The 66520-nt window shown below is 39.6% G+C and overlaps 1 protein-coding gene across 3 annotated transcripts; it reads right to left on the reverse strand.

Annotated features, from left to right (window-relative positions):
- Window positions 1–31743: 31743 nt before the first annotated feature.
- LOC120314561 (very long-chain acyl-CoA synthetase-like) lies at window positions 31744–59991 on the reverse strand. Of its 3 annotated transcripts, XM_039357805.1 has the most exons (11): window positions 59911–59991; window positions 59199–59740; window positions 56282–56491; window positions 55498–55653; window positions 53664–53788; window positions 50617–50811; window positions 43739–43829; window positions 37930–38128; window positions 36580–36677; window positions 32980–33110; window positions 31951–32127 (listed from the first exon to the last, which is right to left on the reverse strand). In XM_039357805.1, the coding sequence occupies exons 2-11, from the start codon at window positions 59674–59676 to the stop codon at window positions 31951–31953; spliced, it is 1860 nt and encodes a 619-aa protein (XP_039213739.1). In that variant the 5' UTR covers window positions 59677–59740; window positions 59911–59991. The 3 variants fall into 3 exon arrangements, with proteins under 3 accessions (XP_039213740.1, XP_039213739.1, XP_039213741.1); XM_039357806.1 differs by lacking the exon at window positions 59911–59991 and having other exon boundaries at window positions 31744–32127; window positions 59199–59676; XM_039357807.1 differs by lacking the exon at window positions 50617–50811.
- Window positions 59992–66520: the final 6529 nt, after the last annotated feature.

A 66520-nucleotide genomic window follows, 5' to 3' on the forward strand; every position in this document is an offset into this window, starting at 1 on the left:
AATTTGTTGTGATCCACACAATCAAAGGCTTTAGCATAGTCAATGAAGCAGAAGTAGATGTTTTTCTGGAACTCCCTAGCTTTCTCCATGATCCAGCGTATGTTGGCAATTTGATCTCTAGTTCCTCTGCCTCTTCGAAATCCTGCCTGTACTTCTGGTAGTTCTCGATCCACATACTGCTGGAGTCTAGCTTGTAGGATTTTAAGCATAACTTTACTAGCATGTGAAATGAGAGCAATGGTGCGATAGTTTGAACATTCTTTGGCATTGCCTTTCTTTGGAATTGGAATATAAACTGACCTTTTCCAATCCTGTGGCCAATGTTGAGTTTTTCAAATTTGCTGGCAAATTGAGTGTAGCACTTTTACTGCATTGTCTTTTAAGATTTTGAATAGCTCAGCTGGAATACTGTCACCTCCACTAGCTTTGTTGTTGCTCAGATTTTCTAAGGCCCATTTCACTTCACATTCTAGGATGTCTGGTTCGAGGTCAGTGACCATCTCATTGTGGTTATCTGGGACGTTAAGCTCATTCTTGTATAGTTCTTCTGTGTAGTTTTGCCATCTCTTCTTAATCTCTTCTGCCTCTGTTAGGTCCCTGCCATTTTGGTCCTTTATCATGCCCATCTTTGCATGAAACGTTCCCTTCATATCTCCAATTTTCTTGAAGAGATCTCTGGTCCTCCCTATTCTGTTGTTTTCTTCTATTTCTTTGCACTGTTCATTTAAGAAGGCATTCTTATCTCTTCTAGCTACTCTCTGGAATTCTGCATTCAATTGGGTGTATCTTTCTCTTTCTCCTTTGCCTTTCGCTTCCCTTCTTTCCTCAGCTATTTGCAAAGCTTCCTCAGACAGCCATTTTGCTTTCTTGCATTTCTTTTTCTTTGGGATGGTTTTAGTTGCTACCTCTTGTACAATGTTGCGAACTTCCATCCATAGTTCTTCAGGCACTCTGTCTATCAGATCTAATTCCTTAAATCTATTTGTCACCTCTACTGTATATTCATCAGGAATATGATTTAGTTCATACCTGAGTGGCCTAGTGCTTTTCCCTACTTTTTTCAATTTAAGCCTAAATTTTGCAACAAGAAGCTCATGATCTGAGCCACAGTCAGCTCCTGGTCTTGTTTTTACTGACTGTATAGAGCTTCTCCATCTTTGGCTGCAGAGCACATAGTCAATCTGATTTCTATGTTGACCGTCTGGTGATGTCCATGTGTAGAGCCGTCTCTTGGGTTGTTGGAAAAGAGTGTTTGTTATGACCATCGTATTCTCTTGACAAAATTCTATTAGCCTGTGCCCTGCTTCATTTTGTACTCCAAGGCCAAACTTGCCTGTTATTCTGGTTATCTTTTGGCTTCCTATCTTAGCATTCCAATCCCCCATGATGATAAGGACATCATTTTTTGGTGTTAATTCTATAAGGTGCTGTAGGGCTTCATAGAACCGGTCAATTTCATCCTCTTCAGCACCAGTGGTTGGGGCATAGATTTGGACTATTGTGATATTGAATGGTTTGCCTTGGATTCGAATTGAGATCATTCTGTCATTTTGGGGATTGTATCCCAGTATTGCTTTTCCTATTCTTTTATTGACTATGAAGGCTACTCCATTTCTTCTGAGGGATTCTTGCCCACAGTAGTATACCTGATGGTCATCTGAGTTAAATTCACCCATTCCTGTCCATTTTAGTTCGCTGATTCCTAAGATGTCGATGTTCAGTCTTGTCATCTCTTTTTTGACTATGTCTAGCTTGCCTTGATTCATGGATCTTACATTCCAGGTTCCTATGGAGAAAAAATCTTTGCAGCATCGGACTTTCCTTTCACCACCAGATATATCCACAGCTGAGCATCCTTTCGGCTTTGGCCCAGTCGCTTCATTCTTTCTGGCACTACTAGTATTAGCCCTCCGCTCTTCCCCAGTAGCATATTGGACACCTTCCGACCTGAGGGGCTCATCTTCCAGCGTCATATCTTTTTGCCTTTTATTACTGTCCATGGGGTTTTCATGGCAAAGATACTGGAGTGGTTTGCCATTTCTTTCTCCAGTGGATCACATTTTGTCAGAACTCTCTGCTATGACCTGTCCATCTTGGGTGGCCCTGCACGGCATAGCTTATAGCTTCATTGAGTTGCACAAGCCCCTTCGCCACGAGAAGGCAGTAATCCATAAAGGGGACATAATCTGTAGAAAAGCATAATTTCACTAATGGCACTCCATGTTGCAGGCTGTATACCAGAATTACCAGATCCTTAGATCTGGCAAAATTGATATCTTTGATTAAAGAAAAGACTTTGACCAATTTTATTTCTACTTGGAAGTCATTTTTGGATTTTTTTACAAAAAGCCCTTAGAAATGAAATTTTGATTCAGGGATTTGCTGATTAGAATTATATAGTATTACACAAGTAATGTAGACTATTGTTAATTTTAAAATAAAAGTTGAATGTATTTTTAATCTACATATGTACGAAGGCAAGTTGGAAGTCATTCATTTTCCATTTGCTTTCATTTTTCCTTTTTCTTCACACTTATATCTTGCTTTTTATCCAATTCTTTTCTTCTTCTTTTCTTTTTCTTTTCTTATTTACATTTTATTGTGCTTTTGAAATTTAATGAAATCATATCAAAAGAATTGTGTGTATGTGCAGATGTGTATAGACTAGTTTATATTAATATGTGATGTCTGAGCACCTTCTAGTGGCATGGCAAGGGACCGTAGCACCTATAGTGCTATGTAGCCAATTCTTTGAATGTATTACAATCACCGTCATTAACATAGTTTCCCGGCTGCATATTGGAGAATATTTTGATGTCTTCTATGTGAGAAAATCTCAGAAGGACAGAGGATGTTTTTGGACATTCATAGAGGAAGAAAAAAAGGAGCTATAACAGCATCTCAGAAGAACTAGCTACTTATTCCAAGATAAGATTTAGAGTTCAGAATGGAAGATAAATTCAGTGTTTCAGTCTAAAACAGCAGTCCAGTCCTACACACAGACTAGCAGAGGGGGATGTATTTTCATAAAATTTTCTAACAGTATTACAAAATTTCTGCTCAGTATTTAATTAATGTCATGAAATAGAACAGCTGGATTCACATAACATGCTAAACTAAAATGAGATTGAGGTTCAATATTTCTAGCAGATTGCATGAACTCATCCATCACATCAAATTATGATATGGTTTACTAGTAATAGCATGTTTTGGGTGCCTGACTTATGTTTACATTTCCAACATCTCTCTGACATGTTTTTAAACATTTTTGCTAATCTTGCTGGTGGCAATTGCCATCTATAGAACATTTTATATAAATTTTCTTGTAGGAAGATGACATTGTCAGTTTGTAATTTCTTTCCCATAAATTTTGCCATTTTTCTAATTCTATATTATATCCAAAAAATGTTGCCCATCTTATCTTTGTTTCTTTAACTTGTTTGCTTTCCATTTTCAAAGTTAATAAAAAATATACATTTTCTTAATTAATTTCTCATCAGAAGTTAACAATGTCTTATCAAACACAGTTTGTTCCTGGTAAAATCCATACAGTTTAACATCTTTATCATATCTAGCTTGCATTTGTAAATGTGCCCACCATGATAGATTGATACCCTGATTTTCCATTTCTTGTTTAGATTTTAAATTCCCTTCAGAGTTTAGAATATCTCTATATGTCCAGATTTTTTCAAAGTTCACTAAATTTAGGTGTACAAATGCTTCCATTGTTGACAACCACCCTGGAATTTTCAAATATATTTTACATTTTATTTTTTCCCATGTTGTTAATAATCCATTTCTTATATAATGATTTTGGAAATATTTATTAATTTTATTTTTCCCGTATCATAAAAAAGCATGCCATCCCAACTGTAAATCATGCCCCTCCAGATATAACAGCCTTTTATTTCTAAGAGTTGTCCATTCTTTTACCCATGTTAATACAGATGCTTGATAATATAAAACCCACTCCGGTAGACCAAGTCCTCCATTTTCCTTGGCATCTTGTAATATTTTCATCTTAATTCTAGCTTTCTTTCCTTGCCAAATAAATTTCAAAATTAGTGAATTTAAGTCTTCAAAGAATTTTTTCTCAAGTTTTATAGGTATTGTTTGAAATAAGAATAAGATTTTTGATACTATGTTCATTTTCACTGTAGCAATTCTTCCTAGTATTGACAATTGCAAGTTTTTCCATTTACCAGATCCAATTTTATTTGATTCAATAGTTTTGTGTAATTATTTTCTTTTATCATTGAACATATTGCTGTTAAATGTATTTCCAGATAATAGTAGTAGTAGTAGTAGTAGTAGTAGTAGTAGTAGTAGTAGTAGTAGTAGTAGTAGTAAAGTTGGAAGGGACCTTGGAGGTCATCTAGTCCAACCCCCTGCTCAGGCAGGAAACCCGACCCCATTTTGGACATTTTGGATATTTGACCTTTTTAACTAGCTGCAATTCTATTTTTTCGAACATTTGCTTTTTTGTTTATCTGTAAGGTTTTTAACTATTACTTTGTTTTTTTCTCTGTTTATTTTCAGTCCTGCCATATCTCCGTATTGTTCTATCTTTCCCAATAGATTAGGAATCATCTCCAAAGATTCTTCTAAAATAAATACCAAATCATGAGTAAATTCTTGTAATTTATATGTTTCACCTTTTATTTCCAGCCCTTTAATTTCTATATCTTGTCAAAATAATAGAGGAGAATAAATATGGAAAGGTTAAAAGTGAAAATATGTGTATAATAATGTATAATAATAATAATATGAATTATTCTTAGTAAGAAGTAGAACATGAAGGAAGAAAAATGTAAATAAGAAATAACGGGGCTATAAAGACAAATATTCTAAAGAAGAATAAGGGGGAAATGTAAATATTAGATTATCGTTACGTAATTGCTGTAAAAAAAAGTAGGAATATATATATTGTATGTGTATGTGTGTTATGTTTTGCTTTGTTCTGTTTTGGTTAAAAATAAAAATTTAAATAAATAAATAAATAAATAAATTTCTATATCTTGTCTAATATTTCTATTTAAAACTTCCAGAGTAAAAATAAATAACAATGGAGATAATGGACATCCTTGCTTTGTGCCTTTTCTTATCTCAAAGTTCTCAGTATAGTCTCCATTCACAACTTTCACTGTTTGTTTATTGTATATTGTTTTTCTCATGTTTGCAAAGTTCTGTCCAAAGTCCATTATTTGTAATTGCTGAATCATAAATTGCCAGGAAATATTATCAAATGGTTTTTGGGCATCTAGAAATATTAGTGCCAGTTGTTTCCCTGGATGTAATTCATAATATTCTAATATGTCCATTATCACTCTTAAAATATTTTTAATTTGTCTCTGGCAAAAAAACTATTTTGGTCTGAATGTATAAATTCAGTTAAGTATCTTTTCAGTCTCTCTGCCATTATTGAAGTAAAAATTTTATAATCCACATTCAGTAACAATATCGGTCTATAATTTTTTTATCTGTGTCAAATCTGAGTCTTCTTTTGGTATTAAGGTAATATTTGCTTCTATCCATGTATTTGGGAGTTTAGCCTCCAACAAAAGTTCATTGCAAACGTCTTTCAGTGGTTCACTTAGTACAGTGGTTCTCAACCTGTGGGTCGGGACCCCATTTGGGGTCCAACGACCATTTCACGGGGGTCGCCAAACAACGCAGTCCGCCATTTTTTCCCCCTTTTCCTTAGCTGTGCTACTCCCTTTTATTCTATTGGCTTTTGAAAGCCAATAGAATAGACTCTCTTGACTAGAGTCTAATTCTATTGGCTTTCAAAAGCCAATAGGAATTGTCCAGGCTGTCTCTGCCCTGCTGAGCCCGCCAAAAGTCCCATTCTGCAAACGGTGCTGCACCAGTTGAGTAGTCCTCGACTTACGACCGGTTGAGTAGTCCTCGACTTACGACCGGTTGGGGGTTGCGGCATTAAAAAGGTTGAGAACCACTGACTTAGTATATCTTGAAAAGCTTTATATAACTCAGCCAGTAGTCCATCTGGCCCCGGGTGTTTTCTCATTTTTTTGTCTTCTTATGACCTCTGTTATTTCCATCATTGTTATTTTTTCCTCTTACATAATCTTACAGGTTTCTGGAATTTTTGGAAGGTTATTTTCTTCCAGATATTGGATCATTTTCTCTCTTGAAATTTGTTCTATGTTATACAGTGTCTTGTAATATTCTTTAATTATCTTTTTATTTCTTCGTTTTTAAATTGTAGGCAACCTTTTTCATCTACTAAATTATTTATCATTTTCTTCTCCTTCTGTTTTTTAACTTTATAAGCTAATCATCTTCCTGGCTTATTTGTATTTTCAAAAAAATTGTTTTTTTTATTTGCTGTGCCAATTTTTCTGAATCCAACAGATTTAGTTTGTGTTTTATTGTTTCCATTTCTCTTTTCAGAATCTTCTTTTGTCGATTCATTTGCAGTTTTGATTTTAGTCTTCATTTAGAAACTTCATTTCTTTTTTTGCTAGTTCTATAAATTCTCTTTCTTTTAATATGGATTGGTTCAAAGTCCATCTTGATTTTTTTTTTTTTTTTTGTATTCCTGTCCACATCATTTTTAAAGGGTTATGGTCTACCCATGTACCTGGCTCTATCTCAATTTCCTGCATATTTATCCTCAGTTCAGATGTCATCCAGATCATATTGATTCTGGACCAGGATTTTGTTTGAATAAAATGTATACTGTAATTTTCCTGGATTAATTTCCCTCCAAACATCTTGTACTCCAATTTCTTCTATCATATTAAAAAAAGGTCTTAGGTAATCTTCTTCTTCCAGTTTTTCCTGTTTTACTACTTTTATAATCTAATGTCCCATCCACTATCATATTAAAGTCTCCTACTAAACAAATATTTTGGTACTCTATTTTTATTATTTTTTTATGGAGATTTTGATAGAATTCTTCCTGGTTATTATTTGGTGTGTAGGTTATTACTAAGAATGTTTGTTTTTGATGCAAGTATATTTCTACCATCATAATTCTTCTTTCTTCATGTGAATAAATCATTTTAGAATCTATTGTCTCTTTAATATATACAGCAACACGTCTTTTTTTCTGTTGCGCTGATGAATGATAAAGTTTCCCAATTTTGGGGTATTCCAACAGCTTATAATATTGTTTTTTATATGTGTCTCTTGCAAACAAATTATATCTATATTTAATTTCTGTAGTTTTCTAAAAAAATTGTTTCTTTTGATGGGAAGTTTAGTCCATTTATATTCACTGAAAAAAATCCCTTTTCTTTCTCCATTTCAGTTATTTATATTTAGGTCTAGTTGATTTCGTGATCCTCTGTTCTCTGGCAATTCCTTCCCTTTCTTGATCAAATTTCTCTTTCTGTTCTCCTGTTTGTATAATTGCTTCTTCAGCTGCTTCTTCTATTTGTTTCTGATTTTTTCTCTCCTCTTGTCGATGTTCTCAGTATTTCATCTCTTGTTGTTTTCTTTATAAATCTCACATGCACTTCTCTGAGTAGTTTGTATTTCCTTGCGTAGCTTAAATTCATTTGAAATATTTCATCTATCTCCATTTGCATCTCTGCTCTGTCTGCTTTCAAAGCCTCTGCCAGGAGAGCAATAATCACAACTGCTATATTTTCTTTTCTGTCTTCAGAAATATTTTGAAAGTGTTCTGCTTTCTCCATTTCTAAGATTGCTACCGCTCCTTCTAGGTGATGGTTTGCTTGTTCTAATTTTTCATTTTCTTTCATTAGTGTTTCCATTTTTATCAATGTAATCTGATTTATTTTCCATTTTCTGAATTCTTTGTTCATTTTTGACAATCATTTGATAGTGGACTTCAAATTGTGTCTTTATGTCCAAGATTTGTTCATTTAATTTATCAAAGTTACTTTTTGTCTCTTCATGATTTTTTTGCATTGATTCTTGAATCAATTTTAATGTAGTTTGCATCTCATTTTGAGTGGTGCTTATTTTCTCATGCTGCAACATTGTTTCAATAGATCCCTGGGTTGTTGGGCTAGGGTTCCAACAGAGGATGCAGAGGAAGTCTTTTTCATAAGTCTGGTGAGGTTTGATGTACTTATTTTTCCAACCAACTATCTTAGGCTAAAATCCAAACCGTAAAAGGAGCCAACTACTTTAGGCTAAATCCAATATCTCATGAGAAAATACAAAATAGAACAAGAAAAAAGAAAAAAGCCAACTATCTTAGGCTAAAATCCAGCCAAAACGAATGAGCCAACTACTTTATGCCAAATCCAAATCCTACAGTCGATTCTCAGATATAAAATGTCCACTTTCTTCAATTCCTGTTTTGGTTATATCCAGAGTCAACAAATAATTGTAGAAAGCCTTTTCACTTGTAAACTCACATAAAGGCACTTTGTTTATACCAGGTGTTGTTTCAAGGTCAAACTTTCAGATTCTTTTATTATTTAGTGTTACTGTAGTATCTTCTTTCACCACTAGATGTCCTCTTACACTGTTTTGTCAACATCTGGTTTTAAAAGATTATTACAAAGTTTTTCTTTTAAAGTTCTTTATATGTTATTTACCCTTGGAATTATACCTAAAAAAATTTTTCCCAGATCCTGTAGGTTAAGAAGTCTTTCTTTGAGTCAAAGTTCAGTTTTTAAGAGTTCTTTTATATTCCTTAAAATCCTTCTCCCTTCTGTAGTTGCTCACCCCCTTTAACTCTCTTCTCCCCTAGTCCTTTACTTTATAGCTCTTCCCAATCAGGGGATCAACATTTTTAGGTCCAAAAGGAAAAGGAAAAAGAGCAGGCTCACTCAGTTTCAGCACGCTGTTGACAATCAGCTGTTTAGTGGAGTGCCACGGGTCATAGCTTCTTTTGGCTGGTGACAACTTGGGCTGCCTGAGTATTACAAAATCTCTGCTCAATATTTAATTTATGTCATGAAATAGAACAGCTGGATTCACATAAAATGCTAAATTAAAATGAGATTGAAGTTCAATATTTCTAGCAGATTGCATGAACTCAGCCATTACATCAAATTATGATATGGTTTACTAGTAATAGCATGTTATGTAAATACAATAATTATGTTTATTAATCTGGTTTTAGGGTTCAGGGCAGAGTTTTTTAAACTTCTGTAGAACATAGAACACCAGCCACACATGCCTTTTATCTGCAGCATCTATAGATATTTCTTTTTGGAAAAGAGGAGATAAAAGGAATAATGACACAAAACCAGCTTTAATTATATTTGTTCCTCTTTATATTATATGCATTGATTATATAGTGTACGTATTAATAGAATAAATGACTTTTCCTGAACATTTCCATGTCTGATTTGAGAGGTTTTTAAATAACATCTTAGAATCAGCATAATATTCTTTTCTTTTCTTTTCTTTTTTTTATTGAAAATTTTTAAATTTTACTAAACAAATCCCTTCCCCAAACCCCCACCCTCCCATACCCTCCCCCATCTTCCCCAAACCTCCCATACTCTCCCTCAACCTTCCCAGAGCTGAGTACAGGCTTAATTAAAATTTTCAAAGAAAATAAAAAATAGAAAAAAACTTAAAACACATATAAATCCTAAACAAACCTAAATACCTTAAATTAAACAAATTATCTTCTCTAAAACATAATAGTTGCAAACATTAAACACACATTATAATATACTTTAAACATTTTCTAGTATTGTACTTATATTATTATCCATCATTCTATATAGAATCCCCAAAACACAAATTTAAACATTACTTTCTTTAAATATCCATACCTACAATATAAGATCTAATCTCCCTCTTTCTTTACTCTAGAGCACAAAAATAAGCATATAAACATTCATTATACCATTAAGACTGGATACTCTTTTGAATAGTTAAACTAAATACTTATATTTAAACTTCTTATCTAAAATTTTCATTCAATCTCCATAATCTTCTCTCCTATCAAGAAAAGAAAAAACTTAAAAAACATATAAATCCTAAACAAATCTAAATACGTTTAATTAAACAAATTAGCTTCTCTTAAAAATAATAATAATAGTAGATCCCATAAACATAACTTAAAACATTAAAATTCCCTTATACCTGTTTAAATCTTTACCAATAACAAATTCCTCCACAATAAACACATTCCTTCTCTTATCCATAAACCTCTTAAAGGTAATTCCAAAAAGTTTGTAAATCTTAATTCTCCCAGTCTCAATAGTCTTCTAAATACTTAAACTAAGTACTTAAACTTAAACTTCTTATCTAAAATTTTCATTCGATCTCCATAATCTTCTCTCCAGTAGCCAATTCCATCCACTGTAAACACAATCCTTATCAGTCTCTCTTATCCAAAATCTCGAAAGAAGTACTTTAAAATCTGGCCTTAAAGGTAGCTCCAAAAAATTTGTAAGTCCTGGTTCTCCCACAAACTCATGAACCAATACTTGTGAGGCTTCCTTAACCTCCTTCTTCTGTTGGTCTTTCTCTTTACATTTATATGTTGCACAAGTTGTCCTCTGCTCTTTCATCTCGACTTGTTGAGGCCCCTCAAACTGAAATTTCCCATTTTTAATTAATATAGGCTCTTCACACTGCAATTCTGCCCTTAAAGGTTGCTCCAAAGAGTTTATAAATCCTACTTCTCCCGCAGATTCAGGAACCAATACTTGTGAAACTTCCTTGACCTTCTTCTGTTGATCCTTTTCTTTACAATTGTATGTTACACCGGTTGTCTTTTGCTCCTCCATCTCTACTTGTTGAGGCCCCTCAAACTGAAGTTTCCCAATTTTCATAAGTGTGAGCACTTCAGATTGCAATTCTGCCTTTTTATCTTCCAAAGCTTTAAACGTAATAGGTGGCGATGAGCATACCCCCAGGACCGAAGTATAAAAGTCTTTTGCTTTAGAAACAATATTAAGACTATAACGTATCCCCAGATAATTCACCACCATTCCAGTTGGAACATCCCATCTAAACAAAATTTGTCTCTTTTTAAGTTTGTCTGCTAAAAAAGCAAACTCCTTTCTTCTTCTTAAAATTTTAGATGGGATCTCCTTTAAAATTATAACATTTTGTGAAGCAATTCAAAACCTCTTCTTATAAAAAGCTTGTATAATTTCATTGTGCAGGGATCTTTTCCCAAAGTAAATTACCACATCTCTTGGCAAATTCTTTTGCTCTGCCACCACAGAGTTAACTCTAAATGTCTGTTCAATTTCACTAAGTATTTCCTCTTTTTCTCTATTCAAAATCACAGCAAAGTCCTTTGCAACCATCTCTCTCAGATCTCCTTGCACAGACTCACCCAAACCTCTGATTCTTAAAGCATATTCCATTTGTTTATATTGAAGCATAAGAATCTCATCTTGAAAATTTTTCATCTCTTTTTCCATACTTTCAAATTTTTCCTCCATCAATTCCACTTTTTCTACTACTTCTTCTACGCGAGAATTCAACTTTTCAAAAACAGAGGCAACTCCTTTTAAAGCCAAAACTATCTCTTGCCTCAAAGTCTTATTGTTTTCCTCTAGAATCTCTTTCATTTCTCCCCTGATTTGAAGTATAACATCTCCCATCATATCTTGCAAATCCTTCACCATTGTTGACTGTGGCAAAGAAGAAGATGAGGCTATTAATTTAGGTTGTTGCGCTGATGATGACACCAAAGAAGAAGCCACTTTAGAAGCTGTAGGGATTACTGGACGCTTTGGAGCCATCTTAAAAAAATCTTTACTTACTACTTCCGGTGGTTCCAGCGATGACGAATGGCGGCGTTTTACAAAGCCGCCCGTTCCTGGTGCGTGTAAAAGCCGCGGGACTTTGACAATCAGCTGTCCCGCGGCTTGAATCTCCTCCCTGGGAAAAAGGGAGGAGGAGAGCTCTCAGGTAGAGGTAAGAGCTCCCCTGGATTCCTGTTATTTTGGGGATCGGAGGGTAGAGCTCCCTCGGAGCCTGAGCAACTCCGCGTTCCAGGGAGACTTCATTCCGAAGTTTTTGGGATGAAGCAAGTTGCCGCTTCCACATCTGCTTTTTTTTCCAGCTGCTTGTGAGTATTTGAAAGCAGACGGAGCAGACCAGGAGAGACTGTGCTTAAGTTTGATGGTGCCTTTAACTTCAGCAAGTTTCCTCTTCCTTTTCTTTTGTTCACTTTCCCTTTAGAAGAAAGGGAAAGTGAAAACTAAAATGGCGATCGTCTTTCTTGCCTGATTTGCATTACAGAGTAAAACCTGGATACAGATTAACTCTTTAAATACAGAAGTAAGAATTTGGCTTTTATTCTTTCCTCTTTTTTTCTCTATTTTTTTTTCTTTTTTTTTCTTTTTTTTCTCTATTTTTTTTTCTTTTTTTTTTTTTCAATAAGAATCTTTCTTCTTGGAACTTAAGAAAATGGCTTCAAAACGTCTGCCTCCCGCCCCTAAGGTTCCTATTTCTTCTCCAATGCCTCAGCCTGCATCTCAGAAACCAAAATCACCTCCACCTTCTCCTCCTCCTCCTGCAATTTCTCTTAATGATTTACAAGATGCTTTAAAACAGCATGCCTTGGATATTAAGGAGGAGGTAAAAGATCTTATAATTGCAGAGAGGGCTAATACAGAAGAATTATTGGAGAAAAAGAATAAACAAGTAAGAGACCATATCCTTCTGGCCTTTCAGGGCCTAGCCCTGCACATAGAAAGGATTGATGACCAGATGGAAAAGATTACTGAAAATGCATCAAGGATGGAATTTAGAATGCAGGAGGTAGAGAACAAGATAGAAATTACACAGGATGAACAAATCATTTCACAATATAGGGAGATGGAACACGCATTGCGTATCAGAGGCCTGAGGGAGAACCCTCAGGAAGACTTAAAGATGCTTATTGTGAAAGATATTGCTCCTAATATTGGTTGGCGGCCTGAAATAATTGAGAATGAGATAGAAAAAATTTTTAGAGTTAATTCACGGGTTGCTAGACAGAGAAATCTACCAAGAGATGTGGTTATTTATTTTTCTAGAAGATCTATCCGTAATGAAATTATACAGGCTTTTTACAAACAAAAGTTTCAAATTGCTGATCAAGACGTGATAATTTTAAAAGAGATACCTCCAAAAATTTTAAGAGCCAGAAAAGATTTTACTTTCTTGTCTGATGAGTTGAAACATCGTCAAATTCAGTTCAGATGGGAGATTCCAAGAGGAATAATAGTAAATTATGAAGGGATACGTCACAGATTAACTACTGTTTCCAAAGCAAGAGATTTTTATCAGTCTATCTTAAAAGCAAGATTGTCACCACCTCCACAAATAAGGATGACGGAAGAGTCTCTTATGGCAGGAGCCTCATCAATGATGGTTATGGAACAAGCTGCACCGAATTCTGACATAAAAGAGCAAAGGATGACACGAGCTGCCCATAAACGTAAAGAAAAAGAGCAGTTGCAGAAGAGTGGTGAAAGTTTGGTTGTTACAGAGCCTGTGGGAGGGGCAAGACCAAAAAGATCTTCGACAGCAGATCTGCAGGCCATGCTCCAGAGGCTCCAGGCCAGTGGAAATGGTCAGGTTCCTGACCTGGAATGTTAATGGCTTAAACGTGCCCCAGAAACGAAGAAAGATTTTCCATTATTTGAAACAACATAATAATGATTTGATATGTTTGCAGGAGACTCATATAACTTTAAAGGATTCTAAATTTTTGATGAATTCCCGTCTGGGCACACATTTTACTGCTCCAGCCCCTGGGAAAAAAGGGGGAGTGGTAATTTATGTGAAGAAAACTTTTTCAGCTAAACTAATTGAGGCTGATTCTGAAGGAAGATATCTTTTTGTGGAATTATTATTACAAGGCCGAAAGGTTCTTATTGTTGGACTATATGCTCCCAATCAACAACAGAAACAATTTTATAAGTTGCTGCATGGCAAGATATCTCAGTTGGATTATAAATCGGTAATTTTGATGGGTGACTGGAATGGGGTTTTAGACCCAACTATAGACAAAAGAAGTTCCTCTAAAACTTTTATTCAAACTAAATTACCTATGACTTTCTTTGATTTGAAGGAAGAATTGGAGCTTATTGATATTTGGCGAGAAAGGAATACAAGTGATAGAGACTTTACCTTTTATTCTGATAGACACCAGTCATTTTCAAGGATTGATTTTTTTTTGATTACTAGTGACTTCCTCCCTAGAGTGAGGAAGGTGAAAATTTTTCCTAGAACATTGTCAGATCATAGTCCGGTGTGGATGGAGTTATATTCGGAAGACGGGAATAGAAGATCCTGGAGATTGAATGAGAACTTATTTAATCGGGAGGAGTTCGTACAAAAGTGTAAAGAACATTTAAAGGACTTTTTTACTATAAATATGAATAAGGGAACATCGATGTCTATGGTGTGGGATGCTAGTAAAGCATATATGAGGGGAATTTTGATTCAATTGAATAAAGTTTTTAGGGAAAAAGGGTCACAAAGACGTAGAGAAATAGAAGAAGAGATCAAATCAAAAGAACAAGAGTTGGTTCTTAACCCTACTGATAATAATTTAAAGGTATCTATAAAGATGCTTAAGGAACAATTTAACATGTTGATGGCAGATCAGGTGGCTACCAATCTGTCGTATATGAGACATAATACTTTTTGCAATGCGAATAAGCCTGGGAGGTGGTTGGCTTATCAGTTACGAAAGAAACAGAAAGCTAGAATTATAGAGAAAGTAAAATATAAAGGTACTGAGGTTTTTCAGCAAGATTTGATTAAAAAAAGCTTTTTGGACTTTTACACAAAATTATATTCAAGTGATAATATAAGGGGTTTGGATATAGATAAATATTTACAATCAGTACATTTTCCTAGACTTTCAGAGGAACAACAAAATGGGATGAATAGTTTAATTACTGTGGAGGAAATTGGCTTAGCTATTAAGCAGTTAAAGGTTGGAAAGTCTCCTGGAACAGATGGACTGACTTCTAGGTATTATAAGATTTTATCTGAAGAAATGATAGAGCCACTAAAGGAACTTTTTAATAGTATTTTGTTGGGTATGCAAGTTCCTCCTTCTTAGAAAAGAGCTTTTATATCACTGATTCCGAAGGAAGATCGGGATCTTACAGAGCCTAAGAATTATAGGCCAATTTCATTATTGAATGTTGATTATAAGATCTTTACAAAAATTTTGGCAAATAGATTAATGCAGGTTATGAAAGACTTGATTTATAGTGATCAAGCAGGATTTATAACAGGGAGATATATGAAACATAATGTTAGACAAATTATTAACTTAATTGAGTACTTGGATAAGAATAATCAGATTCCTGTGGCTTTTATCTTTTTGGACGCTGAAAAAGCTTTTGATCAATTGGACTGGCAATTTTTATTTTCTTTGGTAGAGAAAATGAATTTTGGGGATAATTTTTTACATGCAATTAAAGCTATATATCAGCAGCAATCTACACAAATTGTTGTAAATGGGGGATTGACTGAGAATTTCAATATTCAAAAAGGGACAAGACAAGGATGTCCATTATCCCCATTGTTATTTGTTTTAACATTGGAAATTTTATTGATTCAGATTCGGGAATCAAAGTTAGTTAAGGGTGTAAAGATAAGGAAGAATGAGTATAAATTGCGGGCATTTGCGGATGATTTGGTTTTAATTTTGGAACAGCCGAATCAGGCGATTGATGGTTTATTAGAACTTATAACACAGTATGGGAATGTTTCTGGTTTTAAAGTTAATAATTATAAGACTAAGATATTATCTAAGAATATGTCAGTTAAAGAAAGGGAAAGTTTGATTAAAGCCACAGGTTTTCAGATGGTAAAAAAGGTTAAATACTTGGGAGTATATCTAACTGCTTCAAATGGAAAATTGTACAAGAACAATTATGAACCACTATGGGCAAAAGTCCAAAAGGATTTAATAGATTGGAAAAAATTGCAATTGTCATTGTTGGGGAGAATTTCAGCTGTAAAAATGAATGTTCTACCAAAGTTTCTTTTTTTGTTTCAGATGATACCTATTCTTAAAAAAGAGGCAAATTTGGAGGAATGGCAAAAGGGTATCAATAATTTTATATGGGCCGGGAAGAAACCAAGGGTTAAATTTAAGATATTACAGGATGCTCGAGAAAGAGGGGGACTTAAGGCACCCAATTTGAAATTATATTATGATGCAGCCGCCCTAACTTGGTTAAGTGATTGGCTTAATTTAACAAATATGGATATTCTTTTTTTGGAAGGTTGGGATTTAATATATGGTTGGCATGCATATTTAATTTTTAATAAGAAAGTTGATCGGACTTTTAAATCACATATTTTGAGGAATGCCTTACTTCGTGTTTGGAAGAAGTATTATTATAGATTAAATTATAAAATACCTATCTGGGGGATTCCCAGACATGCAATTGAGGGAACCTCTAAGGGGACAAATTTTGATAAAATTTCATATAAAGAATTGTTAATTTGTTCTGGTTCGAATTGGCATTTGAAATCCCTAGATGTATTAAGGCAGCAAAATATTCTACAGTCATGGTTTCAATATTTACAAATAATGGATAGATGGACTGTAGACAAGAAAGAGGGAATAACACTAGAAGATAGACAATTGGTTATTCAGATTAAAAACCAAGGTCCGGCTCATATAAAAAGAATATATAATGTTTTATTAGAGTTAGATTCGGAAACAGAATTGGTTAAAGATTGTATGATTAAATGGGCTCAGAATATACAGGAGCCGATCTCATTGGATTTATGGGAGATAATTTGGATAAGAAATGTTAAATTTACACAAGCTCAAAATTTGAGAGAAAATTTTTATAAAATGTTTTATAGATGGCATTTAGATCCTAAAAAATTATCTTGTATGTATTCCAACATACAGCCCAAATGTTGGAGATGTGGCAATAATGATGCGACATACTTTCATATTTGGTGGAATTGTAAAAAAGTAAAGGCTTTTTGGATTATGATTTGGTGGAACATTCAAAAGATTTTTAGAAAGAAGATAAAGTTTACTCCTCAACTATTTTTACTTGGTATTTTTGTTGACTTAAATGAAAAAGAAACTACTTTGATGTTGAATTTATTAACTGCAGCAAGGTTACTAGTAGGTCTATATTGGAAGAAAGATTCTTTGCCTACTTTAGAAGAATGGATATTTAAAGTATCTAGTTTTGCAGAAATGGCAAAAATTTCTGCTTATTTAAAGGATCATACACAAGAAAGATATATTACTGTATGGGGAAGGTGGATAGATTATATTCAGAAAAAATATGGAATTAAAAAGTTTTATTTATTTTATGAATGAATATCAAATATTATAGAGAATTGTTTTATAAGTTATGGAGTTAAAGGTTAATTATGATATTTTTTTTTCTTTCTCTTTTTTTTTCTTTTTTTTAAATTATTATAATTTTCTTTTTCTTTTTTTTTCTTAACCCTGTATTCTGCTCTGGGAAGTGAAGGGAGGGGGGGTGGGGTGGGAGGGAGGGTAAGGGGGGGTTCTCTATTTTAAAATTTTATTGTATTTTTATAAATGATTGTATGTTTTAAAAAATAAAAATTTTCAATAAAAAAAAATCTTTACTCCTTCTTAGAAATTGCAAAAATTAAACAAAAGAAAAAAAGAAGTTAACTCCATAAAATAAAATAAAAATCCTTCAAGAGGAGATCATTATAATAAAAAGAAAAGGAGTTCAAAAAAAAAGAAAAGAGAGAAAGAAAAAAGAATAATTAAATAAAAAAATCAATTCCATTTTTTTAAAAAATACAAAAAGTACAAAAAACAAACCAAAAAAAGTACAAAAATAATAATACTAACACTCCACCAATCATTAAAAAAAACAAAAAAAAGGGAAAAGGGAAAGGGAAACCCCCCCCCCAAAAGCCTGTCGGTCTCCATTCTACCTTCCGAAAAAAAAACACCGAAAGGCTTGCCAATTGCCATTTTACTTTCCCTTTCAACAAAGGAAAAAAAAATAAAAAGAGGGAATATAAAAGTAAAAATAAATCTTTGAACTTAAAATCCAAATAAAATCAAAGAAAGCAAAAACTAAATCCTCTACTCAGCTCTGTCCGCTTCTAAAAAAAACCTCACCAGTTAACTTTAATCGCGGAGGTGGTTGCAGCGGCTTGTTTTGTCCCTTAGGGACAAAAGCAGCTGGGAAGCGGAGACCGTCTGAACTCCGTGGGAGCACTCTTTTTACCCCCCCCCCCCAAAAAAACTTTGGGGGTGCATAAGAGGCTCTACCACTATTCAGACACCTCTCTAGCCCCCCCCCTTTGCCCGGGAGGGGGTTTTTGAACCGCTGAACAGCTGATGGCCGCTGTTCATAGCGATTCAAACACTTACCCAGGAGGACGGCTACAAAGTAGCCGCCATCGCGCGCGCAGATCCACCGGAAGTATCCAGAATCAGCATAATATTCATCCTACTTCAATAGCTAGTCTTGATTGTAAAGAAATAAAAATACAATATTTTCACATAAAAGTTCGTGTTCTCTGTGAATGTTTACCTAAAAGTTTTCCAGTGAGGATTTTCTTTCTCCAGTTATTTTAATGTAACATTAAAGAATCTTTTTTATTATGCTTGGCTGGTGAGACCGAATGGCCCTAAGCCTCATACCTTGGGAAAGCAGTAATATCCCACAATGAATGAAGTATTTAGTATGTTTTATGAAACCAGACAACTAGTATTAGCATTTACAGTGTCCCCTGTACAGCTTTCTCAGAACTCCATACCATAATTATCACCATAGATAGGGAATCATCAAAGATCCATTTTTTGGTTTTTTGTATTAACTTATTTATGTCTTATAGCTTATACAATTTTTATCTTTTATGATTGTAAGCCCCCCAGAGTTACCCTGAGATAAGGTTGGTGGCCAGTAAAATTTAGAAAGACAGAGAAAGAGAGAGAGGGAGATAAATCTATGCAACAAATTAAGGCCGAAGAAAGACCGAAGTAAAATACATGGTGCCCTTTGACATTTTAACCTTTGCAACAATTCTGAATGATATATTAGGCCACAGAAGAGTGAGTCACCTGCTAAACATCATAACTGAGTAGTTTTTTACCTAGATCTCCATGCTCCAAGTCCATTTTGCTGACCCTTATACCACAATAGCTCTTAAAGATTAGTTTGCAAGGTCAAGCCGAGGTCAATTTTATCAGTGTTTCAGTCATAAATCGTGGGAAAGAAGGAACTGGATACATTTTCTTCCTTTTGCAAGGAAGTAGATAAATAGACATATGGTTACACATAGTGTTTGGCAAGCTGCCTCTTGGTTAATATTTATCTGTTACCAATCCTTCACTAAGACAATCAGTAAAAGTACAGAATTCAGATGTGCTCAGAAGTTGTCTTTTGGCTATATTTATCTGCATTTGGAGAACTCTTTATGGTTACTTTTTGATAAATGTTTTTTTTTAAGATTTGCCTACTCAGAAACAACACTATCATTTCATAAATTCCAGAATGAGTTTTGGCATTGAAAATAGGATCTATACACAGTAAGAATCCTGAAAGGGGATGAGAATTAAGTTGCAGGAATGATTTAACACATTTTTATAAATAATACATAATTTGACTTGTATCGATTTTGTAAGTGATAAGATACCTAACTCAATTTTCTCTTATTTAACACCAACAATTAATAATTACATAGATACCTATAATCTAAGAAAATTGACTGTTGGACAGATTTGAACTCAGATCATCAAACAGTTCAACAACTAATTGTTCTAAATTTCAATACTTTGAACATTCAAGAGAAAGTAATCTAAAACTAAAGGGTTTTTTTTTTTTGCATTAAAAAACTCAGCTTAGTTCAAACTCCGAAAAGATCAAAACATCTTCTATTCCTCTAAGTGTCCTAAAGGGCAGGATTGCCACTCATTTTCAACAGCAGTTAGTTAGGTAGTAAACATGGAAAATGTGGAAGCTATTCTGTTGCAGAATTTGAAACTGAAATCTTGAGAATGTGGAGTTGGAAATAGAGACTATGAGAATACAGATAGGGAGCAAGCTATATAGCAATATAAGTATTCTTGAAGGTAATTTGGATTTAAATTGTATGGGTTTCTTTATCAAAGTAAATCTCTTTTGGTGGAAATGCCATATTTACCTCAATAAGAGGTCCTTTGAGTTGAATTCAACCCTGGTGACTTTGTGGCCATATCTACAGTATATAGGTTTTTTTGGCAATAATGCAGAAGTAGTTTTCCATTGTTGCTTTTATGTTTCCTTGACATCTAGATTAGCCTTTAAACCTGATATTTCCTGGTAACCCCCTTTCCAAGTATTAACCAGTTTCAACCCTGCTTAGTTGCTGACCTCAGCCAAGACTGTCAAACTGATGCTCCCTAACTGGACTTTGCTTGAAGGCCACATTTCAAATGGCTTCCCCTCCTGGAATTGTTTTCTGGCAGCTGAATACGATGAAGAAAGGTTGTTGACCGCAAAAGCATAGCTCAATGTGACCAGTAAAGAAAGTCAGAGCTTCTTGGAGTGGCGCAATTCAGGCAACTTGATTATTTTATGAGAGCAGTGTTGCCGATAGTTTGCAGAGCAATTCCACAGTTTAGTACTATTGGGAAAGAAAGGAGTTTAAGTGAGGGACAGTATATCATATAAATGATAAAGTGGACCTGCACTAGAGTTCAAATCCCTGCTGACCCCAAAGTTTATTGTATGATATTGGGTAAGTTACTTTTATCCCAAGTCATTCCTTATAACATAATCTGGCAAAGTATTATTATAGTTTTCAAGATGAAGAATTTGAAAGGTTCTCAGAAGACCTACCCCTCCCACCTCATTTCCCTTTTCAAAAACTGTTAGTTTCTGATATATGCCTGGTATGGATGTGGCCAGGGCTTTTTTTGCCGTAGAACACCCAGAACAGAGTTCCGGCACCTTTTTTGGATGGAACCTTGTAGGGTAGGCAAGGCAGATTGTATAACGTGTGTGAGTTCTGGCACCTTTTTTTTTTTTTTTTTTACAAAAAGCACTGGATATGGCTGTTCCACTACAGCTATGATCACAGCTATATGTTTGCTCACCTCTGTCTATATGATGATTGCCCCTATATAGTAGCTTCAGAAATAGAAAAAAGCAGGAACTAAATTATTTAGTAATTTAATAAATTATTAAAGTGTCATTGATTTGGTAAATTGATTTCATGATCAAATATCCTGTTCACATAATTGCTATTGGAATTATGAATATGATTCTCTCAGGATAGTAAAATTATATTCATATGCCTATTATTTCTATTGAACTCTGAACAGACAGAATAGATTTGCATTGTTAAGTTCTTGGAGAAATTGACTTAAATGGCTGATGGTCCACAAAACAGAATTAAATCTATATCTCTTAATTCATAGCAAAATCTCCTTTTCGGAGGTCTGGGAGAATTTCTCCCATCATTTCTGGAAAGCATTAGAGCAGGGCTTTTCAACCTTTTCACCCATTATACCACTTTTAGGATATGGCAATATCCGAGTACCACCAGTCGCCTAGCAAGGTGTCAAAAACTTGATGACCAAAAAAAAAAAAAAAAGGAAAAAAGTGATAAAGTAGAGATAGTCCTTGACTTACAACAGTTCGCTTAGTGACTCTTCGAAGTTACAATGGAACTGAAAAAAATGTCTCCAAAGGCACAGCCAAGCAAGGCACCTGCCTGCCCAGTCGGCAGTGCTCTTCCTCCTGTCCAAGGTTTTCATTATTGTGAGCATTTCTGTTGAGGATTGGCAGCGGGGGTGGGATGGGGGTGTTTGGTCTTTATTCCCCCTGTCTGCTGGGTGATTGCAGCAGGTTTTGGTCACTTCAATGACCCTGGGACATTGTGACCATCATAAATATGAATCAGTTGTCAAGCATCTGAATGTAAATCACAAGACCCTGGAGATATTGCAACATTCCAGCTGATTGATGCTTCTTCTGGGCTCAACAGAAGTGCCAGGATCAGCACTGAGTTCCAGCTGGAGCCTGGCGCTGATCCTGGCGCTTCCGCTGAGTCCTGACAGCCCTGCAGCTCCAGCCATCTCTTGCTCAGGCTTCTGCGGTGCTGCCACCAGTTCAGCTCATTCCCCTCCCCCGCTAATTTCTAGGATGGTCGCGTACCACCTGCCAGGTGCCAATGTACCACAAGTGGTACCCATACCACTGGTTGAAAAGCCCTGCATTAGAGTGTGGTGGTAAACCTATGGCAAGTGTGCCACAGGCAGTATGCAGAGCCATCCTTGTAGGCATGCACACCATCACCCCAGAGAGATGGATGCAGGGCTAGGCTGCTCCCCTTCCCCTCTCTTCCACCATGCAGAGTCTGGGAAATCTGTGAGAGCTGAGCGAGGAGAGGCTACTAAAGGAACAAGTTTTGGCAGGAGCAGCATTTGGTGCAGACAGTGAGCAAGTGAGCATGAGCGACCAGTGGTGAGTTTCAGTGGCTGCTGCTCTGAACCCCTCAACTGGCTGGCCATGCAGGAGAGGAGGGGGATAAGGGACCATCCAGTATCTGGAGCTGCCTCGGCTGCTCGCTGGCCTCAGCAGGCCCCAACGAGGCAGCGGAGTTCACCCAGCCTTGTGGGATGGCACCCCAGGTAGGCTCTGGTTAAGCCAGGCGGGGCTGAGCAACCAGCCAACCAGTCAGTAAGAGCAGCACCTGAGCAGGGTTTGGAGGGGGGGTTGGGTTCTGGTCCCTTCTACCTTGCTTGCAAATTTGTCCAGGGGCTGGGGAGAAGTTGGCTGCTCAGGCTTGTGGGGCTATGGTGGCGGCAATGGCAGCAATGGCAGCAGTGATGGTGGCAATGGCGGCGGCGGTGGCAATGGTGGAGGGGGCAGCCTGGGCAGGCTTTGGTTAAGCCAGGTGGGGCCAAGCAGCCAGCCAGCTGGTGACAGCAGCACCTGAGTAGCATTGGGAGGGGGAATTGGGTTCTGGCCCCTTCTACCTTGCTTGCAAAGTTGTCCAGGGGCCGAGGAGAAGTTGACTGCCCAGCCTCGTGGGGCGGCAATGGCAGTGGCAATGGCAGCAGTGGTGCCAATGGTGGTGCCAATGGCAGCACCAGCAACAATCCCTCCATTGTAAGGCCAGCCAGCTATGAAGCGGAGGAGGTGGCAGCCGGTTGTCTGGAGCTGCCTCGATTGCTCACTGGCCTCAGCTGGCCCCAACAAAGTAGTGGAGTTCGCACACCGGCTGCCCAGCCTCATGGCAGCAGCGAGGGGTGGCCATGTGCCACAGTGTGAAAAATGGTCATAAGTCACTTTTTAAAGTGCTGTTGTCACTTCAAACAGTCACTAAGCAAACTGTTGTAAGGTGAAGACTACTATACTTTATCACTTTTTTCCTTTGGGGAGGGGTCATCAAATTTTTGACACCTTGCTAGGCAACAGAGTTAGAGTACTCAGATTACAGCTATTTTCTTGCAGGTGTGGGACCCACAGGTTTTATTATTATTATTATTTTTAAAATTTATAAGCCGCTCCACTCCCGAAGGACTCTGGGCGGCTAACAATAAAAAACACATAAAACATAACAAACAACAATACAAAAACAATCATCCAGGGGTAAGGTTTTATAAACCCCAGGCCTGCCGGAAAAGCCAGGTCTTAAGTAGCTTACGGAAGACCAACAGGGTGGGAGCGGTCCTAATCTCCGGGGGGAGCTGATTCCAAAGCATGGGCGCCATCACAGAGAAGGCCCTCCTCCGCGGCCCCGCCAAATGGCACTGCTTGGCCAACGGGGACCAAAGGAGGCCCAGCCTGTGGGATCTAACCGGGTGTAGGGAACTATGAGGTAGTAGGCGGTCTCGCAAATAGCCTGGCCCTGAGCCATATAGGGCTTTAAAAGTAATGACCAACACCTTGAATTGGACCCGGAGACCAATAGGCAACCAATGCAGCTCAGAGGATAGGTGTAACGTGGGTGTATCGAGGAGCACCCACTATCACTCGCGCGGCTGCATTCTGGACCAACTGTAGTCTCCGAATACTTTTCAAGGGTAGCCCCATGTAGAGCGCGTTGCAGTAGTCCAAACGTGAGGTGACAAGGGCGTGAGTGACTATAAGGAGAGCCTCCCGGTCCAGGTAGGGTCGCAACTGGTGCAACAGGCGAACTTGTGCAAAGGTCCTCCCAGCCACAGCCGTCAATTGATGTTCCAAATTCAGCTGTGGATCAAGGAGGACACCCAAGTTGCGAACCCGCTCTAAAGGGGGTATATTTTCCCCCGCAAGAGTCAACACTGGACAATCGACATGATCCTTGGGAGGCAACATCCAAAGCCACTCGGTCTTGTCAGGATTGAGCCTGAGTTAACCCCCATCCAGACCCTCACGGCTTCGAGGCAACGGCCCATCAAATCGGCCGCTTCACTGAGGGAGCTCGGGGAGGAGATATATAACTGGGTATCATCAGCATACTGATGAAACCTCACCCCGTGCTGTCTGATGATCTCACCCAGCGGCTTCATATAAATGTTAAATAGGAGGGGAGAGAGGACCGACCCCTGTGGCACGCCGCATTCAAGGGGCCTCGGGGTTGACCTCTGCCCTCCCACCAATACCGATTGCGACCGGCCAGAGAGGTAGGAGGAGAACCACCGTAAAACGGTGCCTCCCACTCCCACCCCTTTGAGTCGTCGCAAAAGGATACCATGATCGATGGTATCGAAGGCCGCTGAGAGGTCAAGTAGCACCAAGACAGAGGAATAACCTCTGTCTCAGGCCCGCCAGAGATCATCCATCAGCGCGACCAAAGCGGTTTCTGTGCTGAAGCCGGGCCTGAAGCCAGATTGAAAAGGGTCTAGATAATCCGCTTCATCCAGAGACCGTCGGAGCTGGAGTGCCACCACTCTCTCTACAACCTTCCCCACAAAGGGGAGATTGGAGACTGGACGGAAATTATTTAAATCAGCCGGGTCCAGGGTAGGCTTCTTGAGCAGGGGTCTCACAACCGCCTCCTTCAGGGATTGTGGAAAAGACCCCTCCCTCAACGAAGCGTTGATCAACACCTGGAGCCAGCTTCGTGTCACCTCCTTGGCAGCCGAGACCAACCAGGAAGGACACGGGTCCAATAAACAAGTGGAGGCGCTCATTGCTCCCACCGCTCTGTCAACATCCTCAGCGGTCACCGACTCAAATTCATCCCATAAAACTGAGCTAAGACCTGCCCCAGTCATCTCGAAAGGCCCTGCCCAATCGGAGTCTAGGTCTGTCCGAATCCGAGCGATTTTGTCTGATAACAATTGCACAAATTCCTCCGCTCTACCCTGTAAGGGCTCCCCAGCTTCCCGAACATTAAGTAGGGAATGGGTCACCCTAAACAGGGCGGTAGGGCGAGATTCCGCAGACGCAATAAGTGCGGAAAAATGCAAACATTTTGCCGCTCGTATCACCACTAAATAAGTCCTAATATAGGCTCTTAGAAGTGTCCAGTCAGATTTGGAGTTACTAGCCCTCCAGCGTCGCTCTAGACGTCTCTTTTGATGCTTCATCTCCCGTAGTTCCTCGGTAAACCAAGGTGCCCTCCGGGATCCACAATCACGGCGAGGTCGCAAAGGCACGATCCGGTCTAACGTCCCTGATGCCGCCTTATTCCAAGCAGCGACCAAGGACTCAGCTGGTTCGTGGAGGAGGGAATCAGGAAAACCCCCAAGCGCTATTTGGAACCCCTCCGGGTCCATTAAATGCCTGGGCGGAACCACCTAATCGGTTCCGCCTCCCTGCGGTGGGGGAGTAGGACCGAGAAATCTAACCTCAACAGGAAGTGATCCGACCATGACAAGGGAGAAGTGACTATACCCCTTAAATCAAAATCACGTCTCCACTGCCCCGAGAGGAATACCAAGTCGAGCGTGTGTCCTCCCCTATGGGTTGGACCCTGAATTATCTGGGTCAGGTCCATGGTTGTCATGGAAGCCATGAACTCCTGAGCCACACCAGAGGATTCACCGAGTGACGGCAAATTGAAATCCCCCAGCACCATAAGCCTGGGGAATTCCACCGCCAACCCGGCTACCCCCTCCAGCAGCTCAGGCAGGGCTGTTGTCACACAGCTGGGAGGCAGGTATGTCAACAACAAACCCGACTGAACCCTTGAATCCAACCTCAAGAGAAGGGACTCACACCCAACAACCTCTGGGGCTGGGATCCTGCGAGGTCTCAGGGATTCTCGGACAAGAATCGCCACTCCCCCACCCCTTCCCTGGAGTCGTGGTTGGTGCATTATCTGAAACCCGTCTGGGCACATCTCTGAGAGAGGAACACCTCCCTCTTGGCCCAGCCAGGTTTCAGTAATACATGCCAGGTCGGCCTCCTCATCCAGTATCAAATCCCAGATGAGGGGGGCTTTATTAATAACCGACCTGGCATTAAAAAGCAGCAGCCTGAGGCCAGGGTCCTGAACACCTTCCTCTCCAGGTATTGGAGAAGTCCAAGGGGTCGGAACAAGTAATCGCTCTAATGCAGCGAGTCCTTGTTCCCCGAAGATGGCCCACCCCTTGGCTCCCGCCATATCTACCTCTCCCTACGATAACCAGGATGTTCCGGCCCACCTCCACCCCCGAAAACTCCCCACCCACCCCGCAGGTCTCCCTCCCACCATCCCCCCCTCCCGGCAGGCCACATCTCACATTCAAATCGAGCCGGGAAGTACATCTGCCCCCCCTCCACCTCTGTTTACACACTCAGCAGAGGGGGCACCAGTTCTTGTTCCCAGCTCCATCACTCACACCCATACACACCCTAATACAATAAACTAAAAAGGTTAAAAAACAATCATACAATCAGCATACACTAGCTAAAAGATTCTGAGAATCAAGGTCAAGAGTCACAAAGGGCCAGCCCCCCCCCCGGCAGCAGCGGCAGCAATGACAACGGGATGGTGCCAGCCAGGCCCCCCGTGGTGTGTGGCAGCCCCACTGGTCTCGCAAGGCCGGACCGACAAACATGGCCACACGATGAAAGGGTGTAGCCCGCCAGAGGTCACGAGGAGAGAAGGGCCTAGGGTTCCTCCTCCTCCCTCTACAGTCGTCCTCTGGCGGCGGCGGTCCTCCCACAAGGTTCCAGCTGGGCGGTACCAATGCGGCAATAGCGACTGGCTGGCTCCGTCTCCGGGGCTCTCCTTTCCGCTGGTCTTCCGGCTCCGGGATACGTTGGGATACATATGGGATACGTTGGCCATTACTCATGTAGCGACAGTTCTATTACACCATTTGTTTCCTCGCAATGCTTTTAACCCACAGATTTAACAGTGGTCAATCTCTGGCAGCAGCAGCTTGCACAAGATGATAATGGTCAGTTTCTGGCAATAGCAGCTTGCGTGAGAAAGTAGTTAATCTTTGGGAACAGCAGTTCACATTAGATGATGGTGGTCAGTCTCTGGCAACAGCAGCTTGCATGAGGTGATGGTGGTCAGCTTTCATGAGATGATTTTGCAAAGTGAAGAGAAGAAGTTGGTTACAGCTTATTAGGAAAGATAAAATAGACAACCAAGAATGCTTTATTGACCATTCTTTGTCCAGATTTTATATCAGTTGCATCTGCTAATACAGGCATTCTGCTTCAGCTTTCTGTTATTTTCAGCCTCTGGTAAAATGAATGAATATTTTTCCAACAACCTGTAAAATCCAAGACATTGTGCTTTCATTGTTTAATTCCCCCTCCTAGATTGTTGATTCAGGGAATATTCATTTCTTTAGTATCAACTAATAGTTATTTAGGGATAGATTTGTATTGGTTGCTTCATTTTTTAAAATATTTTGTGTTTTTGTAGACTCCAATCTTGTACACCCAAAATGTGTACAGCAAAGAAAGCAAAAAGAGATAGTGGAAGATCATTCCAAGAGGCCTGGACAAAGTCATTTGGAGTGATTGAATGCAGTGGGAAAGCATTATCTGTTCTGTGCAATGAAAGTGCTTTGTGTCCACATCAAGTGTCAGACGGCACTTTGAAACCAACCACAAAAGTGTTGCCAAACTTGTGACACTGAAAGAAAAGAATTTCTTGAAGGGAAATTGAGGAATTCTCATTCCCAGCATCTTAGTTTTTCCAATTATCTTTCCAGAATAAATCATCTGACAGCTGCCAATTTTAAAATTTTACTGTGCATAGCAAAACATGGTAAGCCCCTCTCTGATGGGGATATGATCAAAATGGCCATGTGGTTTGGAAGTGATTCTCTTTTTCATGATTTCCCAAAAAGGATAAAATTAATCAATGCATCTCTGAGATACCACTTAGCAGAAATACTGTTAAAGATTGAGTCCAGGGCATGGCAAGTGATGTTAGTCAGCAGCTCACCATTGACTTACAAAAGGCAGCCTGTTACTCCATGTGCTTGGACAAAAGCACAGATATAAATAATCATGCAAGGCTAGCAGTAATTTTGCATTATGCTGTTGGTGACATCATGAGAGTAGAGCTGGTGAAACTGGTGTCTTTACCTGAAAGAACACAAGGAGTAGATATCTACAATGCTGTGAAGGAGGCCTTTTTGTCACAAGACATAAGACCAGAAAAAGTGATGGAGCACCTTCTATTGTGGGGGCAACATCTGGTTTTATACAGTTGTTTGTTAAAGAAACAAAAGATCAACTCATTCAGTTCCATTGTATTATATGTCAAGAAACTTTTTGTGCTAGGGAAAACAACAACAAAAATTGACGATGTCCTCAAAGATATGACAAAAATAGTGAATTACATCATGGCTTGTGCTCTGAATTGTCAACAGTTTCAAGCACTTCTTGAGGAGGTTCAGGCACAGTATAATTGTTGGTGGCTGAGCAGAGGGTGAGTCCTGGAGAGATTTGTAGCCTGCTTGGATGAAATTAGGCTATTTATGAATGAAAAGGGGCAAGAATATCCACAGCTCACTGATATGGCCTGGCTTAGCAACCTCATGTTTTTTACAGATTTTACATTACACTTCAATGTACTGAACAAACAATTACAAGGTATAGGGAAAACAGCAGAAAGGATCTTTTGTGATATCAAAACATTTGAGATAAAATTGCAAATTTTTGAAAGAGACCTTGAAAATAGGTAGCTGAAATATTTTCCAAATCTAAAAATGCATTTAGAAAATTCTATGATATTTGCAGACAATCGTACAAGCAATCAGGAAATCTACAAGGAATTTTCTAGCATTGTAGCAGCTGCAAAGGTGAATTTTAGTAACAGATTTTTACAATTCCGTAAGATGGAGACAACCCTGTGTTTTCTTACTTCTCCAGATAAAGCCAAATTTGAAGAACTTGATTTTTCCTGCTTTCACTGGTTAGATTTAGGAAATCTAGAAATGAAGCTATTGGAATTTCAAGAAAACTCTATCTGGAAAAATAAATTCTGTGACCAGCATGAAACACTTGAAAAGATAGAAGGGATGACAAAGGACAGCACAGTTAGTTCTGAAAATGAAATCCTTAAAGTGTGGAATTTTCTGCCAAATAATGTTGAGTCAATGAAAGCACTTGGGATTGCTTTCCTTACTTGGTTTGGATCATCTTATGTTTGTGAGCAGCTGGTTTCAGCTTTGAATTATATAAAATCTGACACCAGAAGCAGACTAACAGATGACCTGAGTGCTACATGTGTTGCTCCCAAACTTAGGTTAGATAAATTATCAGCATGCATACAACAGCAAAAATCACATTAATTCTTCAAAAGCATGCCAAATGCAAACTTTTACCTTTCAATAAAAAGTGATTTGCATTATTGAAAGCTCTGTTATTGTGTTTTTGGGAGGTGGAGTGAGAAAATGCCTCATTTTGTTTTTTTAAAGAGAATGTGCCCCCAATGCCCCCCTGCATAGCCAGAAGCCTTGGGCCATTGCCGTTCGCCTGCTGCGCTCCTTCCTTTGAAACAAACAACCCCCCCCCCATCCTCCTGTTCCTGCCTTCTGAATTAAAACGAGAGAAAGCCAAGTTTTTTTTTTCTTTTGTGGTCTTTACATATTTAAACTGCAGCTAGAAGGAAGTGGGGAAGAAAACCATCGCAAGACACTTTTCTGTTTTAACTTGTTTTCCTTGTTGCTTTTTGGAGTTTTCATCCTGTTTTCATGAGAGGGCAGCATTTGGGAGGGGGTGTAGCTGCCCCCTTCCTCCCCCAGCCATCAGCTGAGCAAGACACCTGCCTGCCCGTGCTCTTCCCTCTGTCCAAGGCTTTCATTGTCATGAGCATTTCTGTTGAGGATTGGCAAGGGGGCTGTTTGGTTTTTATTCCCCTTCCATATGCTGGGTGGTTACAGCAGATTTTGGTCTCTTCTGTTGTGCTTTCAGGTTTTCCACGAAGTATGTTTGTTTTCAGGGGGGGGGGATCCCCACTTTGATTGCTAAGCTTGCTTAAACCAATTTCCTCTGCCTCCTCCTTCTCATCGGAGACCCCCTTTGTATGCAACCAACCTCTGCCCCGACCCCTGCCTCACCTTGCCTTGCCCCATGGCAATGGCACACCTGCCCTGCCCCCTCTCTCACCTTGCCTCACCCTGAAGGACGAGCCTCCTGCCCACTGCCCCACCTGCCAGAGACCCCCTGTATCTCCCCCAACCTTGCCCAGCCCCCACAGGCATCCCTCCATAGGAGCAACATCAAGGTGGCCACGCCCACCCTGGCCATGCCCACCCAGTCTGCCATGCCCATTGTAGCCACGTCCACCCAGCGGGACATGCCCATTCGGCACCCAGCGATACATAAGTGGGTTTTGGGTTGCAGTTTGGGCATTCGGTCTCTAAAAGGTTTGCCATAACTTCATTAGAGTATCTCATATAACAGTGATGGCAAACCTTTTAGAGACTGAGTGCCCAAACTGTAACTCCAAACCCACTTATGTATTGTCGAGTGCCAGGTAGGTGTGGCCCATTGGGTGGGCATGGCCCATTGGCAGACTGGTTGGGATTAAACAGTTCAATCTATCAATTCCAACTCTGCGAGATTTTTTTCCCGGCGAGAAGTTGAAATTGATTGATTGATTGAACCTTTTTTTTTTTTGCACACGGCGGCAGAGGCCTAAAGCAAAAAGGTTTTATAAAACTCAGCTGAAGGCCTAGGACTGGGGCGAGGGTGTGGGTGCCCACAGAGAGGGTTCTGCATGCCACTTGTGACACCCATGCCATAGGTTCGCCACCACGGTCATATAGCCTTAAGCTGCCTATATGAGATACTTCTACCTAAGAATGCTCTAGAGTTTAATTCAGTTTGAACTTCAGATTTAACTTGAATCAGATTTCATTTGATTTATACTTCTCAGATGAATGAGCAGAAAAGAATGAAAGCACACTTCAGTTGTGCTTTGAATATCATGTTTCTCTGATTGTTGCAATATAGTTCTCACTTTAAAAAACAGTCTAAAGTATTTGTGGAAGTGGATGTTATGATCATGTTTGATAGGGTGAAGATAATAATATGAAGATCCTCCCATTTTTTTACCCATTCAATTAGAGGCCTATGTGGGTAGAATAAGCTGAGAAAAAGTGGCCGAAATCATCCAGTGAGCATCAAGATCAAATAGTAATTTGAATCCAGGCCTCTCTTGTCCAAGATGGGTTGCTAGATTACACTGATATTAAAATATATTTTAAAATAATAATATACAAAAGTGTATTTGAGAGGATTTGAGTTTAGAAATGAATGCTTTTGGGAAAAAAATGTTAGACATGTGCACAAACATGTATTGGTATGAATTTTAACAATATATTGATGCTTTGAGACTCCTTTGATATAGTTTCTCCTACATTGGACGCAAAGCAGGATATGGAATGGTACTGGAGGAAAAAGAGTTAACCTTCCCCAATATTTTCTTAAGAATAAGCTTCAATCCAAAACAAATGTATCCTGTGGCAAGAGAAAGTAGCAACATTTTATTATTTCCCAAAAAATTCCTAATTAGTATATTAAACAGACATCTCAAGAACACACAGATTAAGAAGCAATAATATTCTAGCCATAAATCTTTCCTTCTTGAGCGAAATCAAAACACGAATGGCTGCACTTTCAATGCTGTTCAGGAAACACTGCTATGCTCCTCTTTAAACCTTCTTTAGAGTTTTCTTTTCTTTTCTAAAATGGAGCAGTAGATCTCTTCAGTCATGGGTATGTAGTTCTTTTCTGAGTCATCCAGGAAGAAGAAGGGATCCTTGATGTTGGCAGGATTGAATCCATCCCTCACCAACTGACCTTTACGCTGCTTGAAAGTTCCTGTGATCTCCAGCTTCTCCTGCAGCAAGTATAAGGCAACAGTGAGAATAGAGTCAGGAATTAGCCCTTCACTATTGCCCTGCCTGAATAACAAAGCCAGTGAATGGTGCTTCCCCTACTGCCCTAGTGTGAGACAAATTAAGGAAACTGATGCAACTTTGTTTTTCCTTACCTTCCTACTCTTTGTCCAGTTTTTCTCTCTGCTGTTTGCTCTTACTGTGTTTAGCAGGGCTTCTTCAGTCTTCATTATGGGATACTGCCTTCCTTAATCTTCTCTATCACTTCCCTGTATCTCCTCAGTGCCCCTTCCATCTACTCCACTCCCCACAACCATCATCACATTGTCTTTTTCAACCTTTACCCAAGGCTTTCTCCATCTACAGCTTCACCTCTGCCCAATGTTTCCGTCCTGCTTTCTCCAACCTCTCTAATTCATAACAGCCAGTCCTGTTTCTCTGTGCAGAAATATTGAATATGAGTATATAAAACTTCCCCCCTCCTTTTCAGATTTCAGATGAATTTATATATACTCTTTATTTTCATTATTCCCCTTTTTTGTTCCTAGTTATACTTTTTTAAATCATCAATGTTCTTCTACTCTTTAATAAAATGAAAACGTTTTTAAAGCAAAGAAATTGCATGCAAATACAAACTCAGTTGACAGCTTCCTTTACTGGCAATGTAATTTACTCTAGTTATCCTATTGATCAAATCAAGCCTATTTCTTATTTCTTTTCTGTTTATATTCTGATTGGCAGCAGCATTTCTATTTCTATTATACTTTATGATGCTGAAGTCTGGGGTTTTGAGTTATTTTCTCTAACGATTTCTTAGGCTGTGGAAGCAAGAGCCTAAATCAGTTGTTTCTCACCTGGATACGGATGAAGCGGGGTATGGCGTAGCTGGGCAGATAATCCTTGGTATGTATGAACAACTTCTTTCCATCAAAGGGGCACCCATCCTTCAGCCGCATGGCTGCCATCCCAATCTTTCCTTCATGCCCTGGAATAAAGCAGAATAATTGACAGTAAAGCTACATGTTTTCTGCAGAAAAGGAGCAAAACTGTTGGTTGCTGGTGCTAAGCAAAGCAGCTTTCATTCATTATTTACAATCTTACCAAAACGCCCTGATGCTCCTCACTCTATTTTCTATCTCCATGAAGTTGACCCATATCTCATCTCAGATCATGATTGATGGTTTAGCCTTATCCTGCTACTTCCCATATCACAAAATATCCATTTTTTAAAATGTAAGTAAATAATAGTTGCAGATAAGGAAAAATGGTGCAATTCTACTTGCAATGCAAGGTAACTTTTCAAGATGAAACTAATTGAATGAAAATATGGGACTCCTTATTCAATTCTATCTAATTTAGATTTTTCTACCCTCAGTCTTGTATCAAGCTACAGAAGTCAGATAGCTGATAGACTGCAAGTTGTCTTGGTTTATATTTTAACAAGAAAAAAAAGACAATAATAATTAATTAACAATCAATAATGATTAAGTTTGAAAATTTTATAATTAGTTTATTAATTAATGATATATTTATTTGATCTTCCCGTCTCCCATTTATATTCTCCTTCTTCAACCTTAAACAAAATATAATTCTTAATATTTTCAATATATAATGATTAGGAGAAAGAGAAAGATACACCCAATTGAATGCAGAATTCCAGAGAATAGTTAGAAGAGATAAGAATACCTTCTTAAATGAACAGTGCAAAGAAATAGAAGAAAACAACAGAATAGGGAGGACCAGAGATCTCTTCAAGAAAATTGGAGATATGAACGTTTCATGCAAAGATGGGCATGATAAAGGACCAAAATGGTAGGGACCTAACAGAGGCAGAAGTGATTAAGAAGAGGTGGCAAAACTACACAGAGGAACTATACAAGAACCAGCTTAACATCCCAGATAACCACGATGGGGTGATCATTGACCTTGAGCTAGACATCCTAGAATGTGAAGTGAAATGGGCCTTATGAAATCTGAGCAACAACAAAGCTAGTGTAGGTGACAGTATTCCAGCTGAGCTATTCAAAATCTTAAAAGACGTTGCAGTAAAAGTACTACACTCAATTTGCCAGCAAATTTAGAAAACTCAACAATGGCCACAGGATTGGAAAAGGTCAGTTTACATTCCAATTCTAAAGAAAGGCAATGCCAAAGAATGTTCAAACTATCATACCATTGCATTCATTTCACATGCTAGTAAAGTTATGCTTAAAATCCTACAAGCTAGACTCCAGCAGTATGTGGATCGAGAACTACGAGAAATACAGGCAGGATTTCGAAGAGGCAGAAGAACTAGAGATCAAATTGCCAACATACGCTGGATCATGGAGAAATCTATGGCAAATCTAGGCAGCATACAAAAAGCAGAGACATCACCCTGCCAACAAAAGTGTGTAAAGTTAAGGCTATGGTTTTCCCAGTTGCAATGTATGGATGTGAAATTTAGACCATCAGAAAGGCTGAGCGCCAAAGAATTGAGGCCTTTGAACTATGGTGCTGGAGAGGACTCCTGCAAGGTGTTCAAACTGGTCAGTCCTAGAAGAGATCAACCCCCACTGCTCTTTAGAAGGCCAGATCCTGAAGTTGAAACTCAAATACTTTGGCCTCCTAATGAGAAGAAAGGACTCACTGGAGAAAGGCCTAATGCTGGGAAAGATTGAGGGCAATAGAAGAAGGGGACAACAGAGAATGAGGTGGCAGGATGGAGTCACTGAAGCAGTAGACTTGAACTTAAATGGACTCCAGAAGATGGTAGAGGACAGGAAGATGTGGAGGAACGTTGTCCATGAGGTCGCGATGGGTCGGACACGACTTCGCAATTAACAACAACAACGACAATGATTAGATATAGGCATTTTTTATATTTATACAGATAATAATAATATCTATGTATGACATTTGTTTCAGCTTATATTATTCTTATAACCATCATCTCATTAGTTCACCATGCATCCTATTTTTGTAATTTTTGTTTACATTTAATTTCCCTTATATTCAATCCAATTCTTATCAGTCATAATTTCTTCATATGTTAGTCATCTAACTGTCCAAATTTTCCCATTTAAGTACATCATTGGTGTTATGTATTGTTATTTATTGTTAATGTGTTAGGTTTAAATGTGTCTCCAACTGTTCTGCAGGTCTCCAACTGTTCTGAAGTTCATATTTGAGCGGGTAAAATGTTTAAATCTGATTGGTCGCCGCCTAGTGGAAACAGGTATAAAAATCTCTCAGTTCATCGGTTGAGTTAGTTATGTTATTCTTATAATAAATTGCATTAAATCTTTCATCAACATTTTAATTCAAGAGTCAATTTATCAGTCAATCAAAATTACAGTTCAGTGTGTTAAGCCACTTTAAATCCTCCCATTAGATTCTCCTCTAAAAGATTAGTCAAAGGCCATGTGCTACGGGCACAAAACTGGAAGTCCTGCAGATGGCTACTCTTGAAGACAACATGGAATTGATCCAAACGACACTCCTTGGTCTCATAGGTCCTAGAGTATGCCCCTCTTGCCAAATCTGGTGCACTGAGTAAAAGTAGTGAGAGAGAAAGGTTCTCTCAAATAACCTGGTCCCATTTCATGTAGTGCTTTACTTTGCACCTTGAAGTGAACCAGAAACAAATGGGCAACGAATGTAGGTTGCAGATCAAAAGTGTAACTTGCACTGATCAGGGATTGCACATAACTGCCCATGCAGCCACATTTTTCACTAGCTGAAACTTTTAGATACTTTTCATGTAAAGCATATTACAGTAATTCAAAATAAAGATGATCCTCTGAAGCTGCTGCATGACCACCTTCTCGACAACCTTCCTTAAAAAAGGAAGATTGGAGATTGGACAAAAATTGTCCAGAACAATTCAGTCTAACGATGCCTTTTTGAGGAAGGATTGAACCATCACTTCTTCAAGGGAAGGAGAGACCACCCCTTATCTCAAGAAAAAAAAATACATCTAACACCCCATCATACATCACATTATGGGAAGATTTAGCCAACCAGAATGGGCATGGATCTAATATAAGGTTCAGCTCACAGTCATGAGGACTCTGTCAATTCTTCAGGTACAACAGGATCAAACTGCCCTCACACTACTGGGCACAAGCCCTACTTGTCATAGGACCTAATTACTGAGCCTCCTTGAAGGCATACTCCTGATCCCTTCCTTTAAATACCGTCACCTTAAGGGGCCTTAGAAGTGTGCCTTTTCTGTTGCAGTTCTTGCCCTATGAAACACCCTCTTCCTAGAAGTCCAAATGGCTCCCACCCTGTGGTTGAGGAGGCATACAAATTAATAAGGTTAGAGTTAAGGTGAACTTATGATTCAGGATATTGCACAATCACCCTAAATGGGTAAATCCAGTAACTAGATTAAGCATCTTCTGCAAATAAGATTTCTAAACATGCATTGGAAAGGTGTGTAGAAATTTATATAGGTGTTTCAAACTCACCTGGCACTGGTACTCCATATACATTGACTTCCTCAATGATATCCAAACTTGCTAATGTCATCTCAACCTCAGTAGTGGCCACGTTCTCCCCTTTCCAGCTGCCAAAACAGGAGGGCTTTATTTCTTACACAGTTTGATAGAACGTATTAAAAATGTATTAGTTAGCATTTCAATATTCCTGTAGATGGCTTCACACACAAGATCTCTTTCTGGCTTTAGGATCAGGGGAAAATATTTCCTAACTTACAGTAAATACTAAGATAAACTCAAGAGGATGAGCCTGCTAGCAAAAATACAGAGAAAACCATACAACAGAGGAAGTTATTTACTATGGTTGCTCAGCCAGGAAAGACAATGCAAATGTTTGTGCCAATAAATGTCCCTGGCTGACAGAAGATCAGAAGAAAATTACAGTGATAATTATTTTATTAAACATGTTCACAGAACAAACCATTGATTAATTACAATATATAAGCATGGCTTAAGTCACCATCACATAAATCTAACAAAATATGTTGTCCATTAGAAAAGAATATATGGAGCTCAAGGTTGAAATGTTGGATTTTAGTGCTCTCTGAGCTTGCTTGTTTCCTTGCAGACAATTATTAACAGACTTGAGACCATTATCAGTGCCCTGTATTGAGTTGGTGCTATATATAGGAGATGGTAGGTTTCTTTATATGACAGTTTTCTTTGGCTTTCACTATGTATTACAATGTATTTATCAATCCTAGCAACTTTATGATGCATGCTGGTTGGGGAATTCTTGGAGTTGGTTCACACACTGTAAATACAGTGATATATAGCGTATTGTAGCATATTGGTTCATTGGAGTTCTTGGGGATGATTTTGTTTCTGCTTTGAGATTATTCAAAGCAGAGATGTGCTTCATATTGGATGTTTCATGAATCAAGTTCACCGAGTCAAAATCCAAGATTAGTTCTCTAAGGCTTAGCAAGCATTTTTGAACTCCTCCTCCTCCTCCATCTCCATTTTCCCACAGGTGCAGGATCCATATTTTGGAGGGATCAACCAAGTATTGATCAACCAACTCTCTCAATGGGCTGAGAGAAAGTGATTGGCTCAGAATCACCTAATCAGTTTTTATGACTAAGGCAGGACTAGAAGCTCATAGACTTATGGCTTCTAACTTGGTACCTTAACCACTAGACCACACTGGCTATCTTTGACCAATACGGTCCTCAGTCAAATGAATTTCAAATTCTTAACTGTAATAAAAAATCATAAAGTAACAATGAGCACAAATGAATCATATCCCATTCAGTATCTTATTTCAGTGAGGCAAAACTGCAGATCCAATTTACTAATGGAATGAATAATGAGACTCACCGGAAAGAATCTCCCACACGATCCTGGAAATAGATAAAACCTTCATGGTCTTCCATCAAAAGATCTCCAGTATTAAAATAACTGTCTCCTTTCTTCAACACATTACGGAGAATTTTCTTCTCTGTGTTTCGATAATCTCCTGCATAACCTTCAAATGGGACTGCTTTACTTATCTGTATTACCATTAAACCTCCCTGTCCTAGAACATGAAAAGGGGTGCAAATAGAATCAATAAATTGCCTCACAACAAAGAACCAATAGCACCTCTAAATGGGAATTATCTGATCATCCAATGATCAGCTGCCATAGGCCTTAATAACTTCCCAGAAGACAAAGGGAGATATCATCCACAGCTTTTTCTCACTTGCACTTTCCTCACCACAGCATAAGTATGTGCTAGCAACCTTTTTGCACTGTGTCATCATGACATCATCATAATCCAATGCATCCAAAAGGAGTGTGACTATCAGCTGATATGAATGGTCAAGGTTCCGACTAATGACCCAAACAATCAGGACTCCGAGGCTTGAAATTTCCTCAAAGAACATGTTTATTGGATACATAATATCAGCATGGTAAAAAGTGAAACCAACTCTAAATTTTCCATCCAGGAATTCAATGTAACTAAATGTAACACTTCCCTCACCCTATTATACTATTGATCACACTACCCAATGAGGGCAATTGGCGGGCTCCGTGACACTTCTTCTCTCCACCTTCCAGCACTTGTGGGAATGACCTTGGTTTCCACAGGATTGCTCTGTGTTTAGTCTAGCAATCCTTTTGCTTTCTTCCCCCCCCTCTTCCTCCCAACCTGTGTGGCAACTGAGAATGACAATAATGGCTTCAGCCAGGTTCATTTCAGAAGGTGACAGTCTGTTTAGACAGATTATCCTCTCCTAAGACAATCCATATCATAGGAGAGTGATTAGTGGATATCCACATGCTGGCTGGTGATGTTTGGTGGAAGAAGAGGGAAACAATATTAGGAGAATGTAACCAGTTCCTGCTTTTAACATACTTATACAGCACAAGTAAAGATGGCAATATTTGCTAGCATTATATCTGTAATACAATAAATATAGGAAACCTTACTGAGATTAGCTTTCTGTGGGCTTAAAACTGAGAGATAAGACTTTAAATTGACCATAAAAAATAGCCCTCGTTCATGTTTTTCAGGACATCCATCCCTCAACCAGATAAAGCAAGAGTGTTGAGCATGCACAGATGTAGCAGGACACTTACACTGATTATATTGTTACATCAACTAATTAAATGAATTGGCATTTATTTTAGGAAGGTAAAGCGGATTATACAACCTCTCCTTCCCTCCCCCTCCCCCTCCACACACACATATATAGAAATGCACATGCACATACATATACTGCACATATTCATATTCATTCCTTTATGTAATATCTGTCCCTTACAAGCTTAGGTGATTTTAAACCTAAGGTCTTTGACATATTAGACCCAAGGATAACATCTGTCCATGGCTGTTAGTCAGTGTAAGATTATTTTGGTTAAAACCGCCTATCATACCTTTTCCAGAAAACTCTATTATACTCCCCTAAAGGTGCTTTTTTCAGGAGGAAACTGGACTTTCTTGTTTTTCATTGAAGATGTTTAGCTTCTCATCCAAGAAGCTTCTTCAGCTCTGACTAGATGGTGGGGAATGGAAGCTTCTTCAGTCAGAGCTGAAGAAGCTTCTTGGATGAGGTGCGAAACATCTTCAAAGAAAAACAAGAAAGTCCAGTTGCCTCCTAAAAAAGCATCCATGGGACAACCATGACCTGAATGATTGAGAATCTCCATAGACATCTGTTGTACTGCATTTCTTGCTCAGTTTTGTAATTCCTTCTTAGCATTTCTGAGAAGAAAAGAAAATATGGCAGTTTTGTTTTTGCTTTTGCTTTAAACATTTTGCTTCAAACATTGCTTATTTGAAATAATTTTATAAACCTCAGAAAACATATGTATGTATGTATGTATGTATGTATGTATGTATATATATCACAAAGATAAGTTCAAAACTTCCAAGGACATGGTCTAATGCAGCCTTCCAAACGTGGTGCCTACCAAACATGTTGCACTCCGGGTCCCATAATCTCAATGAACAAAATCAAAAGGGATTAAAATCTGATATATCAAGATTCTAGAGGGTTTCTGATTGAAAAAAAAAGATTGTTCAAATAGAGACTCACATTGCTAAAAGTATTCATTTTATGCTTATGGGTTTTTTTTACTTAATGTATTTATCAATTGGTTGTAGATTCCCATAAAGACTCCTGAAGTTCGTAGTGATAAAATGGTTTTTAGATCCCTTTCCTACAAGATTTGCCAAACGGGTAGTTTATGAATAGTTCCCTTAAGAAGAGGAACAAATATTAACAAGAAAAAAACCTCAGAACTAGCTGTTGTGTAATATATCTGCATTTATTCTCTTAAGCATTTCAGATATTCCCTTTATCAAAGAGAACAGTAAACAAGCATAAGTTACAAGGTCCCAAATATTAAATAAACTTAGAATCATAGTAGCCTTTTACAAGGACAAACATATGCACTATATGCAAACACAGTAGTAGTAGTAGTAGTAGTAGTAGTAGTAATAATAATAATAATAAATAAATAAAGTTGGAAGGGACCTTGGAGGTCATCTAGTCCAACCCCCTGCTCAGGCAAGAAACCCTATACCATTTCAGACAAATGGCTGTCCAGTCTCTTCTTAAAAACTTCCAGTGTTGGAGCATCCACAGCTTCCTGAGGCAGGTTGTTCCACTGATTAATTGTTCTAACTGTCAGGAAATTTCTCCTTAGTTATAGGTTGCTTCTCTCTTTGGTTAGTTTCCATCCGTTGCTTCTTGTCTTGCCTTCAGGTGTTTTGGAGAATAGCTTGACTCCGTCTTCTTTGTGGCAGCCCCTGAGATATTAGAACACTGCTATCATGTCACCCCTCGCCCTTCTCTTCATTAAACTAGACATACCCAATTCTAGCAACTGTTCCTTATATGTTTTAGCCTACAGTTGCCTAATCATCTTTGTTGCTCTTCTCTGTACTCTTTCTAGAGTCTCAACATCTTTTTTACATCGTGGTGACCAAAACTGGATGCAGTATTCCAAGTGTGGCCTTACCAAGGCATTATAGAGTGGTATTAATACTTCACGTAATCTTGATTCTATCCCTCTGTTAATGCAGCCTAGCACTGTGTTGGCCTTTTTGGCAGCTGCAGCACACTGCTGGCTCATATTTAGGCAATTCTTTACTAGGACTCCGAGATCCCTCTCACAGTTACTACTATTGAGCATGGTGCCACCTATGCTGTACTTATGCATTTGGTTTTTCTTGCCTAAATGTAGAACCTTGCTTTTTTCACCACTGAATTTCATTTTGTTAATTAGTGCCCAGTGTTCAAGTCTGTCCAGATCCTTCTGTATCTTAAGCCTATCTTCTGGAGTGTTGGCTATTCCTGCCAGCTTGGTGTCGTCTGCAAATTTGATGAGTTCCCCATCTATCCCTTCATCCAAATCGTTGATGAAGATTATTATTATTATTATTATTATTATTAATAATAATAATAACAAGACCCGGCAATGGCTAAGAGCAGGCAAATTGAAGAAAGAGATTGACGGACTAATTCTGGCTGCACAAGACCAAGCCTTAAGGACAAATGCGTATAAAGTCAAAATTGAGAAGACAGCAACAGACAGTAAGTGCCGCCTATGCAAAGAAGCTGAAGAAACAGTGGACCACCTGGTAAGCTGTTGCAAGAAGATTGCACAGACTGACTACAAGCAGCGGCATGACAAAGTAGCAACAATGGTGCATTGGAAGATCTGCAAAAAATATCATTTGCCTGTAAGCAAAAACTGGTGGGATCATAAAATAGAGAAAGTCATAGAAAATGATAAAATTAAACTGCTCTGAGACTTCAGAATTCAAACAGACAAGCACCTGCAACATAACACCCCAGACTTAACAATTGTCAATAAGAAAGACAAAAAAGTCTGGATAGTGGATGTGACAGTGCCTGGAGACAGCAGAATAGAAGAGAAATTACTGGAGAAGATAACAAAATACAAAGACCTACAAATAGAAAGACTGTGGCAAAAGCAAGCAACGGTAGTACCAATAGTGATAGGCTCCTTGGGTGCAATCCCAAAACAACTGGAGCACCACTTGAACACCATTGGCATTGACAAATTCACTATTAGTCAATTGAAAAAGGCGGCCTTACTAGGAACTGCTTCCATCCTGCGACGATATCTGTAATACCATCAAACATCCACATCTGTTTATCCCAGATCCTGAGTAAGGACTCGATAGGTAGACAAAATGCCAAATCCAGTCTGAACATCTGACTGTGCGATGATCCATAATAATAATAATAGTAGTAGTAAAGTTGGAAGGGACCTTGGAGGTCATCTAGTCCAACCCCCTGCTCGGGCAGGAAAACCTATACCATTTCGGACAAATGGCTGTCCAGTCTCTTCTTAAAAACTTCCAGTGTTGGAGCATTTACCACTTCTGGAGGCAGGTTATTCCACTGATTAATTGTTCTGACTGTCAGGAAGTTTCTCCTTAGTTCTAGGTTGCTTCTCTCCTTGATTAGTTTCCACCCGTTGCTTCTTGTGGACATTATGCTGATGTAGCCAGTGCAGTTAAAAAAAAACTTTATTATTAAAATATGAGATAGTCTAATCCCCCACCCAGTTACTTCCCCTCAAACAATAGTAACCACAGTTACTATTGTTGCCATTATGATGTGAATAGAAGTTTGTATCCTAATGATGTATATACTTTCTACCTACAAAGTTATATTTTATAAACTGTAGTTCAGAACTCCTGACTTGTGTCCATTTTGTACATAATGTCTATTTATTTTAGTTTGTGTTTCTGATTTGTTCTTTTCAGCCATGCCATCTATGGTCTTAATACAAATACAATATGTGCTACATTTATGAAAATACTGTAGTGAGACATACTGATTTGCCTTTTGCTTCATGTTGAACCAGAAGCAAGAGAATCCCATATTTCCATTTCTACTATGCTTTGCTGAAAAGATTTTTTTTAATTTCACAGATAGTACACTAGCACTAGAATATTTAAAAAGAATGCCAGAAATCTTCTACAGAGAAAAATGGTTAGAACCACAATAAAAGGTAATCTCAACATAGTAATGCTTAGAATCTTCTAGCATTCTCATTCTTGAATCAAAATCCTTGCATGAAGCAATAGAAAGATGCAAGTCAAGCATATTATCTATGGTCTGACAGCATCACTCTGGGTCTTTGTTGTAAAAACAGTTCAGGAGTGTTCACTGGGCAGGGTGGTTGTTAAAAGGAGCAATAGCTTGACTGCAATATCATGATCAAAACTCCATCCATTGTTCAATGAATATTAAAAGGATTGGGGTTTTGATTGCACAATCACAGCTGCCATCTTGATATTTTTTACACATGGTCTCCAAAACAGTGAAAGTTTTAGAAACTTTTTAAAATGTTTTATTATTTTTTTAAGAAGAGGGGATGTGTGAATTTTCTTTTAATAATGTACCATATTTCTACATGCCCTAGACCAGGGCTACGGTTCGCTAGTGGGCTACGAGCTGTTTGCAACTGGTCTGCAAAGCCGAAAAGGTTGGGAAACTCTGCCACAGACCTGATGTTCCTGTGATTTATGGCAGTCGAAGCCAAATTGACTTGGAGGAGCAGAATATCTTTCTATGGAGTGAATTCTTGACAATGCAAAGTTTAGTCTATCTTAAACTTGTCTAGCTTTCTGTTTGTCAGTCAGTCTTAAAAAACATACCTGTAGGCACTGGGATACAGAACCCCTTCTCATCTCTCACAGGCTGATCTGCATCCACATCATATTGCACAAGTTTATAGTTAAATAGTTTCTGAAATTGAACAGACAATTAGAAATATGATTCCAAAACAGGCATTGATGACAGGTTTACACTTGTCTATATGGATTTAATGAGCAAAAGGAACAAGGAAATTCATGCTGAATAAAGAAGCCCAGCTAAACCCTACAGAGCTAAACTCTCTCCCTTCATCCTCTGAACAAATCCTGTGGTGCAATGAGGCAGAAAATCAGGTATGTTGTGACTGATGTTTTATCACATTCTTTGGACTGGGCAAAATGAATTATTTATCACAGGCAAGAGGACAAGCACTTCCATCAGACATCCCACCTTACCTTTTGGTGTAATGGTGAAGGTGCTGGCCTAGAAACTGGGAGACTGTGAGTTCTAATCCCACCTTATGCATGAAAGCTGTTTGGTTGACGTTGGACCAGTCCCTCTCTCTGTCAGCCCAGCCCACCTTATAGGGTTGTTGTTGTGGTGAAATTAGGAGGAAGAAGGAATATTAAATACAGTTGCTGTAACGTATTGGGTTAGTCATTAACAGTTGTTATAATCCATTATTGTGTATATTTGAAAAGAGTCTCCAACTATCACGAATCAAACTGCTAGCCTGCAATTTAAACGGGAAATTGTTCTTTAAAATGATTGGTCACCGCCTAGTGATGGCACTGTATCAATAGATGTCAAGTGATTATCGGAGCCACTTCTGTGTTTTCAATGATAAAGAATAGTTGCATTATATCGGTCTGGTCTATGCCTCAATGAACTCAATACACAGCAGTGGTGACGAAGGTGGAATACTGCTAAGGAGAGAGAGAGAGAGCTGAAGCACTTAGCCAGAAGTCACTAGGATGTGAGACCAGGCACCAGAGCCCTGATAGGGACTACATCCCCACCCAGCCTGCCAGTAAAGTCACACTGGAGGCATACTCTTCCTGAGGGATCTGTCCCTAGGATTTACCTAGCAGCTCCTAGCAGTGGAAGGCATTGACCAGGACCTCATGAGTATCAACTATGGCCAAAGTAGGCAAGCTGAATGAATTTGATGTTTCTCACCCTGAACAATGGAGCTCCTATGTCTCCAGGGTGGAAAACTACCTGAGGGCCAAATGGGTGAGAGACGATGGGCTGAAGGCAGCAACCCTGCTCTGCATGTGTGGGCAGGCTGATTGCCCCAGCCAGCTTAGAATCAGTCAGATACACTGATCTGAAGAGGAGGCTAAAGGAACATTTTGAACCCAGGCTGTCCATTATTGCTTGGCGGCATGCATTTGAGCAAAGAGAGCAACAGGCAGGGGAGTCAGCAGCTGAATTCGTGGCCGCACTAAGATAAGCATTAAGACTTTGCGAGTTTCCTGACTTAGAGGATCGACTCAGAGACAGACTCATGTGTTGCCTGAGGAACCGAGACTTGCAGCAGAGGCCTTTTGCAAAAGAAATGCTGACATTCCAGGATGCATTAAAGGAGGTCATGGCAGACAAGGTCACTGGTGAAGCAATGAAAGCTTTACAACCTCAGAAGACTCCCCTCAGCCAGACAGCTGTGCACTACAAAACTACAGAAATACTGGAAGACCCAGACGAGGGTGATGAGATTGACCGGTTACAGAAGCAACCTATCAGACGGCAACATCCCATTGACAAGGCAATTCTATTCCCTAGCTGTGCCAGTTGCAGCAAAGAGCACAAGAGATCTGAGTGCAAATTCCACACTGCAGTTGTTGTGCTTGTGGCAAGCAAGGGCACATGGCCAGAGTCTGTAAAGTCGCCAGAGAGAAGTTCTGCCTGAAGACATCCCAAGGAGAGGTAGATGGGCCCCGAGACAGAACAGAGTCAGTTACTCCTCCAGAAGCAGAAACATATTAAGGACAGGAGCCCAACGCTCTCTTAAAGAGAAGCTGAGATTTAAAACCAGGCTGCAATGTGTCCCTTGTTCTATGGAACTAGACCCCGGGTCAGCCCTGTCCATAATCTCTCACAAAACGTTTAGCGACATCTGCAGACAAGGTAGGAAACGAGTTCAACTCAAACTGTCAAGACTTGTTCTGGCAGACTTTCAAAATTGTTGTGTAGTGATGAAAGGCGAAGCCACAATAATAGTCAGCTTCAAAGAGTTTGAGGGTCCCCTCAATGTCATGGTCATTGAAGGCCAGTGCACCAGTTTGATTGGGCTGGACTGGTTTGATGCCCTGGGCATCAGAGTAACCGGCTTCAACTACACAGAAACAGCTGACCTAGCAGCTGTGTGCCAGGAATTTGCTGATGTATTCAGCCCTAATTTAGGTCAATACAAGGAAGCACCAATGTCCCTTAACCTCAATCCAACAGTAACTCCTCTCAGGATCAAACCTCGCAGAGTGTCTTTCATACTAAAGCCTTAAATGGATGCAGAGCTAGACAAGTTAGTACAGCAGGAAGTGTTTCAACCTGTAGATAGCAGCGTGTAGGAAAAACCCATAGTAACCCCAGTGAAGCCCAATGGGGACATTCATATTTGTGCTGATTACAAATGCACAGTTAACAAAGCTTTGCAGCAACATGCTTACCCAATTCCAGTGGTAAGCCACATCCTGGCATCACTGAAGAAAGGTTGTGTATTTGCTAAACTGGACCTCACACAGGCATATCAACAACTGCCTATGAATGATGCCACTGTAGAGACTCAGACAATAGTCACACATAGAGGGGCATTCAAGGTTTGTCACCTGCAGTTTGGGAAAAATGTTGCTCCAGGGTTGTTCCAGAGTGTAATGGAATGCATACATAAGAATATTTCAGGTGTGTGCCCTTATTTTGATGACGTTCTGATTGCTGGGGAATCTGCAGCAGTTTTAGCAGAATGTCTCAGAGCAGTTCTTCAACAGTTCCACAAAGCGGGGTTGAAGTTAAAAAGCAACAAGTGCCAAATTGGTGTGAACTCTACTGAGTTCCTGGGATTCAGGATAGATGCTGCTGGAATCCACCCCTCTGACTCTAAGCTTAAAGCTATACAACAGGCTCCCAGACCTAAGTGAAAAGGGGAGCTGCAGGCATTTTTAGGGCTACTTAATTTCTACCGTTCATTCCTGCCACACAAGACAGCATTGGCAGAGCCGCTTCATTGACTTCTGGATAAAAAGGCATTGTGGGAGTGGACAAACACTCACAAAAAAGCTTTTAAAGCAATCAAATCACTGCTGTCATCAAGCTCTGTACTAGCTCAATTCAATGAGAAATTGCCTGTCAGTTTAGCATGTGATGCTTCACCGTATGACATAGGAGCAGTTTTAAGCCATCTAATGGCAGATGGGCACCAAGCACCCATCGCTTACTATTCCAGAATGTTATCCTCTGCAGAGAGGAACTACGCACAGATAGACAAGGAGGCTTTAGCCATTGTAGCTGGAATTTAAAAATTCCATGACTTCCTATATGGGCGCTCCTTCACCATTTTCATGGATCATAAGCCTCTCTTAGGACTCTTTACAGCAGACAAGCAGACCCCACAGATCCTTTCTCCTAGGATGCTGCAATGGTCAATATTCATGGCTGCCTATTCTTACAGGCTAGTCCATAAGCCAGGCAAGGAAATGGGCCATGCTGATGCACTCAGTCAACTGCCTTTGTCTCACCCAGATCCCGACCCAGCACCTGCAGTTCGCATCCTGGCAATCCAGGATCTCCCTGAGACTCCCCTTCATGCTGGAGATGTGGCTGCTGAAACTGCCACTGACAGAACACTCAGTCATGTTCTGAACTGGATGTCGAGGGGGTGGCCTGATAACAGACCAGGTCCAGAATTTCATAGTTTCACTAGCAGAAAAAATGAGCTGTCAGCTCATAAAGGCTACATGCTACAGGGAAGCAGGGTGATAGTCCCACCCACATGAAGAGCCAGAGTTTTAGAATATCTGCATGAGGGTCAACCAGGCACAGTTAGGATGAAGGCACTTGCTAGGAATTACTTATAGTGGCCTGGCCTGGATAAGGACATAGAGGCTCAAATAAGGAGCTGCCAGATCTGTCAGAAGGCCCGACCTGAAATGCCTCAAGCACCACTGCATTGTTGGGAGACCACGCAAACTCCTTGGTCTTGCATGTACATAGACTTTGCAGGACCCTTCAAAGGACAGGTGTTCCTCATTGCTGTGGGCAACTATTCTAAATGGCCAGAGGTAGCCATTTATGACTACTGCCAGGACCATCCAGGAACTGCACAGAATCTTTACCACGCACAGCCTTCCAAATGTGATTGTATCCAATAATGGGGCATAATTCACAGCAGCTGAGTTCTAGTCCTTCCTGAGGACCAACATGATGTGACACTACCTCAGCCCCTTTTCATCCTGCTTCAAATGGTCAAGCAGAATGAATGATCAGAACGATCAAAGAAGCACTGAAGAAATTAATGACAGGTGACTGGCATCATTGCTTAGCAGATTTTCTACTCTGCCAACATACTACTCCTTGCACCACTATGGGCTGCAGTCCAGCGGAACTGAGATGGGGATGTCAGCTAACCACCAGGCTGGACCATCTCCACCCTGACAGGGCTGCTGCGGAAACATCTCAATCCAAGCCTCCAAGAAGTTTGCAGCTTGGTGAGAAAGTATGGGTGAGAAACTACAGGCTGGGAGCACTTTGGGTGGCAGCTGTGGTTTCAAAAGTGTCAGGGCCACTGTCTTATGACGTGGCCCTGGACGATGGTCATGCCACATAAACCAATTGCAGCAGCATCTGGCTAGCCAAAGCCTGGCTGCTGACAGAGAAGAGATTAGTGGATTGCCAGGTGACCAGGCCATGCCTGAGCCACCCAAAACATTTGAGACTATGCCTGCAGAACCGGGGTCACCAACGAACCCTGTCCTGAGTCCATCAGGCAGTATTGCAAACGAAGACAGCGGCACTTGTCTACCCGGCAATAATGGACATGGCAGAAGTCTACCCAGCCAGAACGATCAATGAGGTACCGGTCTTCCAGAAGCGATCGGGCCAAGCGACCCTGGTCTACCTGGCCCAACAAGGAGGCTTGTAGTTCGGGGACCTCAAACAACAATGCGGCACTCCGAACAGACACGAAACCCGCCTACATATTTGAGTGATTATGTTCATAAGTTGCAATGTGTTGACTTATCCAGGGGGAAGGGTGTAACGTATTGGGTTAGTCATTAATAAATACATAAATAAATACAGTCTCCAACTGTCGTGGAGCAAACTGCTAGCCTGCAATTTAAGCGGGAAATTGTTCTTTAAAATGATTGGTTACTGCCTAGTGGAGGCACTGTATAAATAGATGTCAAGTGGTTGTTGGAGCCACTTCTGTGTTTTCAGCAATAAAGAATAGTTGTATTACATCAGTCTGGTCTATGCTTCAACGAACTCAGTACACAACAATTGCCATATTGAGTTTCTTATAAAATAATAAAGGTGGGAGATAGATAGATAGATAGATAGATAGATAGATAGATAGATAGATAGATAGATAGATAGATAGATAGATAGATAGATAACAGATGGATAAATACATACAGAGAGTTACATACTTATCCACTGATTTGCATCCAGTCAATTAAGTGACTGGCACTATCAGAGCAAGGATTTTTGAACTAGAAAATTCTTCAAAAGCTGCTCTAGCATTTTCCTGCTCTTGCTGTAGAAAGAAAGATGTTATGTGAACCTCTCTGGAGTGCCTCAGTCTGGGATTATTTGAAGTAAAACATTAGAACTAGCATCATTCTCTCAATAGCTGACCGTGCCATGTGCTCTGAGAGATTTCACTCCTGGGCGGCCTAATGTACTATTTAAAAAAAAAAAAAAAATCCCAGATCTTCCGAAACAAGAAAAGCTAATTCATTTCAATGATATCAGTTTATCAGTTACATTTCATGTGGCCTTTGGAGACTAATGATAGCAAAGGTTGAGAACAGGTTATTTGACAGTTCCTCAAATTCAGAGAGAAATTTGAAAGTACTAGGTTTGGAGGCTGTATGTCTTTTTCTTAAAATACTCCAATTATGTTTCATATAGTTCTAATAGTTTATGACCCTATGTATATATTGGCTAGAGGTCTAAGTGGCTAGAAGTGGCCCAGACATTTTCTTGATCCATTTACAGACCATAAGAACTTCACATTGCGCCTATGGAGATACTCATGGATGTCCCAAAGGTGCATTTTCAGGGGGCAACTGGACTTTCTTGTTTTTCCTTTAAAGACATTTCGCTTCCCATTCAAGAAGCTTCTTCAGCTCTGACTGATGGTGGGGAATGGAAGGATTTCTATTTCGTGCAGACAGCTGATCATTTTCATCTTCGAAGAAAAACAAGAAAGTCCCGTTGCCTCCTGAAAAAGCAGCTTTGGGACAACCATGACCTGGATGACTGAGAATCTCCATAGACATTTAGCCATGCACTTTGGGATAAACACTCTTCGAATGATGCGGAAGTATGAACAGATTTCCAGAAAACATTGCAGATTGCAGAAACCATTTGCAGCTCAGTTTGAGATGCAGACAATACAGACTCATCCCCAACAGCCTTTGTTTGTCTTCAATAGTGAAGGGATGCAAGGCAGAAAATATCCTGCAGCCAAGAAGGCTCCACACACATTTGCACTACTCAGGCGACCCTGATGACATAGATAAGCCTCCAGGTGGCATCAACAACTCTCTAAAAGAATGCAAATGACCAGCTGTCTGCAAGGAATATAAACCCTTCCATTCTGCACCATCCAGTCAGAACTGAAGAAGCTTCTTGGATGTGAAGCGAAACATCTTTGAAGGAAAAACAAAAAAGTCCAGTTGCCTCCTGAAAAAGCATCTTTGGGACAACTTCGCATTACCTTAATGAAGAAATTGGTCTTTCCCACTGCTCCAACTTTTCCTACATAATTAATGAATCCACCAATTCCTTCAGTAGCTCCATAAACTTCGTAGATTTTGATGGGTCCAAATCGATTCAGGAACTCATTCCAAATCTCTGTTCGTAATCCATTGCCAAAGGCTGCTCGCACCCTATGGTCACGGTCATTGTCTCTCTGCAAGGTGAGATATCAAAGAAATTAGAGCTCTCCAAAATAAATACTGCATTAGCAGTGCCATGCCAACTGATCAGGCAGGGAATCAGCTTTTTAAGAGGTTGCTTGAAGAACAGCCTACAAGATGATGGGACATCCATAAAGATTGTTTACAATTAGACTATAAACTCTATGAGGGGTGTTAGTTATTTCAAGCTACAGTTGCATATCTATGATGCTGTTAGTATAGGCAGATGGAAATCCATGTCACCAGTAAATAAATAAAACAGATTTGGTTTCCAAATTCTGGTTAATATCTTAGTATCTGAATAGCATCTCTGAGCAAGTAGCAGGGACTCAACTTGACTAAGGCCTAGCAGAAATGTCAGGAATTTCCACATTCTAGCATTTGTAACTGTAATGTATTGAGTAAAGTCTGAGAATTGAGATGCTGAGAACTGTGGAAAAAACGGTTAGCTGGCCAGTGGCCAACAAGCCAGACTTTCTTTCTGCAGACTACTTATTATGCATTTAAGCAGGAGAATACTGTGTTCCTATTGGCTGCTGCCTTTAGGCTAAGTCTATAAGTATGGGTGGACCATTGGTTGTTAGTTTCTGTTTTGACTTTAAATAGAGTTGTTTTTCACCTACTGTCTCTTCAATGTCGCAAGTAGTAGTGACTCAAGAGTTGATTAAGGCCTAGCAAAAATGTCAGGAATTACCACATTCTAGCATTTGTAACTAAATGGTTGTTGCTAGAAAACATGTTGTTTACTGTTCTTGTGACAATGACTATTCCCTCCCCACTCCTCAACAGAAAAATGGTTCTTATCTAGTGTCTCCCAGATTCTCAACAAATATTTCTGCTTTTGAAAACTCCCTGTAATCCTTCCTTGGTTCCCTAGTTTTATAAAAGATTCATTTAAACTTGGAAGTGGCCACTTTCAAATCAAATTTGTCATACAAAAACAAAGCTAAGCAACCATAAACCTATTGTTACCACATAGCCATTTTAAAACTCCTGAGCATCTTTCTCAGAATACTTTTCTTTGTTTTACCTCCATGTACCTGGATCAATTCCCAAAGCTCTTTTTCAGTGTTTTGCAACCTGCTAAGATCCTGATTGCTATAAGGAATATACAAAGGAATAGTGGCATTGCACAATAGCATCAGTCTACATGTACTACAACTATTGTTGTTGTTAGTTGCGAAGTTGTGTCCGACCCATCACGACTCCATGGACAACATTCCTCCAGGCCTTCCTGTCCTCTACCACCTTCTGGAGTCCATTTAAGTTCATGACTACTGCTTCAGTGACTCCATCCAGCCACCTCATTCTCTGTCGTCCCTTTCTTCTATTGCCCTCAATCTTTCTCACTATATATTCCCATATAAAGATACAGCACTATTCTTCTATGAAAGATTAGTAATAATACCATTCTTTTTTCCTTTTACCTCTATAAATACATGGATTTATATGGTCTCTAATTATACTAAAAATGTGAATCCTGGATAAATCCATACCATAAAATAATCCAAACACCAGGATAATACTAAAAACAAAACTGTTTAATTAAAAGCTGAGCCTTTCGTCGGTCAACATTACCGACATCATCAGAGCGTGATGCAAGATTGCTGGGAGTCCTTCTTATGCTGCCGGGCAACTTTGTGCTCAGCTCCTTGACCTAGTTACCAGTCTGTCCATTCCCTCCATCTGGTTTCTTAAAGGGCCCACGTCCTTTATTGTGTTAGTGCTCTCCGAGGTTGCTATTTCCTTCCTCCTAGATCCAACCACTCTCCGTTTCTGCTCGCTCACTCCCATGTTCCCGTGGTCTGTTCATTCCCTCCCTGGACTGACTGTGCTTGTGTATGTTTGAGGGAGGGGGTGTATCAAGTGGATCCGGACGTCTATCTGGGCAATTCCTAGCGGCTGCATTCCTGCATATGTTCTTCCACCCAGGGACGCTGTCTTCCTCCTTGGGTGTCCGTGAGTATGCTGTACCACTTCTAGTTGTCTCCCTCCTCTTGAGGCTCCTCATTACTTGGGGGTGAACAACAAGGGTGGTTGGACGATAACCCACCAGACACCTACTCCATGATATGCAGGAATGCAGCGGCCAGGGATTGCCCAGATAGATGTCCGGATCTGCTTGATACACCCCCTCCCTCGAATGTACACAAGCACAGTCAGTCCAGGGAGGGTTGAACAGACCATGGAACGGGGCTTGAGAGGATGATGGATGCAGGAGTAGGCGAGCAGAAACGGAGAGTGGTTGGATCCAGGAGGAAGGAAATAGCAACCTCGAAGGGCACTAACGCAATAAAGGATGTGGGCCCTTTAAGAAACCAGATGGAGGGAACGGACGGACTGGGAACTAGGTCAAGGAACCAAGCGCAAAGTCGCCTGGCAGCATAAGAAGGACTCCCGGCAATCTTGCATCACACTCTGATGATGTCAGTAGTGTTGACCAACGAAAGGCTCAGCTTTTAATTAAACAGTTTTGTTTTTAGTATTACCCTGGATTATTTTATGGTATAGATTTATATATATACATATGTAACTTTATGCATATATGTGTTCTATGACTTTCTCCTTGGCAAATATAATTATCAATTTTTCATGAAATGGGAAACAAAGGAGCGAATTGGGTTAGATGAAGGGAGAAGGAATGGATATAGGAGAGAGGAATATAGAAACACACCATGCATTCATGATAAACTGGGCCTAGGTCTCTATGATATGATATGGGCCTAGTTATTTTTTAGATTGTTATCTGCATTGCCTAGACACTGCTATGTGCAATTTGGCAGGCAGTCCCTTATCATTCTTTATAATATTGTTTTCTGAAGTATTAGTCCATCTTATCAATTACCTTTGGTGCATTACACAAGTAGCGCATCAGTTCTCCTACATACTGGATCACAGTGACACGGTAACGCCTGCAGTCATCCCAGTAATGAGAAACAGAGAACTTAGATCTCAGAACACATGTAGCCCCTTACATAAACAGAGAGAGAGAAAGTTCAGGAAGTTAGTGTGATCACTGGGTTAGAACCCTGAGCTGAAATGCTCCACCCTGCAATTTTTCAATGGCATCTTCCCCGGTTACTTAAAAAGGCCTAAAATGATTTGGATCCAGGACAGTTGAAGAGGACAAAATCAAGATATAAATAAGATAACTAAATATATAAATAAAAGGTTTTCTTCTCTGCAACTTTCCTGCTCCTGTGAATGTCTTTCTTCTACAATCAAATATCCAAATAGGTTGGGATGTTGGCAAGAAATAGGCCATTTAGGTTTATATATTTTTACATTTCATACGGTTGTGATTAGAAAATATTTGATCCACACATCTTTGGTCCACTGATCTATCCACCCACTATTCAATGATTTACAAGTTGTTTTCTGCTTCTTAGTTTAGCTGGGTAGTCTTTACCACTTTAAATGTTCCATAAAACTGATACTATGACCTGCCCTAGAATTACCTACTAGGAATAACTGGCAAGAAAGATTTCAATAAATAAATTAGAAAACAAAAAGGGATGTAATTTTCACGTTCTTCCATTACGGAGATTGTGAGTTCAGGTCCTATCTTAGCCATGAAAGCCAGCTGGGTGTAACTTTGGGTCAGCCACTCTCTCTTAGCCCAACCTACCTCACAGAGTTGTTGTTGTGGGAATATATTGTCATGTTTAATATATTCGCTGCCTTGGCTTATTTGTAAGAATAATAAAGATGGAATATAAATAAATATAAATAAACAAATGACACAATCGTAGAAAATGAATTCTACTAAAATATCTATCAGTCCGTGAAATTCATGTATACTTTCTGGTGGCCTATGGTTAAAACAAGAAAAACTCCTCCCCTCCTCCTCCCCCTCCTGCTGATCCTCACACTCCCAGCATTGACATTCATATCTTGAATGTCCATTTGCTGCCTTATAAGTACATTTATTTGCATTGCAAAACAGCTCCAAGAGAGGGGAGTTTCCTTCTGAATCTGCCAAAAGCCAGTTAAAGTGTTCTTGGCACATCTAATTTTTACTAATTTTGAGGTTATATTTATGTTATTTTTGTGTCAGAATACTGGAAATGTACAGGTAGTCCTTGACTTACAACCATAAGTGAGCCCAAAATTTCTGCTAAGTGAAATTTTGTTCCATTTTATGATCTTTCTTGCCACACTTGTTAAGTGAATCACTGCAGTTGTTAAGTCAGCAACACGGTTATTAAGTGAATCTGGTTTCCTTATTGACTTTGCTTGTAAGGAGTTTGCAAAAGGTCATCACATGATTCCAGGATACTGCAACCATTATAAATATGAATCAGTTGCCAAGTGTCAGAATTTTGATCACATGACTATAGTGATGCCACAACAATTGTGTGAAAAATGGTCATAAGTCCATTTTTCAGTGCTGTAACTTTGAATTGTCACTAAATGAACTATTGTAAGTTGAGGCCCACCTGTATATCATTACTGTATGAAGGTTGGTAAATAATTGACACCACAGTATAAGCCTTCACATTTTCCTGCTTGGCTCCTCCCATTTTTCTTAACTCCTTCATGCAGAACTATTATTAGTTTGCTAGGATAAAATCTGGGGCAGGCTACGATGTTCTCCAAACTGTATGATATCTTGATTATACTCTGAGAGTGAAGATCTCTTTATGTGTATTCCAGGCTCCCTACTCTTTTGTGCTTACCCACGTTTATGGTCCCCAGAAGCCCAAGGAGTCCAGCTGAGTGGTACAGTGGGAGTGGAATATAAACAACATCCTTGTTATGGACACCGATCAAGTGACACAAATACAACCCCTTTAATGCTTTCTTCTGGGAAATGACAGCAGCTTTGGGGAGTCCTGGAGAAAAGTAAAAAGAGAACAAGAAATAAAGGGTGCAATGAATTGAGAGAAAAAGGAAGAAATAATAATTTAGAATCAGTTTCATAGCATGTTTGACTCCATGCCAGACATAGGGATTATAATATGATCCCTTCTTGGCATTCACTGGCCAAAAATATCACAGATCAATGAACTAAAGTTTTGACAATTTCCATTCGACAACAGCATCATCAGCTGACATACATGATTATGATGTCAGGTGGACAAGTCATGATGACATGATAATGATGAAGTCTGATGGCAGGAAGCCATCATAAAACCAAGGAAAATGATTTGTTAACCTAACCTTGTCACTTGTTACCTAACCCTGATCTAGCCTCTAGGCCACAGGTGTCAAACTCTCCATGTCACATGACGTTTTTTGACGTATCACAACTTTTTTTGCATTGCCGGAACTAGGGTGGTGCAGCCTCTGTATAATGCAACCGGCCCATGGGCCGGCAGTTGACACCCCTGCTCTAGGCTATGCATATCATAAAAATCATGCAACGATACAGGCAGAAGTCAATAAAGAATCTTTCCAGCCAACAGCATATTCTACCCTTCTAGGTCTCCCAGCAACCACTCCACCTTTGATGCTGCTCACCTGTGGTACCAGAGGTGAAAATATATAGGCATGTAGATTTAGGGGTTACATGGGCTCTGAGGGAAAAGGGCACTGATTCAGCAGAGCTTAATTTGATCCGTTTGAGCAGTGCCTCTACACCTTCAGTTGGGGAATCATCACTCAGATAGAAAACACGTATCCCTTCATCATTTAAAGTAGGCAGGACATCTTCAATGGCATCTTTTAAATCTTGAAAAAGGAAAGAAAAAATATTTGAGTGAATTTACTGCTTTAATTTTGGAAATCTTTTTTTTTTTTTGAGCCTCTTTCATAAGTACTAAAACAGAGGAAAAGCATGGCAGAGTTTTTGCAAAGACAATGTAAAGAGTAGAACTCTAACCTTGTTTTCTTAGAAACACTAAGTACTCCTAGGCAAAAATGTATAATATAGTCCATTTTTCCTGATTGTTTTATTATATGAAACAGGATGAAAAATGTATACATGAATCTGTCTGCTAGCACTAACAAGCAAGCCATAAAGCAAGAAAAAGGAGGGGGAAAAGAAGCAAGTCTGGTATATTATTTTATTTAAAAAAATAAAAAAGAATGATTGATTGGTTTCATGTCTTTTCCATACTTCTTTGTTGAAAAATATTTAATTCAGGTGTTAACAAATAATATAAGGTATATCAGTATTCTGTTGCTGCAGGTCCTGAATACATTTATCTTTCTAATGTTGTGTAATAATTCTTTGGCCATTTTTATGGTTACATTCAAAATATAATTATAACCAAGCTGAACATATACATCATTGACTTATAGCAATCTAGTGTTAATCACTTTTGAATATCAATTCAAAATCTGACAATAAACAGTATGGTTACCTTAGAATACTTATATGTATGAAAAGAATATTGCTTCTGGAACTATGCTTCAGTAAGAACAGAGTATTTGCATATGTTATGGATTCATAGAAATATCAATTTTGGAGGGAGTGTAAAACTTGCTATATAATTTTAAGACCACTGAGATCATGTTGAAGATATAATACAAAGAAAAAGGCAAGAATGGGAATAAAAATGTTCTAGTGCAACTAACACAAAAATAGCTCTAAATCACTGTGAACAAAAATAACCGCACCATCATTAACAATGGGATTGAATAAGTTTTGCAAAATATTTCATGGGTCCAAACAGTAATGGGATTATACATAATAAAATAGAATCCATACACTTAAGAATCAGAGTAAAAATCCAAGGAACAGAACAGTAGTGATGTCTTCTAATGATATCTTCTGAATACCTGCCAAATTTTTCTATAAAACATTATCCCCAAACCCCACCTCAGTGGTTGTTCAGAAAAATGGTGCTGAATATTATTACTAAGAAATCCAAGAAGATCACTAAATTATACTTCTTTCAAATCATAAAAGAAAAAATGAGAACAAAGATAGGATGAAACCACTGTAGGAATATCAGCATTTCATGCAGAAATATCCCAAGTCATGTCTAATGTGAGAATCTCCAAGTATCCTGCAAAATTATCATAGTAAGTCATTCAGAAAATGACCAGTTCTCTTCTAGGACCAGAATATGATCAATATTTCATTTCTCAACCCAGCTGTACCGGAAGACATTGTGGAAAAGCAGTGTAGGTAGAAATTGACTCCTTTGCTGAATAGGGCCAAATTGCTAATGAACTTTAACTTATCAGATTGCCTCCAACCACAACCACAGCCACAACCTTCCTTACTTCATTATTCACAGCTCCAAAGTATACATTTATTGTATAAACCCATTAGGTATATGATTCTATGAATTATATTTATACATAATAAGATTAATAAATGCATTAAAACAATGTAAAAGGGTTAGCCCCCCCCCTCTCAGCAATGCTCATTTCAAAATCTATAGGGAGCCTGCAAGCAATATAAATCTGAATACTGTGGTATAATTACGTACATAGCTGTGGATTATCCAGATTTCTCAAAAAGGCCCAGAACTAGGATATTCATTAAGTAGCAATGCAAATTACTTCCTTACTTCAAAGTGCAGTAAAGACCCTAGACTTCTACCTCAAAATACTGCCCCAAAGATGCTTCTGTCTGAATACTTGTGTCCAAAAGACACTAGAATGGACTGATCCACTTACTTATTTATTTAAATTTATATAGCTGCCTATCTCACTTATGAGACTTACAAGTTAAAACAGCAGATACAGAAACTGATTAAAGATGTTAAAGTGCAAGAGAGCGCCAGCTTAGAGATCATAAAACATGATCTCCATACAACTAATGGTATAGACATGTCTTCAGGGACTTCCTAAAAATCAACAAAGTTAGGACCAATCTAACCTTAGTGGGGAATAATGTTCCAGAGTCTGGGTGCTATCAGATGGAAATCCTGTTTATATAGGACCCATCATAAGCGCCTTCTTCCAGATCTGATGGAACAGGTGGATAATCTTAGCTTCTGGAAAATACCTATTTTATACTACGGAAACAAAATGCTACTCTACATGGCCCATTGCAGTTCTTATGGTCTTACCCTCCTGATCTCAGAAGACAATTGATGTCATAGTGCTGGACAAGACAAAACAAATAAAGGAGAAAGACGATCATTCATTCAAATACATTTACAGTTAGTTGAATTATTGGGAAATTTTTAATAGAGAAATGTAAATGTGTACTTTTATTAAACCAAGAGGTGTTTCCCTACTACAAAAATTTCCAATCTTAACTCATCCAATGCTGACAGAATAATGTTATAAAAGAAATCATTTTGCATATGTCAAACTTATTTTACTAATGCAAAATCAGAAATTGTGGTAACACTTTGCCCATCCCCCTGGGTTAAAAAAAAATCTCTTTGGATGCAATTCAAAAAGAAGAGAAATGACCAATAGTCACAACATATTACTATTTTCTATGGAAGTATTTCCTACACGATTCTCTCACCTGGAGTTGTTAGAAGAGTTTTAGCCTTGCAAGACTTCAGCACATGTATCAGAGATTTGAGTCGTAAATTATAGTTGACACATGCCATGGGACAGCCAATCTTTGATAAGCCAATCAAAACGGAGAGATAGGCAGGGATGTTTTTGAAGAAAATAGCCATGGTCTCCTCTTCTTTCAGCCCCACATAGTCCTTCAGTACTCTGGCTATCTGGTTGCTGTGTCTATCAATGTCTCGGTAGGAATAAACCTCATCTTCAAAGATAATCAAGGGTTTGTCTGAATACTTCTTAACTCTGGCCAAAAATATTTCTAATACAGTGAAAGGGGCAGTGCGCTGCATGTAACTGTGACATTGATATCCCATGTGTATGCAGGCAATAATGTTTTTCAGATCTAACCAAAAATAGGGGAAGAAATATTTGCCCAGCAGGGGCAGAAGAATCAAAAGCCCAAACACAGCTGTGTATAGATCCAGCATGGCAGGAATTTAGTCTTGGTATCTTGGAATCAGAATCCAATATGTTGCAGGCTCTATCCAAGCCCTGTTTTGTGCAAGGCAAAAAGAAGAGAAGTCACGAATAATCAAAAGATGTAATTCTCACACTCCACCCAGTCCCTCCAGGCTTAAATAAAGGAACCTTTGTCTCCCAGCCAATAAACTTTGAATCACATGGTATAGCTCTGTAATCCCAACATGCTATTTGTTCCTTACCTGCCTCATCTGTTGCTCAACTTCCTCATCTATAACACAGGTGCTTGATATTCAGCAGAGACTGTACTTATACACAGTGCTGCTTAATTTTGTCCTTGCCCACTTTATATCTCAAAGTCCTGTGGAAAAAAGTTGTTGGCACAGTTGATGGTAAATGAAAATTAACAATATGGAAGGTCACTGGCTTTGCAGAACAAACATTTATGACACAATTTAATCAAGAAAAGAAAGAAAGATACAAACATCTGCAATACAAATGAAGGAAAGGCACATTGCATGAACTAGTTTGGCAAAGGATTCTGCAATCATCAGCTCTTTTTTCATGCTGCTATCTAGAGTGGATCTGTTTATACTATGGCAGTTCTCTGCAATCTGGTGTCACTAACATCATGGGCTTCAACACTGAGAATTCCCAACTTCATTGACAGGGATTCTGGGAGGTGACCCAACAATTTTGAGGCCACATATTGTGTTTAATGATAAAGCAAGACTCCTGAAAGATAGAAGTGGAGAACCTATACTTTTCAACTATTTTGGATTCTATCACCTATTAGTCCCTGCCAGCATGCCCAATGGTTAGTGATGATTTCAGTCCTATATTATATATTATACAAGAGCAAGTTTAGCATAGTGGTTAAGGCACCCAGCTAGAAACTGAGAAATTGTTAAGTTCTGGTCCTGCCTTAAGCACAAAGCCAACTGAATGACTTTGGACCAATTATTTTCTCAGCCCTAAAAAACTGGCAACAGCAAACCAACTCTGAAAAACTTTGCCAAGAAAACTGCAGAGATTTGTCTAAGCAGCCTCTGAGAATTGGACATGATTGAACAGAAGAATATATATATTATATTAATATTTATCTGTATTATACTTAACACTATAGGATTCCAATCCCTATTTATTCATTTGAATTTTAACAAATATTTTAAGTTCTTTTGTTTAAAAAACCAATAGTCTTAAAAATCACAAATCAACTGTGTAAAAAGGCTATTTTATTTTAAGGGAAGAGAAGGAGAGAGAGAGGGAGAGAGAGAGGGAGGGAGGGGAGAGAGAGAGAGAGAGAGAGAGAGAGAGAGAGAGAGAGAGAGAGAGAGAGAGAGAGAGAGAGAGAGAGATGAAATTAATTGTTTTCTGGATGTCTTCAGATTCCAATCTGGACAGATTCCAGCCAATGCTATGGAAGAATAATGGAAATTGTGGCTCAATAGCATCTGAAATGCCTGTAAAAATTATCCAAGTTTAAAGACTTGCATCAATTAGTTGGCTGAGATCTCAGAGGAAACAAACAATGTTAACAATGTCCATTTAAAGTATTTATAATAATAACAATAATAATAACAATATAATAATAATGATGATGATGATGATGATGATGTCTGCAACATTCACAGACTTAAAAAATATGTGGAAAGATCATTTTCATCCGAAGCTATCTGTAATTGCATGGAGGCATGCCTTTGAGCAGAGGGACCAGAAGCCTGGTGAGTCTGCTGCTGAATTCATTGCTGCCTTGAGACAAGCAATCAGGCCTTGTGAGTTCAAGGACCTGGAAGAACGCTTTTGAGACCGTTTTGTCTGCTGCCTTAGAAGCAGAGAGCTGCAACAAAAAAATATTTGCTAAAGCTGAAGTCACCTTCCAAGATGTCTTGCGTGAAGTTGCAGCTGAAGAGGCAGCAGGAGGCACTGTGAAGGCCTTGCAACTCGCCAAAAGCGCTACCGCAGTCGTGTCCATCCACCAGGAGGACACTCAAGAAGATTCGGAAGTGGATCCTGAAGACGAGATGGACAGACTTCACCAACTGGCAGAAAGAAGGCTGAAAGGGCATCCAGTCAAGGCCCCAGCATCTCCTCAGTGTCTCGGGTGCGGAGAACATCACAAGCGAGCTGACTGCAGATTCCGCTCTGCCATTTGCAGGGCATGTGGAAGGCAAGGCCACATTGTCTCCATCTGTTTGGGTTGCGAAAAGGTCCAACCTCAGGAAGAATTGCTTCAGAAAGTACCAGGGTCCCCAGCCAACACAGAGTGGGTTTCTGCGCATCGCGCAGGAATATTCTGAGGACAGGAACACACAAGCCCCTTAAGAAAAAACTTTGCATTGACGTAAAGTTGCAAGGGGTTCCCTTATCAATGGAGTTGGACACAGGGTCCGCTCTATCAATCATTTCACTTGACACATTCAAAAGGATTTGTAGTAGTAGTGGCCTTTGAATCAAACTCAGGCCATCGAATTTAATCCTCACTGACTTCCAGAATTCCAAAGTCAGTGTGAAGGGGGAGGCTACACTTAAAGTGCAGCATAAAGTTTTTTGAGGGCTTCCTTGATGTGGTGGTAGTTGGGGGGTGAACGTACAAGTCTTATTGGACTCGATTGGTTCGAGGCCCTTGGAATTCAAGTGACTGGACTTCACACTGTGCAAACGTTGGGCCTTGTAGAAGTCTGCAAGGAGTTTGCCAATGTGTTTAGCTCAGAGCTTGGCTCCTACAAGGGGCCTCCCATTGCACTACAGTTAGACCCAACTATCATGTCCATCAGGATCAAGCCTAGAAGGGTGCCTTTTGCACTCAAAAGCAAGATAGATGCAGAGCTGGGTAAGCTGCTCCAGCAGGGCATCTTAGACCCTGTGGACTCTAGTCCATGGGAAACCCCCATCGTTACGCCTTTAAAGGCTAATGGAGAAGTCCGTATATGTGCAGACTATAAGTGCACACTGAATAAAGCATTGCAACAGCACGCTTCTCCAGTGCCTGTGGTGAGCCACATTTTGGCCTCCCTGAAGGGGTGGGCGCATTTTTGCAAGACTTGATTTGGCACAGGTCTATCAACAGTTACCTGTTGATGAGGCAACTGCAGAGGCCCAAACAATTTAACACATAGAGGGGCCTTTAAGGTTAAAAGACTGCAGTTTGAGGTTAATGTAGCTCCTGGCATATTTCAAAGTGTCATGGAATGCACACTTCATGGTATTCCTGGAGTCTGTTCCTACTTCGATGATGTCCTCATTGCTGGGGAGTCATCTCAAAATTTGGCAGAAAGATTAAGGGCTGTCTTGCTTCATTTTCGCCAAGCAGGCCTCAAATTGAAGCAAGACAAGTGCAAAATAGGAGTCACTTGTACTGATTTTTTGCGCTTCAGGGTTGATGCTCAAGGCATTCACTCTGCTGAATCCAAGTTTCAAGTGATTCAGCAGGCCCCAAGTCCCAAGTCCAAAAGCGAGCTTCAGGCTTTCCTGGGACTCTTAAATTTCTATCACACATTTCTCCCACATTTTTATCACACATTTCTCCCACATAAGGTTGCAATGGCAGAGCTGTTACACCGGCTCTTGGATAAACAGGCTCCATGGCAGTGGACTAAGGTCCATGAAAGGAGTTTTAATGAGGTTAAGGCCTTGCTCTCTTCAAATGTGGTCTTAGCGCATTTCAATGAGCAATTTCCAGTGTGTATTGCATGTGATGCATCCCTTTATGGGGTGGGAGCAGTACTCAGTCACCTGAAGGCTGATGGGACACATTAGTAGGCTGATGTAGCCTATTATTTAAGGACTCTGTCATCTGCAGAGCGGAATTATGCTCAGATTGACAGAGAAGCCTTGGCTATAGTGGCTGGCATAAAGAAATTCCATGATTTCTTGTATGGCTGCCATTTCATGGTCTACACTGACCATAAGCCCCTCCTGGGGTTGTTTACTACCAACAAACAGACACCACACATCATTTCCCCACATATGCTGAGATGGTCAATTTTCCTATCAACATATGATTTTATACACTCAGAGTGTATAAAAGAGATGGGCCATGCTGATGGCCTCAGCAGATTGCCTCTCAAGGAAATAGAGACTGATCCTGCTCCTGCTATTCATATTCTGTCCATTCAGGAGTTACCTGAATATCCCCTCAATGCTAGGGACATGGCTGCAGAAACTGCCACTGGTCACACGCTCACACGCATGCTGACTTGGGTTTTGTCAGGATGGCCTGACATATGTCCAGATGCTGCATTTCAAAGCTTCTGGAAAAGAAGGCACGAACTGTCTACTTTTAAGGGGTGCCTGTTATGGGGTAGTAGAGTAGTTATCCCTGCCTCACTGAGGTCTAGACTCCTGTTCTCTCTGCATGAGAGACATCCAGGTATTGTGTGCATGAAAGCACTCGCAAGAAGCCATCTGTGGTGGTCTGGCCTTGATAAAGCTAGCGAGGCCCAGGTGCACGGGTGTCAGGTGTGCCAACAGTCACGGCCTGAAATGTCTCAGGCCCCTGTACACAGGTGGGAGGAGACACAAACCCCTTGGTCAAGGGTACATTTAGATTACGCTGAGCCCTTTCAGGGGTAATTTTTCCTTATTCTGGTGCATAGCCATTCCAAGTGGCTAGAGGTTGTACCTGTCTCCTCCACCACTACTGCCAGGACTATCCAGGTGTTGAGAGGAATCTTCGCTACCCATGGCTTCCCGGATGACATCGTTTCTGACAACAGTCCTCAATTTACTTCTTTTGAGTTCCAGGCTTTCCTTCAGGCCAACTTGATCCAGCACGCAATGTCACCTCCTTTTCACCCTTCCACCAATGGGCAAGCTGAACAGATGGTGCGCACCACCAAAGACGCACTCAAAAGAATCACGCACAGTAGCTGGCATCACAGGTTAGTAGATTTCCTTCTTGCATACCACACCACACCATGCACTGCCACTGGAAAGAGCCCAGCTGAACTCCGCTGGGGTTGCCGCCTCATCACGAAGTTGGACAGTAATGTGCCACGTGGTTTTGACAAATTTAAGATGTGTGGGCTTCGACTCCCAGAATTCCCCATTCAGCAATTTTGGAAGTTGAAGTTCACACATCTAGATCCCAAGTTTGAGAAACACTGTATTAAGACAACCCACACCAAATCAAGGCAATAGCAGGATCAAAACTTCCTTTCACTCATGAATTCTATCAATCCAACAGGGAGTGCTGTTTTTAATTGTTATCAATCCTATCAAAGTTTATTCACATTATATCAACTTATCAGTAAAACAACAAGGGAACAGAGAGGAGTCTCACCTGGATGCGAATAAAATGGGGTATAGCACAGTTTGGCAGGTAATTCTTGGTATGTTCATATAACTGCTTTCCATCAAAGGATTCCCCTTCCTTTAATCGTATTGCTGCCATCCCAATCTTTCCTTCATGCCCTAGAAAATATCAGAATGTCCAAATGCCTTTTCAGGATAGAAATACACAAGTTTGCACTGAAGGAAGAGCAAGAGAAAAGAAGTTGACTTAGCCCTTTGCCTTCCAATTGTTTTTCTCCTGTGAATTCCAGAATCCCCCCTTTGGAGAGTCAACAGGAGCCCATTCATTGTAAAAAGAAGAAATAAATACTTACGCAAAGACTTTACCCTGGTGTGATGTAAAATAGTGCAAGCTGTAAAGGAAGCACCTAAAACCGCATGGATAGAATGGATAGCTATAAAATAAGCTGATACTTTCTTCCACTGTATTATAGGAAGTCCTCAGGTTATGATCATTTGTTTAGCAACCATTCAAAGTTACAAGAGCACTGAATAAAGGGGCTGGGCTTTTTTAAAAAAAGAAGTGAATAGGAGCAATTAGGAAACATGCCTGCCTTAAAAAAATCCAAACCTCAGAAAACAGCAGAAATTTCACTGCAAATATCTGTAATGTATTGGCCACAACTGTTTTAAATCACTTGCTTAATGTCTGACCTACATTGCTGTATTGTTAAAGGAATTAATTGGCATAGGCAACAAAGGAGGACTCCACCTACTATGACTGTGGTTATGCTATCAATGAGAATTTTCAACCAATGAAAGTCTGGTAACCATGAGAAGAGCCAGGATAGGTCCCAGGATGAATCCTTAAAGTGTGGAAATCTCTGCCAAATAATTTTTAGTCAATGAAAGCACTTGGGATTGCTTTCCTTACTTTGTTTGGATGATCATATGTTTGTGAGCTGCTGTTTTCAGTTTTGAATTATATCAAATCTGACCCCAGAACCTGACTAACAGATGACTGAGTACTACATTTGTTGCTCTCAAACTTACAAAATATGAGCCAAGGTTAGATAAATTATCAGCATGCATACAACAGCAAAAATCACATTAATTCTTCAAAAGCATGCCAAATGCAAATTTTTACCTTTCAATAAAAAGTGGCTTGTATCATTGAAAGCTCTGTTATTGTGTTTTTGGGAGGTGGAGTGAGTGGGGGATTTTTACTTTTTGCCTCATTTTGATCTTTTAAAGAGAACATGCCCCCAACACCCCCCCTGCATAGCCAGAAGCCTTGCACCATTGCCGTTTGCCTGCCGCACTCCCCCAGCCCCTCTCTTTTCCTTCCTTTGAAACAAACAAACCCCACCCAATCTTCCCTTTCCTGCCTTGTGAATTAAAACAAGAGAAAGCCAAGTTTTTTCTTTTGTGGTCTTTACATATTTAAACTGCAGCTAAAAGGAAGTGGGGAAGAAAACCATTGCAAGACACTCTTGTGTTTTAACTTTTATTCCTTGTAGCTTTTTGGGGTTTTCATCCTTCTTTCATGAGAGGGCAGCATTTTGGAAAGGGTGTAACTGCCCCCTTTCCCCACCCCAAGCCATCAGATGAGCAAGA

Source organism: Crotalus tigris, unplaced genomic scaffold, assembly GCF_016545835.1.
Source record: "Crotalus tigris isolate CLP2741 ecotype Arizona unplaced genomic scaffold, ASM1654583v1 scf7180000018954.1357295, whole genome shotgun sequence".
NCBI lineage: Eukaryota > Metazoa > Chordata > Lepidosauria > Squamata > Viperidae > Crotalus > Crotalus tigris.

Excerpts from the sequence above, each read along its gene's own strand:
- LOC120314561 (XM_039357806.1), bottom strand. The coding sequence starts at position 59,676 with ATGCTGGATCTATACACAGCTGTGTTTGGGCTTTTGATTCTTCTGCCC. Across the intron at positions 33,111-36,579 it reads ATATGGAGTACCAGTGCCAG|GGCATGAAGGAAAGATTGGG; the intron begins GTGAGTTTGAAA and ends GCTTTATTCCAG. Across the intron at positions 32,128-32,979 it reads CCCGCTTCATCCGTATCCAG|GAGAAGCTGGAGATCACAGG; the intron begins GTGAGAAACAAC and ends TACTTGCTGCAG.